This window comes from Ursus americanus, chromosome 24 (assembly GCF_024610735.1).
Source record: "Ursus americanus isolate L20-20 chromosome 24, mUrsAme1.1.p, whole genome shotgun sequence".
Classification (NCBI taxonomy): domain Eukaryota; kingdom Metazoa; phylum Chordata; class Mammalia; order Carnivora; family Ursidae; genus Ursus; species Ursus americanus.
This window is the reverse complement of record NC_142150.1, coordinates 32,106,546-32,167,777: the sequence shown is the minus strand read 5'-3', so window position 1 is coordinate 32,167,777 and position 61,232 is coordinate 32,106,546. Positions and strand designations below refer to the sequence as shown.

The following is a 61,232-nucleotide window of genomic DNA, read 5'->3' as shown; positions in this document are numbered from 1 at the left end:
GTATTTGAGACCTTTCTTGTTTCTTGAGAAAGGCTTGTAGTACTATATAGTTCCCTCTTGGGACCACCTTTGCTGCATCCCAAAGGATTTGAACAGTTGTCTTTTCAATTTCATTTGTTTCCATGAATTTTTTAAACTCTTCTTTAATTTCCTGGTTGACTCATTCATTCTTTAGTAGGATGCTCTTTAGCTTCCATGTATTTAAGTTCTTTCCAAATTTCCTCTTGTAATTGACTTCCAGTCTCAAAGCATTGTGGTCCAAAAATATGCAGGGAATGATCCCAATCATCTCGTACCATTTGAGACCTGATCTTTGACCTGGTATGTAATCTATTCCAGGAAATGGTCCAGGAGAACTTGAGAAGAATGTGTATTCTGTTGCTTTAGGAAGGAATGTTGTGACTATATCTGTGAAGTCCATCTGGTCCAGGATGTCATTCAAAGCCCTTGCTTCCTTGTTGATCTTCTGCTTAGATTATCTGTCTATTGCAGTGAGTGAGATGCTAAAGTGCTCTAGTATTATTATGTTATTATCGTTGTGTTTCTATATATTGTTATTAATTGTCTTATACAATTGCTCCCTTGTTAGAGGCATAAATATTTACAATTGTTAGATCTTCTTGTTGGATAGATCCTTTCATTATGATAGTGTCCTTCCTTGCCTCTTATTACACTCACTGCTTTAAAATCTAACTTGTCTGACAGAAGGATTGCCACCACAGCTTTTTGTGATGTCCATTAGCATGGCAAATGGTTTTCCATACCCTCACTTTAAATCTGGAGGTGTCTTTGGCTCTAAAATGAGTCTCTTGCAGACAGCATATTGATGGATCTTGCTTTCTTTATCCAATCTCATACCCTGTGTCTTTTGATTGGGGCATTTAGCCCATTTACATTCAGGGTAACTGTTGAAAAATATGAATTTACTGCCATCATATTACCTATATAGTGGCTGTTTCTGCACATTGTCTCTGTTTCTTTCTGGTCTATGTTACTTTGGGGCTCTGTCTTTCAATATTTCCTGTAGGTCTGATTTGGTGATCATAAATTCTTTTAGTTTCTGTTTACCCTGGAAGATTTTTATCACTCCTATTTTGAATGACATCCTAGCTGGATAAAGTATTCTTGGCTACATAGTTTTCTCATTTAGCACCCTGAATAAATCATGCCAGTCCTTTCTGGCCTGCCGGGTCTCTGTGGATAGGTCTTCGGTCCATCTAATATTTCTACCCTGGTAGGTTACAGACCTCTTATCCCAAGCTGCTTTCCGCATTTTCTCTTTGTCTCTGAGATTTGCAAGTTTCACTATTAGATGTTAGGGTATTGACCTATTTTTATTGATTTTGAGGGGGGTTCTCTGTGCCTTCTGGACTTGGATGCCTGTTTCCTTTCCCAGACTAGGGAAGTTCTCTGCTATAATTTGCTCCAATATACCTTCTGCCCCTCTGTCTCTTTCCTCTTCTAATATTGTCTTGCTTTATGTTATCACTTATCTCTCAGATTCTCCCCCTTGTGATCCAGTGATTGTTTCTCTTTTTCTCAGTTTATTTATTTTCCATCATTTCGTCTTCTGTATAACTAATTCTCTCTTCTGCCTCATTTGTTGTAGCAGTTAGAGCCTCTATTGTTTACTGCATCTCATTAATACCCTTTTTGATTTAGACTTGCTTAGATTTTAGTTCTTTTATTTCTCCAGAAAGGGATTTTCTAGTGTCTTCTATGCTTTTTCAAACCCAGGTAGTATCTTTATCATTGTTATTCTGAACTCTAGTTCAACATCTTACTTATGTCCATACTGATTAGGTTCCTGCCAGTCAGTACTGCCTCTTGTATCTTTTTTGTGATGAGTTTTTTCATCTTATCATTCTTGCAGAATGTGGCTGCTTTTCTATTTGTAGAGTTGCAGCTATTCCTTTCTGAGATCTCCAGTTGAGTTTACAGGTGTTCAGAATGATTTGATAGCTATCTAGCAGAATTCCTGGGACCAGATGAAACTACGGTCTCCTACTCCTCAGCCATCGTGGACATGAGGTGTGTTATATTTAAATATGTGTATCTACTGACACAGATTTTTATGAGGAATGACAATATGAAATCTATTAAGAAAAGCAGTCACTCAAGATATTATGAATGCAGACCAGACATAAGAAAATAATATTTCTTTTACTAACTTATTTCACTGATTATAAAGGTAACCTATTCTCTTTGAAGAAAAATTAGATAAAATATTTAGGTAAATAAAATTTGCCCTTATTTGTAATTCCAATAAGCACTATTAATCTTTATGGTGTACTTTTTTTCAGATACTTTTCTGTGTATATATGTCATTTTTACAATTTAGATCATAATATATAAACTGTTTTATATCTTGTGGTTTCCACTCAATATTACATTGGAAGAATATTCCCACACTATGAACTCTTCTTGTAATTAACTTCAATGTCCACCTGATATTTCATAACTATAATTCACCTAATTAGTCATCTTTATACAGAATTTGGATTTTGTCCACTTATTCATTACCAAAAATAATTATGAAATACAATCTGTATGCATAATTTTTGTCCATATTTTTCATCTAGAATAGATTCCCAAGCCTAAGGAATACTGGACATGACAAGTTATAAAGCCCTTATTACATGGAGTCAAATTTCTTTCCAGAAGATTTCAGAGCAACACACAAACACCAGCACTGGGTAGTATAACTGTCGTAAATCTTTGCCAATTTGTCAGTTGAAATTATTTCACTGTGTTTAAATGCTACTTCTTTGATGACTTGTGAAATTGAGGATTATTTGAGATGTCCACTGCTTTATCCTTAGAACAATATAGTTATTAGTTTTGCCCTTATGATCACAATGGTATGAATGGATATTTGTGCAAAATCATTTACATAATAATGGTAACTTGTTATACTTGTTGCAAGTATTTTTCCAGGGCACTCCAGATCTTTATGTCTGTAAATGCATCCATTAGGTTTGTCCTGTATCTCATACCATTGCCTTTTGCTTAACATGCTTTTCCCCATTCAGAGACTGTATATTTATTTCCTTGTTTTCTGTTTCTGAACAAATCTATATTTAATTTGAAGAATTCAATACACTCTACTGCTTTCTTCTCTTTTTCTTTCTTTTTTTTTTTTTTTTGATGATGCGATGAAGAAAAATTTACTTTATTTTGGAAAATACCTATCCACTTGTTGAAAAATGTTTTATGAACTACTCAGAATATCTTTTAAATATCCTTTAACAATAATCTAATTCTGTAATCTGAACATATATGCATCTTATTAAGCTCATCCCATCATCAGCTATATTTGCATTTTTGAAATATTAGAAAACTTTTTAATATATGTATCAAATCTAGTATTTTTTATTGCCTTATATATTGATTTCTGCATTCAACCTTTCTTCTGAATATAAACGATTGTTTCTCTAACGTCTTGAATACTTCATTTATTTTCTCTTCATTTATGTATTTTCTTAATATTATAACAATCAAATATTTCAAGGATAAGAATAATGACATCTGGGTTTTCTCATTTTTATTCTTCCCTCAAGAATTTGGAGTGTTTAGAAAGCTATGTTTTAACTTTGGAATAAAACTGCTCCATTTAAAAATGATATTCTTATATTCCCCTATGCTATATGTTATTTTTTTTATTTTATATATGAGAACATTTAGACTCAGTAATACTAAAGTCTGAGCACATCCTTACATGGGTGATAAGCAGTGAAAACAGAATGAAGAAACAGCCCATCTGACTGTAAAGAACATACACAGTCCAACAAATTAGGATGATTTTTCTTCATCACCTTCAAAGAATGTGTTTTCCAAACACATCCAAAGAGTTTCATCTAGTTTTCCTTAAACTGAGTTTTTAAATGCAAAATAACCTTGAAAATTACACATAACAAATTGTCCAAACAGTGAATTCTAAAGTTTCAGATAAATCTGCAGAATTTTACATTTTGCATCAACCTGTTTTCTCCTCTTCAGTATACTTTTCTTTTTTCCTGTTTGATGTTATTTTCAGACAATTCTGTTTAAATCTGGTGTAAGCTTACAAACCTAAAGTGCCTGCTATATCTTACCGGAACTTCAAACATTCACTCAATTTTTTCTGCAATGTGACAAGATCATACTTAATTTCAAACTGAATTTCCCTGATGTCTTATAGTCACTTGAAACAAGCTACATGCTACAAGAACAACAAACTGCAGGTTAGCCTCAGAAGCACAGGTGACTAGAAGAGACACAGGGCAGTAGCCTCTCATGAATTCAACTCACTGCTCCTCCTCTGGTCCTACTCTCATTCCAGATTTTCTAGGGATGAAAATACTATGGCAATTGTTCAGAGAATATCCACCCATGTACAATTACAGGAAGGGACCTACATTCCTAAAACTGTATTTGTGGATATGCTTGAGTGTATGTGTGAATGTGTGTGTGCATGTGTCTGTGGGTCTGTGTATCTCAGAGAGTAAAGAGACTATGTGTTCCTTATATAACTAGTAATAAGGCCCATCTTTAAGACTGAGTTTATATGCTAGGGGTTTCCATCAGTCTCACAGAAAGCAATCCTGACAGAAATGATTTGCTTCATCAAAATTTATCTGCCACAGTTGCAATCCCTGTGCTATTCAGAGACAAATCAATTATCCAGATGCCAAAGCGGATTCACATAACAAATGAAAAATGTGACTGAATTCATCCTGCTTGGCCTCACATAGAACCCAGATGTGCAGAAACTCTTGTTCCTTGTGCTTTCGGTCATCTACTTTCTCACTGTAGCTGGCAACCTACTCATTATCATGACAATCAACAACCACAGAGCCCTGAGCTTTCCCTTGTATTTCTTTCTGTCTTTCTTGTCCTTCATACACAGCTGCTGCTCTTCTACCATGGCTCCCAAAATGATATCTGACTTACTCACTGAAAAGAAAACTATCTCCTTCAGTGGGTGCATGACTCAGCTCTTTGCAGAGCATTTCTTTGGAGGAGTTCAGATCATCCTGCTCATGGTGATGGCCTATGACCGCTCCCTGGCCATCTGCAAGCCCTACGCTACAGGCTCACAATGAACAGGCAAATGTGTGGCCACCTGGTGGCCATGGCCTGGCTGGGGGATTTCTTCATGCTCTGATTCAAATCCTTTTTACTGTCTGCTTGCCCTTCTGTGGTCCCAATGTCATTGACCATTTCCTCTGTGACCTTTTCCCTCTGCTAAAACTTTCTTGCACTAACACTCACATCTTTGGACTTCTTGTTGCTGCCAACAGTGGACTGATGTGTCTGCTCATTTTTTCTATTCTTATCACCTCCTATGTCTTCATCCTTTACTCCCTAAGAACTCAAAGTACTGAAGGACAGCATAAGGCTCTGTCCACCTGTGCCTCCCATGTTACTGTAGTTGTCCTATTCTTTGTACCCTGTATATTCGTGTACCTTCAACCTATGGTCACCTTCCCCATTGATGAAGCAGTGGCTGTGTTTTATACTATGATAACACCCATGTTAACCCTTTAATCTACACCCTTAGAAACTCACAGGTGAAAAATACCATGAGAAAGCTCTGGAGCCACAGAGTAATCTTGAGTAACTGTTCATGTGACTACAGAAGAAAAAAAAAAAAAAACTTTATTCATCTTTGAAGAACAAGTACGACTAATATAAAGGATGATAACCCTGAAGTCAAAATATGTAAGTTTATTTGCTCCTGATGCTTTGTGTATTCTTTAATCATTCCTCTTTCATACAAATATTTGATTAAATGATGACTAAATTCTCTTCCAATTAGCAATCTCTCTGCACTTTCAAATTGTTGACCCAAGAGACACTGCAAATCAGAATACTATTGTCACAACCTATAGAAAATCTCTGAGTTTATTTATTCAGCAGAAAAATTCACTGTAAAGCTCCAGGTATACATTATATGAATATTACAATTAAAATACATAAATGAGGGGCACCTGGGTAGCGCAGTTGTTAGGCGGCTGCCTTCGGCTCAGGGCGTGATCTTGGCGTTCCAGGATCGAGTCCCACATCGGGCTCCTCCGCTGGGAGCCTGCTTCTTCCTCTCCCACTCCCCCTGCTCGTGTTCCCTCTCTCGCTGTCTGTCTCTCTCTGTCAAAATAAATAAATAAAATCTTAAAAAAAAAATTTAAAAAAAAAAAAAATACATAAATGAAAGGCAATATGGCTAAGACTTTTGCTGAAAATTCATAGTTTCAGTCCCAAGCATGTAGTCAAAGTACATTTACTACACTGAGAAATGAAGATCAACCAGAAATGAATGAGTTTTGAAGATGAGAGAGTACTTATCCCAAAATTAATGGGGTATAGTGTTGATTGTCATGATAATTGTGCCTTGTTGCACAATTTTAAGGGCACCATTTACAGTGTAATCTGGGCTCTTCTTAGAGTAAATTATTTTCTTTGCCTAAAGCCAAAAAGGGATATAAAATTCCTCTAGATACAGCCATTGAGCAATCTCACACATGATTCCTGAGGCAGAAGAACTAGTGGACCATTTTTTCTGTCAAAACATATTAACACCACTTCATCTCTAGTAGCAATTACTATATGGGTTTCTTCTTAGCTAATGGGAACACAACTATCTGGTACAAAAGACAGAGTTAATGACAACTGAGTAAAAAAGACAAAAAGTCCATGGATTCAAATTTGAATGGCAACGTTTAGACCAATTGCAGACCAATGCAATGGGAAGTAATCTGAGATATAGACACGGGGTCGTTCAAAGAGAGAGAACTCAAAGAAAGGGAGATCCAGATTTGACTTAGGACGAAAGTTCTGCAAAAGAAAGAGAAAATGATGAAAGCATAGAAATACCAAAACTTCAACAAAATACAAGGGAAGGCAGTAAGAAAGGAAAATAGGGACCGAAGAACAAGACACACAGAAAATAAAAACTGCGTTTTACATTTTTCTATTCTTTTGAGTAAGACTTGGATGGCTATGTATTTCCCCCTTAGGACCACCTTTGCAGTGTCCCATAGGATTTGGACCAACGTGTTTTCATTTTCGTTGGTCTCCAAAAATTATTTGATCTCCTTCTTAATTCCCTGCTTTACTCAATCATTTTTTAGCAGGATGGTTCTTTGTTTTGAAGTGTTTGAATTTCTCCCAAATTTTTCTTTGTGATTGTGTTCCAGTTTCAAAGCATTATGGTCTGAGAATAAGCAGGGAATAATCTCAGTCTTTTGGTATTGGTTGAGACCTGTTATGCGACCCAGTATATGGTCTATTCTGGAGAAAGTTCCATGTGCATTCTAAAAGAATGAGTATTCTGTTGTTCTGGGGTATAGTGTTCTGTATATATCTATGAAGTCCATCTGGTCCAGTATGTCATTCAAAGCTCCTGTTTCTTTGTTGATTTTCTGCTTAGGTGATCTGTCTATTGCTGAGAGCAGAGTGTTGAGGTCCCCTACTATTTATGTATTATTATCTATATGTCTCTTTATTCTGGTGAAGAGTTGGCTTGTGTATCTTGCTGCTCCCTGTTGGGGGCATATATATTTATAATTGTCATATCCACTTGTTGGATACATCCTTTAAGAATAATGTAGTGTCCTTCTGTATCTCTCACTACAGTCTTTAGTTTACCATCTAATCTGCCTGATATGAGAATTGCTACCCCAGCTTTCTTTGAGGTCCATTGGCATGAAAAATGGTTCTCCATCCCTTCACTTTCAGTCTGGATGTATCTTTAGGTTCAAGATGAGTCTCTTGTAGACAGCAAATGGATGGGTCATGCCTTTTTATCCAATCTGCAACCCAGTGGCACTTTATGGGAGCACTTAGGCCATTTACATTGAGACTGATTATTGAGAGATATGATTTTAATGATGCCATGTTGCCTGTAAAGTATTTGTTTCTATAGATTGTGACTTTCTGTTCTGTATCACTCTTGGGGCCTTTTTACTTTTATAGAGCCCCCCCCCTTAATATCTCCTGTACGGCTGGTTTCATGGTTACAAAATTGGTCAATGACTGGCGATTCTGGAAGGTCCTTATCTCTCCATCAATTCTGAATGACAGCCTTGCTTGATAAAGGATCCTTGGCTGCATGTTCTTCTCAGATAGAGTTTTGAAAATACCCTGCCAGCCCTTCCTAGCCTGCCAGGTCTCTGTAGACAGGTCTGACATTATTCTGATATTTTTACCTCTGTACGTAAGGATTTTCCTCCCCCTGGCCTCTTTCAATACTGTATCCTTGGATCTAATATTTGCGAATTGCACTACGATGTGATGTGGTGTAGGTCTGTTGTCATTGACCTTGGGAGGGTTCCTCTCTGCCTCTTGGACATGAATGTTTGTTTCCTTTGCCAGATTAGGGAAGTCCTCAGCTACAATTTGTTCAAATATCTCTTCTAGACATCTCTCTTTCTCCACCCCCTTGGGGATACCGATGATTCTGACATTGGAACATTTCACTGAGTCAGTAATCTCCTGTAATCTACATTCTTGAGATTGGATTTTTTTGAGCCAAGTTTCTAACTTTCTCTTCTACCATCCCATCCTCCAATTCAGTAATTCGTTCTGCCTCATTTACCCTGGCTGTCAGAGAGTCTAGTTTAGACTGTGTTTGATTCATAGCATTTTTAATTTCTGCCAGATTCGGTCTCATTTCTGTCCTTAGAGATTCTATATTGTTAATATTTTTGTTAATATTTTTTTCAAGTCTACACATCATCTTGACCATTGTCACTCTGAACTCCGTTTCTGACAATTTGGTTATATCCATATCCATGAGTTCTGTGGCAGAGGCCACAGACTCATTATCTTTTCTTTGCTGGGGGTGGATTTCTCCTTCTTGTCATTCTGATGAGGAGAGGTTACGGGGATGCCCAGAGCCCAAATTATTGACCAGGACCCAGGCAGTGTGCACTTGTTTTATAGGGACCTTAGGGATGTGGGATTCTTCAATTTTTAGCCTGCCTTCTCAGGGAGGGGCCTGCTGCACTGATACTCGGGTGACCCTGTTTGGGTAGAGTCTCCCTGTCCCCTGTGAGGGGGAATGGGGATGGGCACAATGTGAGCTGGTATTTCTGGGCTTTTGTTCTCTGGCAGCTTTCCCTGGCAGTTTTCTGTGACTCTTCTGAAAGTCAGAGAAGCAGTGACCCTATCCTAGCCTCTGTCTCAGAACAGAGAGATCACAGTCCACTCTCCACTGAGCTCTCTTGGCCACTTTAACTCTGTTTCTGTCGGTGCTGCCAAAAACCCTGCAGTGTGCCACGTTGTGCACCCCAAAGTTGCTCTCCCAGCCCTCACTATCAGGGCCCGCACATCTCTGTCCTTTGTGTTTCTAACACCACCAGCCACCCTCGGTTCCTGCACGTGCTCCCAAGCTCCCTATTTCAGTGTGGTTTGCGTGCGCTCCTGAGCTCAGGTTTTCAGTCTGGTTGCAAACGCATTCCCAGGCTCACGGTCTCAGTCTGCTTTCTCATGGGTGCCGATCCAGGAGTCTGGCCCACTCCCCAGTGCAGGTGGCTACCTCTTCCCAGCCCCGAGCACATTGGCTCCCTCCCTCTTCCATTTATCTTCCAATATCTGTGCTCGGATTCACAGTTTCCCACTTCCTACCTCAATACTCAGTGCTGGAGATGTTTGTTTGTAGAGATCCAGATGTGTCTTCCTGCGTGTCAGGCTGATTTTGTGGGTGTTAAGGATGGTCTGGTAGATATCCAGCTTGACTCAGGGGAACAGCTGAAAAAGGGGTCCCCTACTCCTCTGCCATCTTTTTTCATTTCCCCAATACCTAAAGTATTAGAATGTTCCTCCTCAGAGTCTATGATACATCAAATATTCCTAAAATAAGCTGGGGCTTATTTGCATTACATAGTGACAGTGATGACTCATGAGCAGCGGAATCATCTCCTCTCGATGACTCCTCAGTGGCCTGGGGAGTCTGTCACAGTGTCCTCGGAGGAGTTGGCAGTGCCCGGTGCAGCCCCAGAAGTGCATCAAGCCACGACCACTTGGGGTGGGCTACATGGATTTTTTTTTTAAATCCCACTCTATGCTGTCTGCAAGAGACTCGCTTAAGCTTTAAGAACACACACTGTCTCAAAGTGAAGTGATGAAAAAAAGATATTCCATGTGAATGGCAACTGAAGTATGGCAGGGACTATACTTATGTCACACAAAATAGACTCTAAAACAAAAACTGTCACAAATAAGGATTTTATATAATGATAAAAGGGTTAGTTTCCCAGGAAGATATAACAATTATAAATATTTATGCATCCAACATGAGCATACCAAAATATATCAAGCAAATATTAACAGATATAAAGGCAGAAAGAGATAACAACACAATAATACTGAGACTTCAATACTCCACTTTCAATGACAGATAGAACATATAGACAAAAATCAGTAAGAACACAATGGTTGTGAACAACACTATTAACCAAATAGACCCGACAGACATATATAAAACATTCCATCTAATAAAAGGGGAATATACATTCTTCCCAAGTGCATGTGGAAAACTTGGCAGGACAGATCAAATGTTAGGTCACAAAAAAGTCTTGAAAAACTTAGGAAGATAAAAATCATACAAGGTATCTTTTCTAAACACAATGAAGTCAAACTAGAAAGCAATAGCAGAAGGAAAACTGGAAAATTCACAAATACGTGGAAATTAAACAACACATTATTGTACAATCTATGGGAAAAGAAGAAATCAAAAGGGGACTTAGTGGGGAGAGTTAAGATGGCGGAGGAGTAGGAGACACCTTTTTCAGCCGGTCCCCCGAGTCGAGCTGGATAGGTACCAGACAAGTCTGAACATCCATGGAACCAGCCTGAGACACAGGAAGACGCATCTGGATCTCTACAAATGAACATCTCCAGCGCTGAGTATTGAGGTACGAAGCAGGGAGCCATGAAACCGTGCACAGATATCGGAAGATAAACGGAAGGGGGAGGGAGCCGCCGTGTTCGGGCGCCGGGAAGCGGCAGCGACCTGCACGGGGGAGCGGGCGGACTCACGGACGGCACCCGGGAGAGAGCAGACTGAGACCGGTGAGCCCTGAACGCGCGCGCCACCAGGCATCTCCCGGAACTCCAGAATCACGGTGTGCTCACCGGAAATAGACTGAGACCGGGAACTTCCGGAGCGCGCGGGGGCGGCTGGCGGCTGGCGGCATTAGAAACACAAAGGACAGAGACGCGCCGGCCCTGGAAGTGAGGGCTGGGACGCTGGGTGTGGGGCGCACATCCCGGGACGCTGCAGGGTTAGCAGCACCAGTAGAAACAGAGTTACAGTGGCCAAAACATTAGTAGAGAACGGGCCGCGATCCTTCTGTTCCGTGACAGAGGCTGAAATTCGGCCGCTGCTGCTCTGACGCTCAGAAGAGGCACAGCAAACCGCCAGGGAAAGCCGCCAGAGAACAAAAGCCTGGAAATACCGGCTCAGGGAGTGCCCATCCCCATCCCCCCTCGAAGGGGACACGGAGACTCTACCCAAACAGGGCTGCCTGAGTATCAGCACGGCAGGCCCCTCCCCCAGAAGGCAGGCTGAAAAATCAAGAAGCCCACAACCCCGACGACTTGGGTGGCCAGTCATTGAGCGCCTGTCTTCGGCTTAGGGCGTGATCCCAGTTCGGCTTAGGGCGTGATCCCAGCGTTCCGGAAAGGAGTCCGTCATCGGGCTCCTCCGCTGGGAGCCTCCTTCTTCCTCTCCCACTCCCCTGCTTCTGTTCCCTCTCTCGCTGGTTGGCTGCCACATAAATAAATAAATAAAATCTTTAAAGAAGAAGCCCACATCCCTAAGATCCCTATAAAACAAGGGGCACGGCCTGGGACCCAGTCAATAATTTGGGCTCTGGAAACCCCGCAACCTCTCTTCATCAGAATGACAAGAAGGAGAAGCCCCCCCCCCAGCAAAGAAAAGACAGTGAGTCTGTGGCCTCTGCCACAGAAATAATGCATATGGATGTAACCAAATTATCAGAAATGGAATTCAGAGTAACGATGGTCAAAATGATGAGTATAATTGAAAAACTATTAACGAAAAGGTTACTGAGAATATAGAATCCCTAAGGACAGAAATGAGAGCAAATCTGACAGAAATTAAAAATTCTATGAGCCAAATGCAGGCAAAACTAGAGGCTCTGACGGCCAGGGTCGCAGAAGCAGAGGAAAGGGTTAGTGAATTGGAGGATGGGTTAATAGAGGAAAAAATGAAAATAGAAGATGGTCTTAAAAAAATCCACGCCCACGAATGTAGGTTACGGGAGATTACTGACTCAATGAAACGATCCAATGTTAGAATCATCGGCATCCCCGAGGGGGTGGAGAAAAACAGAGGTCTAGAAGAGATATTTGAACAAATTGTAGCTGAAAACTTCCCTAATCTAGCAAGGGAAACAAACATTCGTGTCCAAGAGGCAGAGAGGACCCCTCCCAAGCTCAACCATGACAGACCTACACCACGTCACATCATAGTGCAATTCGCAAATACGAGATCCAAGGATACAGTATTGAAAGCGGCCAGGGCAAAGAAATTTCTCACGTACCAAGGCAAAAGCATTAGAATTACATCAGACCTGTCTACACAGACCTGGAATGAGAGAAAGGGTTGGGGGAGCATATTTAAAGCTCTTTCAGAGAAAAACATGCAGCCAAGGATCCTTTATCCAGCAAGGCTGTCATTCAGAATTGATGGAGAAATAAAGACATTTCAGAATCGCCAGTCACTAACCAATTTTGTAACCACGAAACCAGCCCTACAGGAGATATTACAGGGGGTTCTATAAAAGTAAAAAGGCCCCAAGAGTGATACAGAACAGAAAGTCACAGCCAATACAAACAAAGACTTTACTGGCAACATGGCATCATTAAAATCATATCTCTCAGTGATCAGTCTTAATGTAAATTGTTTGAACCATCCCATAAAACGCCACAGGGTTGCAGATTGGATAAAAAGAAATGACCCATCCATTTGCGGTCTACAAGAGACTCATTTCAAACCCAAAGATGCATTCAGACTGAGAGTAAGGGGATGGAGTACCATCTTTCATGCAAATGGACCTCAAAAGAAAGCTGGGGTAGCAATTCTCATATCAGATAAATTGGATTTTAAACTACAGACTATAGTTAGAGACGCAGAAGGGCACTATATTATTCTTAAGGGAAGTATTCAACAAGTGGATATTACAATTATAAATATATATGCCCCCAACAGGGGAGCAGCAAGATACACAAGCCAACTCTTAACCAGAATAAAGAGACATATAAATAAAAATACATTAATAGTAGGGGACCTCAACACTCCACTATCAGAAATAGACAGAACACCCTGGCAAAAACTAAGCAAAGAATCAAAGGCTTTGAATGCCATACTTGACAAGTTGGACCTCATAGATATATATAGAACACTACACCCCAGAACCAAAGAATACTCATTCTATTCTAATGCCCATGGAACATTCTCAAGAATAGACCATGTTCTCGGACACAAAACAGGTCTCAACCGATACCAAAAGATTGAAATTATCCCCTGCATATTCTCAGACCACAACGCTCTGAAATTGGAACTCAACCACAAGGAAAAATTTGGAAGAAACTCAAACACTTGGAGACTAAGAACCATCCTGCTCAGGAATGACTCGATAAACCAGGAAATCAAAAATCAAATTAAACAATTTATGGAGACCAATGAGAATGAAAATACAACAGTCCAAAACCTATGGGATACTGCAAAGGCAGTCCTAAGGGGGAAATACATAGCCATCCAAGCCTCACTCAAAAGAATAGAAAAATCTAAAATGCAGTTTTTATATTCTCACCTCAAGAAGCTGGAACAGCAACAGAGGGACAGGCCTAATCCACGCACGAGGAAGCAGTTGACCAAAATTAGAGCTGAAATCAATCAAACAGAAACCAGAAGTACAGTAGAGCAGATCAACAGGACTAGAAGCTGGTTCTTGGAGAGAATCAATAAAATTGACAGACCACTGGCAAGACTTATCCAAAAGAAAAGAGAAAGGACCCAGATTATTAAAATTATGAATGAAAAAGGAGAGGTCACGACGAGCACCATTGAAATTGGAAGGATTATTAGAAATTTTTATCAACAGCTATATGCCAATAAACTAAGCAATCTGGAAGAGATGGAATCCTTCCTGGAAACCTATAAACTACCAAGATTGAAACCGGAAGAAATTGATTCCTTAAACAGGCCAATTAATTATGAAGAAATTGAGTCAGTGATAAACAACCTTCCAAATAACAAAACTCCAGGCCCCGACGGTTTTCCTGGGGAATTCTACCAAACATTCAAAGAAGAAATAATACCTATTCTCCTAAAGCTATTTCAAAAAATAGAAACAGAAGGAAAGCTACCAAACTCATTCTATGAGGCCAATATTACCTTGATCCCCAAACCAGGCAAAAACCCCATCAAAAAGGAGAATTACAGACCGATTTCCCTAATGAATATGGATGCCAAAATCCTCAACAAGATACTTGCTAATAGAATCCAACAGTACATTAAAAGGATTATCCATCACGATCAAGTGGGATTCATACCTGGGATGCAAGCGTGGTTCAATATTCGCAAATCAATCAGTGTGATACATCATATCAACAAGAAAAGACTCAGGAACCATATGATCCTCTCAATCGATGCTGAAAAAGCATTTGACAAAATACAGCATCCTTTCCTGATTAAAACCCTTCAGAGTGTAGGAATAGAAGGTACATTTCTCAATCTCATAAAAGCCATCTATGAAAAGCCTACTGCAAATATCATTCTCAATGGGGAAAAGCTGGAAGCCTTTCCCTTAAGATCAGGAACATGACAAGGATGCCCACTCTCGCCACTATTATTCAACATAGTACTAGAAGTTCTTGCAACAGCAATCAGACGACAAAAAGGGATCAAAGGTATCCAAATTGGCAAAGAAGAAGTCAAAATGTCTCTCTTTGCAGATGACATGATACTCTATATGGAAAACCCAAAAGAAGCCACTCCCAAACTATTAGAAGTTATAGAGCAATTCAGTAACGTGGCAGGATACAAAATCAATGCTCAGAAATCAGTTGCATTTCTATACACGAATAACGAGACCGAAGAAAGAGAAATTAGGGAATCCATCCCATTTACAATAGCACCAAAAACCATACGTTACCTTGGAATTAACTTAACCAGAGACGTAAAGGACCTATGTTCTAGAAACTATAAATCACTCTTGAAAGACATTGAGGAAGACATAAAAAGATGGAAAGATATTCCATGCTCATGGATCGGAAGAATTAACATAGTTAAAATGTCCATGCTACCCAGAGCAATCTACACTTTCAATGCTATCCCGATCAAAATACCAAGGACATTTTTCAAAGAACTGGAACAAACAGTCCTTAAATTTGTATGGAAACAGAAAAGGCCCCGAATCTCCAAGGAACTGTTGAAAAGGAAAAACAAAGCTGGGGGCATCACAATGCCGGATTTCGAGCTGTACTACAAAGCTGTCATCACAAAGACAGCATGGTACTGGCACAAAAACAGACACATAGACCAATGGAACAGAATAGAGAACCCAGAAATGGACCCTCGGCTCTTTGGGCAACTAATCTTTGATAAAGCAGGAAAAAACATCCGGTGGGAAAAAGACAGTCTCTTCAATAAATGGTGCTGGGAAAATTGGACAGCTACATGCAAAAGAATGAAACTTGACCACTATCTCACACCATACACAAAAATAAACTCCAAATGGATGAAAGACCTCAATGTGAGACAGGAATCTATCAAAATTCTAGAGGAGAACATAGGCAACAACCTCTACGACATCGGCCAAAGCAACCTTTTTCATGACACATCCCCAAAGGCAAGAGAAACAAAAGATAAAATGAATTTATGGGACTTCATCAAGATTAAAAGTTTCTGCACATCCAAGGAAACAGTCAGAAAAACTAAGAGGCAGCCCACGGAATGGGAGAAGATATTTGCAAATGACACTACAGATAAAGGACTGGTATCCAAGATCTACAAAGAACTTCTCAAACTCAATACACGAGAAACAAATAAACAAATCAAAAAATGGGCAGAAGATATGAACAGACACTTTTCCAATGAAGACATACAAATGGCTAACAGACACATGAAAAAATGTTCAAAATCATTAGCCATCAAGGAAATTCAAATCAAAACCACACTGAGATACCACCTTACGCCAGTTAGAATGGCAAAAATAGACAAGGCAAGAAACAACAATTGTTGGAGAGGATGTGGAGAAAGGGGATCCCTCCTACATTGTTGGTGGGAATGCAAGTTGGTACAGCCACTCTGGAAAACAGTGTGGAGGTCCCTTAAAAAGTTAAAAATTGAGCTACCCTATGATCCAGCCATTGCACTACTGGGTATTTACCCCAAAGATACAGACGTAGTGAAGAGAAGGGCCATATGCACCCCAATGTTCATAGCAGCAATGTCCACAATAGCTAAATTGTGGAAGGAGCCGAGATGCCCTTCAACAGATGACTGGATTAAGAAGTTGTGGTCCATATATACAATGGAATATTACTCAGCTATCAGAAAGAACGAGTTCTCAACATTTGCTACAACATGGACGGCACTGGAGGAGATAATGCTAAGTGAAATAAGTCAAGCAGAGAAAGACAACTATCATATGATTTCTCTCATCTATGGAACATAAGAACTAGGATGATCGGTAGGGGAAGAAAGGGATAAAGAAAGGGGGGGTAATCAGAAGGGGGAATGAAGTATGAGAGACTATGGACTATGAGAAACAAACTGAGGGCTTCAGAGGGGAGGGGGGTGGGGGAATGGGATAGACTGGTGATGGGTAGTAAGGAGGGCACGTATTGCATGGTGCACTGGGTGTTATACACAACTAATGAATCATCGAGCCTTACATCGGAAACCGGGGATGTACTGTATGGTGACTAACCTAATATAATAAAAAATCATTTAAAAAATATATATATATATATATAAAAAAATAAAAATAAAATAAAAAAAAGGGGGACTTAGTAACATTTCAAAAACAATAAAAATTTTAAACTATACACCAAAACCAGTGGCATGCAGCAAAAAGAATGCTAAGAGGGAAATTTATAACAATGAATACCTGAATTTAAAAGGAAGATCTCAAATATGTAACTTAACAGTTTCCCTCAAGAAATGAGAAAAAGAAGAAAAACTAAGCCCAAGTTAGCAGAGGAAGGAATAATTAAGATTATAGTAGAAATAAATGGAGAGTAGAAAAATAATGGAAAAAAATCAATGAAACTGAGGTTTTTTTTTTTTTAAGTAAAACAAAATTGACAAACTAGCTCGACTATGAAAAATTCAAATACAGGCGACTGAGTGGCTCATTTGATTAAGCATCCAACTCAGGTTTGGCTCAGGTCATAATCTCAGGGTGATGAGATTGAGCCCAATGTCCAGCTCCACACTGGGAATGGAGCCTGCTTAAGATCTCTCCCTCTCTCCCTCTCCCTCTGCTCCCCCCTGCCACCACTCCTGTTCTCTCTCTCTCTCTCTGTCTCAAAAAAAAAAAAAAAAAAGAATGACTAAACCATATAAATACATTCAGAAATGAAAGAGACGTTAAAATTCATACCATAGAAATAAAATGGTTATGAGACTACTATAAATAATTATATACTTATAAATCGGATAACCTGGAAGAAATACATAAATTCCTGGAAACATATAATCTACCCAAACTGAAGCATGAAGAAATAAATAATCTTAACATACCAATAATAAGCAAGGATATTAAATCCATAAGGAGAAGCCTCCCAAGAAAGAAAAGCCCAAGACCAGAGGGCTTCACTGGTGAAATATACATACAATATTTAAAGAAAAATAAATGGCAATCCTTCTCAAACACTTCTAAAAATGTGAAAAGGGAAAAACAGTTCTAAACGTGTTTTGTAAGTCCAGAATTTCTCTCTTACCAAAGACAAAGATACCACCATAAAAGAAATCTGCAGACCAATACCCTTGATTTACATGAATGCAAAAATATTAAACAAACTACTAGCAAACTGAATTCAAGAGCATATTAAATGGATCATATACTATAACCAAGTGGGATTTAACCCTGGAATGCAAGGATGATTCAACATGCAAATATCTATCAATAGCATATACCACATTAACAGAAAAAAGGATAAAAATCATATGATCATGTTGCAACATACGGAAAAAGTATCTTACAATATTAATCCCCTTTTTTTATAGAACTCTCAACAAACCAAGAATAAAAAGAAATTATCTCAATATAATAAAGGCCATATATGACAACCCCACAGGAAACATCATACTCAACAGGTGAACAACTTCTTTATTCAACAAGTGAATAACTAAAAGACTTTCCTCTAACACTGGGAACAAAAAAAGATCCCCTCTCACTATTTTTTTTTATTTTTTTAAATAATATTTTATTATGTTAGTCACCATACAGTACATCCTTAGTTTTTGATGTAAAATTCCATGGTTCATTACTTTCATATAGCACCCAGTGCACCATGCAATACGTGACCTCCTTACTACCCATCACCAGGCTATCCCATTCCCCCACCCCCTCCCCTCTGAAGCCCTTAGTTTGTTTCCCAGAGTCCATAGTCTCTCATGGTCCATTCCCCCTTCTGTTTACCCCCCCCCTTCTTCTTCCCTTTCTTCTCCTACCAATCTTCCTACTTCTTATGTTCCATAAGTGAGTGAAACCATATGATAATTGTCTTTTTCTGCTTGACTTACTTCACTTCTATTCAACATGGTTTTGAAAATCATAGCCAGAGCAACTGGGTAAGAAAAAGAAATAAGGCATCCAAATTGCAAGGAAGAAGTAAACTTCTTTCTACTCAGGTAACGTGACCTTCTGTATAAGAAACCCTAAATATTCCATACTCACACACACACACACGCGTGCGCGCGCGCACACACACTCGAAAATATTAGAACTAATCAACAAACTCGGTAAAATCAAAGGATATGAAATCAACATACTAAAATCAGTTGTGTTTCTTAAAACTAAGAATGAATTATCCAAACAGAAAATTAAGAAAACAATTACATCTATGATAGTATCAAAAACAATAAAATACTGAAGAATAAACTTAACTCAAAAGATTAAAGATTTGTAAACTGGAAACTACAAAATGTTTATGAAAGAAAGTAAAAACAAAAAAAGGCAAAAAAATGGAAAGACATTTTGTGTTTGTGGAATGTAAGACTCAGTGTCAACAAAAGTCCATACTACCCAGTGTGATATAGAGTCATTGCAATCCCCATTATAATCCTGATGGAATTTTTCACAGACATGGAAAAAACAATCCTAAAATTCATATGGAACCACAATAGACCCCAAATAGCCAGAACAAGAAAGAACAAACGTGGATGAATCACACTCCTGATTTCAAACTATATTATAAACTTACAGTAATTAAAATAGTAAAATACTGGCATAAAGACAGACATAGAGAAAAATGCAACAGAATGGAGAACCCACAAATAATCCCATGAATATACAGTAGTCAACTGATCTTTGACAAAGGTCCCAAAAATACACAAAAATAATACATGGTGGTAATGGTGCTGGGAAAACTGGATATGCATATGCAAAAGAATGAAACTGAACCCTTTCTTATACCCTCATAAAATATGTACTCAAAATGGACTTAAAATGGAAGCTCTGAAACTGTAAAATTCTAAGAAGAAAACATAGCAGAAAATCTTCATCACATTGGAATGGGCTATGATTTCTTGGATATGACACTAAAAGAACAGACAACAAAAGCAATGGGAATACATCAGACTAAAAATCTTCTGTACAACTAAGCAACAATTGATGAGTGAAAAGACAACCTATAGAATGGGAAAAAAATATTTGCAAACCATATGCGTAATATGGGGTTAGTATCCAAAATAGAGAAAGAACTAATACAACTCAATAGCAAAAATAGCCTAATTTAAAAATAGGCAAAAGACTCAAATAGACATTCCCACAAAGAAAATATACAAATAGGCAACAAGTAAATGAAAAGATGCTCCACGTTACTAATTATCAGGGAAATACAAATCAAAACCACAATGATATATCATTTCACATCTGTTAAAATGGCTAGTATCAAAAAGACAAGAAATGACAATTATTAGTAAGGATGTGGAGAAAGGGAACCCTTGTTCACTAAGGGTATGAATGTAAATTCGTACAGTCACTATAGAAAACAGAATGGAGGTTCCTCAAAAAATTAAAATAGAATACCATATGATCCAACAATCCCACATCTGGGTATTTATCCAACACTACTGAAATCAGGATCTCAAGGAATTCTTGGCTCTCGTATGCTCGTTTCAGCATTGTTCCCAATAGCTAAGATGGGGAAACAGCCTCAACGTCCATCAGCAGATGCATATCTTTAAAACAAGAATGTAGTATATACAGACATGGAATACTTTTCAGCCTTAAAAAGGAGGGATATTTCATCATTTGCGACAACATGGATGAAACCTGAGGGCATTACTCTAACTAAAATAAGCCAGTGATACAAGCAGCACTGTGTAAATCCACTGATATGAAATATTTAAAAGAATACAAATCAGAGAACCAGAAAGCAAACAGTGTTTTCCAGAAGCTGGGGAAGGAGGAAATGAGCAGTGATTATTTAATGGATATGGATTTTTAAAATGGGAAGATAAAAATTTTTGGATATCATTGGTGGTGATGTTTGGATAAATGAAATATACTTAATGCCACCAAACTGTACATTTGAAAATGGTTAAAATGGCAAATTTTATATTAAGTGTATTTTACCACACTCTAAAATAAAGAGATGGGGCACCTGGGGGCCTCATTAAGTTAAGCATGAGACTCTTGATTTCAGCTCAGGTCATGATCTCAGGGTCATGAGAACAAGCCCTGGGTCAGGCTCCACAGTCAGCACCAAGTCTGCTTCAGATTTTCTCTCTCCCTCTCTCTCTGTCCTTCCCACTGCTCATGCTCTCTAAATAAATAATCTTTTTTTTTTTAATGGGGGTGAGGAGGGACAAACTGTGAGTGAGCAAAATTGTTAACTGTAGAGGAGAGAGCTGAAGTAACTGCTTCCTTTTGTGATTCTAGATTTCAGAAGTGTTCAGTTTGGTTTTAAAGGTAAACATTGATTTTTTTCAAGGTAATCTTCTGCAGGGTATTAGCTAGCTCCCCAACACTCAGAAGCAGAGGGAGGGAAGTTTGTAGTGGAGCTTCCTTTCTATAGTGATTCTAACCTCTACCTCTGAATGTCTCTTTTATAATGGTTGGCTCACTATGATTTTATCAACGCCTACCATGTGAAGCACTGTTCTTTACTGTAAATCTCCACAATTCCTTCTGTGTGGGATAGAGAGAAAAGCTATATTCCCATGAACACACCATGAGCATCCTTCCTCTAGATACACACACCAAAGGAACTTGATAGATCTAGGACTCATAAATTACCCAAAAGGAACTTGATAGATCTAGGACTCATAAATTACCCAATCTTCAGTAGCTGAGAATTCTGCCCTCTGACTCTTCTTTCTCAGCCACTAATAAAAATGTCAGTCTCCCAGACAAGCATGGCACATAACCGTGACAACTGGGATTTCCATTTCCAGGACAACCATATTAGTTAGAACAATCATGTTTTCAGAGAGAAATCCAATCTCTGAACTCGGACCTATGCCTAAAACCACCCCCTACCCTGTGCCAGGCTCCACAATGTCAAAATGAACAACAAAGCCCTATCAGGAAGCTTTCAAACTTCTCTTACCAAAATGTCACCCTAAACTATAGCCATAGACACGTTTCACCAAAGCCAACTGTATTTCTAAACCCAGCCTCCAGAGATGTTTGTGGGTGCCAGTGGGGAGTAAGCAAAAGACCGTGGCTGACGCTTCCAGCAAAGATTCCAACAGGAACAATTACTAATCCTCTGAGGACCTTAGAGGTCAACGCATTACCAAAGTGCAGGCGCTCTGTCAAAGTCTATTTAAATATTTTTCTAGACTCAATGAAGAAAGAATTACAGGATAGTTAAGTAAATGACAGCAGCAAAGCATGTACCAACAAGCTTATGATTTATATGGGAGACACCGCTTCCAAGCTTAGTGGGTTAAAAGGAGGGCTTAAATCAGGCATCACAAAAATTCTCTCGTCACTTCCCATGCACTTGGTAGGAAACATAAATTTGGCAGAATGGATATGAAAAACAATGTGCAAGCAAGTGGATCTGATGCACGTTTCATTTTATAGTCCCATACACCGGCTTTTTCTGAAGAATTTTCCCTTGTTCCCATTCTTTTTAATTTAGATTGAGGATACTTCTGAGGTCTGAAAAATGTATCTATTTTGAAGATGTCTTTACACTTTCATTGGAGGCCAAGGAAGGGAGTAGAAATTAAATCGTTGACCAACTGAAGTTTCCTAACTAAAACAGCTCATTTTCTGAGTAAGTTCAGACTGGTAATGGGAACCAAGATAAACTAAAATGACCAAGAAGACTGGGGGAGTTGTCTGAGAGAGAATTCCAGTGTCCCGCTTGTTATTCACAGACTGTATTTGCAGCTGTGCGGCTGTGCCTTCAGGGGAAGAAAACAATCACTGGGTAAAATCGAAAACCAGTGGAACCCACATCAACAAGATCCAGGTCAGTAATAACTAAATCTTTTTCCACAAATTTTAACAGATGAAATTATTGTACCCAAATTGTCTTCACCAAATAGTTTTTACACCTACATGCTGTGAACTGTAGGTAATCTTTTTGTCTAAAAATGAATTTGAACATGGTCACATAAAATATCCATACAAAATATGATCTGTAATGATGCCACACAAGATGCTGTGGACAACTACTGAGGTTACGTCTATAACATTGTGGTCCACGCGTATGCAGGAGTAGACTGCTTCAGTAGGGTTCTACATGGGATTGTTTGAAATTGTTTCCCCTTTTCATGACTTCCATGTGCCACAGTGAAGTCAGAATTTGTGGATTAAATCTATTAAGGATGATGAAGCACACAGTTGCCACCTGTAGCAGCCATGGATAGAGAAGAAAGGAATAAAGACACTGAGCTTTCTGGAAAACGAAAGGTATCTTTCCTCACCTTTATGGAAGCTGAAAGGTCATGATGCTGACTTCTGTGTCCAGCAAGTTTTGAGGAAAAATATGTAGTTATGTTTTTTGGTAGGGATTGGGAAAGGAGAAAGAGAGGGGAAGATGGAATAAAATATCCTATGATCATGTGTAACATGTACTCACTATTGAAAATCCATGTACAGATCATTCAAAAAAAGAACATATTCTAGTATATATTCAATTTTCCACCAATAAGGACTGAAAACTTCACATTCATCTTCATTTATTAAACGTAACATCAAAGAAACCTCTGTATTATCTTAGATAAATTTCTTTCTCAACAATAGGAAATTCAAGGAAACTTCGTGACGCATTTCATTCCTTTTGAAAATTTTGACAATGAATATAAATCTATTCCAGAGCATTATTCTTTAAGTGATGATAGACCAACTGCACAGAAAATTCATTTGAGAAATACTGAGGACTTTTCAGGGAACTTTGTACCACTGACATACCTGCATCCAAAGATGTAAGAGGGAGTATGTAATAGTCATGTTGAGCCAGGTACAACATCCAGGGTTGGAAGTGAATGCAGTTCAAAGATGTTATATAGATTATTCCTTGGTATTCTGAAGGGGAAACATTCCATCTACACCTCTGTGTCTCAGTGTGTATGTGCATTCATCTGACAAAAAGGAATCCCAGCTCAAAGAACACTTCTTGTATAGAAATAGTAAGGATGGCACTTAACTATCTGATATACAGTTGACTTTTTAAAGAATATTATGTTCCTATAGTATAAATATTCAGGCCAATGGGCAAATATACTACAAAATTATTGTTATTGATGACATTTGTCCCAAACGCAGTGAAAGAAAGAAATCTATAAGGTTTTAGAGCCAGGGTTTGGATGTCAATCATAAGGCAACAGTCATAATAAAATGTTGTTTTTATTCTGGTGTTTGAGACATAACTGTCACTATTCAAATTATATGAATAAGATAATTTAACTTCTTTATATTCCTTTTTAAAAATATTTCCAAAATATTAGAGGTGAGTTGAAGGTATGTTTCCATCAATCCCAGAGGCCAGGACTAAAGAGAGATGGAAATTTTAGTGTTGAATTAAAAATACTACTCAGAAATTCTGTGATCTTTCCAGATGGAACATGTGCTTATAACCCAAGCTGACTCCAGGGAAAGGATGAGCAACGTCACAGAATTCATTCTGCTGGGCCTGACCCAGAACCCACAGCTGCAGAAATTCTTATCTGCTCTGTTTTTAATCACCTACTTGATCACACTGGCAGGTAACCTGCTCATCTCGGTCACCATCTTCATCAGCCCAGCCCTGGGTTCTCCCATGTACTTTTTTCTGTCCTACCTGTCGATTATAGATGTTTTCTACTCTTCTTCCATAGCACCCAAAATGATCTTTGACTTGATCTCTGACAAGAACACCATATCCTTCAATGGCTGCATGACTCAGCTCTTTGCTGAACATTTCTTTGCTGGAGCTGAGATCATCCTATTGGCTGTCATGGCCTATGACCGCTATGTAGCCATCTGTAAGCCTCTGCATTACATGACCATCATGAGCCCAACTGTCTGTGCTTTCTTGCTGGGAACGGCTGGGATTTTAGGCTTTCTTCATGGAGGGATCCAGGTTTTGTTCTTGGTGCAGTTGCCATTCTGTGGTCCCAATGTCATTGACCATTTTTTGTGTGATTTAATACCTCTCCTGGAACTAGCCTGTACAGATACTCACACTTTGGGGCCCCTGATAGCTGCCAACAGTGGGTCACTATGTCTGCTCATTTTCTCTATGCTGGTTGCTTCTTATGTTGTCATCCTGTGCTCTCTGAGGACCCATAGCTCTGAAGGGTGTCGCAAAGCACTGTCTACCTGTGCTTCTCATGTCACTGTTGTCATCTTATTCTTTGTACCTTGTTCATTCCTGTACCTGAGACCCATGTCCTCCTTCCATGCTGACAAAGCTGTGGCTGTGTTTTACACCACAGTAACTCCCATGTTGAACCCTTTAATCTACACCATCAGAAATGAAGAAGTGAAAACTGTCATGAAGAAACTCTGGGGGAAAATAATGAAAACTGGTGCTAAATGAATCTTGGGATTAGAGTATTTATAATAAAAATATCTAGTGATAATATAGATTTATTCCCCTTCTGAATTCATTAAACTTGGTACAGTCAATTATCCTGTCTGGATCAGTTTTCTTCAGGACCACATATGTTGTGGGCAGGGTCAACGTACCCCTAAGGTACAGTAGGCATGGTGCCTAGAGCCCAGAATAATTTTAGAGCCCAACTTGCAGTATACTCATCGTTATAACAAATCATTCGTAAAATATAATCATTATTATATTCCATGGAGAAGGACTCGTAAAGACAAAGGAGCAAGAGGCCACAAAAGTCATGATGTTGCCCTGATTGTGTGTATGAAAGAGTTCAGCAGCAATATTTCAAAACTCTTTATACCCAGTGCTACAGGTAGAATGTAGTTTTAATTTAAGAGAGAAGGGGCACCTGGGTGGCTCAGTTGGTTAAGTGTCTGACTTAGGCTCAGGTTATGATCTCAGGGTCCTGGGATCTACTCCCATGTCAGGGGTCCCACACAGCGAGGAATCTGTTTCTCCCTCTGCCCATCCCACTGCTTGTGCTCTCTCTCCATCTCATATAAATACATGAAAATATTTTTTAAAAAATAAATTAAGAGAGGATAAGTAAGTATAGAAGCAAAAAAGGATGGAACACTGGAGAGTCTTCAGGAAGGACTTTCATCCAAATATACTTTTTATTATCTTCCTATATTTAAGAGGTTAATAGATGTTCCCACACCACAGCAATGAAAAACTCTTTACTTGTCACAATTCCAAGAAGAGAACATTTCCACACAAAGGTACTTTTTAAAAATTATATCACCACCATTCCCTGTAGTATACAATTGTCTACATAAAGAACTGGAGGCAGAATTGGCTGATGCAAAAGAAATATAAGTGACCAAGTCTCTAGAGTTAAGGTAGAAAATATCTGTATGTTAAACTCATGTTTTAGACGTGGACAAAGGAAGACTCTGAACAGCTGGGGCAGGAAATGACCAGTGATGTAATAGCAAGCCTGTGTCACGAAACTGAACAATGACCATGGATATGGATTATAGAAAAAATTTCATAACATTTGCATAATGAAATTCTAGGAGAGATTCAGAAATACATGCTCTGAGTCAGAGATTAATTGCTTTGGATCAAATAGGCTTGATTTCTTATCTTATACCTGCATTAATTGGCCTTCTCAATATGAACATTTTGCTTCATCTCTCTACTGATTTTTTAATCTATAAAATGGAAATAGCATTACATACAATCTTAAGTTGTAAGAATTAAATGATTTAGATTGAAAAAATGAATCAGCTAAAAATTAGTGAAATTGCTCACACATGGTTTCAACCTTCAGTGATGTCACCAGCACAAAAAGTATGCCATGGACAACAGGAGCCCAAGAACACTGCTACTAACCATGATCACAGGAGAACCAAACATCTGTGCTAGCCTCACTTCATGTCAAAATAAGTCATAAAAAAAAAAAGCCAACTACGTATAAGTAGGGACAGCGTAGTGGTGAGTTACTATCTCAGCAAGGAAACTAATGCGACCTGTGAACAGATCTCTGGGCACTAAAAGCTAGCCCACCACCAACTCCCCAGTCTGGGATACAAATGCGCTTAAACATCTCTGCAGTAACAAATGGGGGAGCTCATTGGAGCAACTGTGAGATGTCTGAGCAGAACTAATTTCAAAAGTTCCCACTAGTGATGGATCCCCATCTGGTGCTCTCCAAGGAGGAGAAGGGAGAGCCCAGTGCCAGAGACCACAGACCAATTTCTGTACAGAGCTTGGGATTCCTGAGGAAGAGCTCAGAAACTTGTCTTCAGAAGGTGATTTCACAACCAGGGATTCGAATATCATGTGATGCTGGCATTTCTCATGTTCTCAGGACTTTATATCAGGTTAGATCTCACTCTCTATGAAGGCCTTTTAAAGGTAAATATGTTCCCATAACAAACAAACCAACAGACTCTTAAATAAGAGAACAAAGTGGTCCTTGCCAGAAGTGCTTGTGTGCGGAAAGGTTAGGGGGTAAAGGGGATTAAAGATTCAAACTTCATTATAAAATAAGTAAGCCAAGGGGATGAAAAGTACAACATAAGGAATATTATCAATAATGCTGTAACACTGTTGTATGGTGACAGATGGCTGACTACACTTATCTTGGTGAGCACTGAATAATACATAGAACTGTCATATCACTATGTTGTACATCTGAAACTAACGTTAACACTGTATGTCATGTACACTTCAATAATAAATTCTAAAAAACAGATGTTTTGCCATAATTTCCTGAGTGACCATCTTCTAAATATATGCAAGCAATAGTATGTTTAAAATATCAAACTTATCTTTTAAAGATCTAGCTGTAGTTCCCAAGAAGATGGGGTGAAATATGATAATATTTTAAAAAAGATGATGAAGCTCATGATGCTGATGTTGACACAGCCAATGTTTCCCAAGCATATTCTGTGAACATAATCCTACCTACACACTCCTTCTTTATGCTTTAGAGGCAGTAACTTTGGTCCTTATTTCTTTCATTAATTTAAGTCTCAAACAGTGGAACATACCTCTCTTTAAAATGTCCTTTACAAAAAAAGCAATAAAAAAACTAAACTGTTTTAATAAAAAAAGAAAAAGAAAAAAGAAAAAAAAATGTCCTGTACATACCACCAGAGGAGAAAATTCAGAAATACTGGGCCATTAAAGCAAACCCAAGTTCACCTCCCTCAACATTTGCTTTCCTTGAACACATTCATACCACTTCCACAGTTGGTATATTCAAAGGAGCAAATCAAGCTCTGACCCCTCTGGAAGTCAGCAAGAATCCACCTCCAATCATATCAGTCAGATTAGCAAATTATCATATCCATTTGTGGCCACACAGAATGTCCTTATTCACATTCTATTTCCTATAGGATTCATTTGTAGTGTTTCTCAGGTCATCTGAAAAATGACCACATGGTAATATAGCCACAAAAACCCAAGCCAAACTATACCTGTAGTCATCTAGCCATAAGTGGAGTCATCAATACGTAATCTCACTTCTTTTCTCCAAATTACCCAGTTGAGCGTTCTCAGGTAGAGCCTGAAAATCAGCAGGAGGACAAGTCCCCTACTATGGAGAGAAGAAGTCACAGGATTTTTCTAGACTTAGTCTTTCATCAGTGACATATGAGAGATGGTAAGAGTACTATCTTTTGTTCCAAAGTGGTCCCCGGAAAATAGCATGAGTTCATTCTGCTCTTGAAACATGGTCCACTTAAAAGTACTTCTACCTGTTTCTATTCATTACTACCTTTGTCCCAAAACCTCTCTCGATCATCAGATTTCCTAAATCACCATACTATTTCTCCACAGGGCTGACTATAACAGAAGCTGTGTTAACACATCTTTGGGCACACACCCAGGCAGATATCCTAAACTCTGATAGGAAAAGATTCAAGGAGTGACCTTCCTACTTGGTAACTGGGCTACATTTGTAGTTTCCCTAAATTGGTTACATGAGAGGAAGTTATGATTCACCCTAAAGTATCTTAGGAATATATATCTTAAAATTTAATTACAAAGATATTGTGTCTTGGGCATCTTTATCAGTTTCCCTCAGTACACGTAAGTTTAAACACATAACGATGCTCACTGGGTCAGGCAACACAAGAAAAATGTTGTGAAATGGTGAAGACATGAAAATGTGGAATGCCATCATTGTTCATCTCCTCTTATCCTACTAACCCTAAAAATGCTTCTAGTGGAGACATCAACTGTAAAGATTTCACAAGTTTTCATATTTGAAAGGACTCACAAGAACCCACAATGCATAGTCACAAAATGCATTATTTAAAGACCAATGATACCGCGATACAAGAAACAGAGTACAGGCAAGACTGTAGGTCCAAGAGGTATCCAAACATTCCCCCACATACAATCAAGCTTCAGCTGCAGCTGAACAACTAAGACCAGCATGAGGTAAGTCTTGGCTTCAGGAAACCTCAAGGCAGAAGTTTGCAATGAGGTGATTATGTCCCTCTGGTTAAGCCAGCTACGCCAAATAAATGCCATCAGTCAAACAAAACAAAACAAACAAAACAATTCTTGAGTATTTGAGGACGTTGAAAAATACATTAAAAACCCCTACAGTCTTATCCTACTCAAGGGTCAAAGCCAGGCATAACCATAGATAAGAAGAAACTTTCCTGTTGTGTAGTAAATAACTCTTTCATACACAGTCCACCCTCTGACTCTTGGTGAAGACTAAATCACTCATAATTATTCCTTCTCCTGCATATTTGTACCATTTATAGAACAGGAAAAAGGAGACAACTTCCAAAGTGCTAACAAATTATATAAGAAAAAAAAAAGAAGGACGTTGTTTAAAGAAGCATTTCAGTTAACCAAATATTTCATCACAAACTTGTTAAAAAGCATGGAAAAGTTAGAGAACTATTTTGTCTCCCCCCACTACTGAAATTCACATTTTATGAAAAGTAGCAATATGTTGACTTAAGGTAACAATTATTAATTGTTAACTCATTTTAGTTCCTCCTCTACCAATCAGATTTCATTGGATGAACATCATGGGAGATGTTAATTCAACTTCCTAATACATGTGATCGTCAATATCAGTATTATAGATTTTGTTGAAACCAAATTAATCCTACCAGTTACACCAGTATTAAACCAAATAACAGTTGCATTATTATTGAGTGACTGGCTCCCTTTCTAGCAGCAATTCCTTCTTCCTGTTGAATTAATTTTTATTCAGACCCTTCATTTGATATAACCCTGGGTTTCCCTCATCTTCCGGTCATCCAAGACCCCTGAGGCAGACTGCATTGACAGTCCATTGACTACAAGCCTCAGAAAAGCCATGCTGTATCACTGTAGTTACCATCCAGTTCTGGTACCACAAGTAACACCACTCTTAACCCAACAACACGGAATGCATTTATATTTTCTCTTTATTTAATCAGCCTCTATGCAGCTACTTTCCATACAGACTGATGGCTCTTCACACTGGAGCCACCATCTATACATCAAACTGCTTGTTAGACATGCTCCAAAAACTGATCAGAGGGAAGGACCCATTCAGCTGTGAGGGTAACTCCTCAGAAGGATCTAATGCGGGGCTCAAAGGCAAGGCAGCCACTTGTTCATATGCGTATTGGGTTCTTTCATTCTTTAAATATTCCTTTAAAATAATCTTCTTTTGTAATCTGACCATACTTGGTTCCTTCTAAGTGCATCCCATCATCAGTTATATTTGTGCTCAGTTACTTGTAATTTTGAAATATTAAAAAGCTTTTGGATGCATTTATCAACGATAGTATTTTTCTATTGACTGATACATGGGTTTCTGCATTCAACATTTCTTCTGAATATAAATGGTTGTTTCACTAACGTCTTCAATACTTCATTTATTTTCTCCTCATTTGTGTTCTTTCTTGATATTATAACAATCAAATATTTCAAGGATAAGAATAATGATCTGTGGGTTTGCTCATCTTTACTCTTTTTTCAAGAATTTGGAGTGTGGGGGCACCTAGGTGGCACAGCGTTTAAGCGTCTGCCTTCGGCTCAGGGCGTGATCCCGGCGTTATGGGATCGAGCCCCACATCAGGCTCCTCCGCTATGAGCCTGCTTCTTCCTCTCCCACTCCCCCTGCTTGTGTTCCCTCTCTCGCTGGCTGTCTCTATCTCTGTCAAATAAATAAATAAAATCTTAAAAAAAAAAAAAAGAATTTGGAGTGTGAAGAAAGATATGTTTTACCTTTGAGATAAAACTTTGCTCTATGGAATAATGATATTATCAATACCCTTATACTATTTGTTATGTTTCCTATTTTTATATGGGAGAAAGTTTAGACACAGGAAGACTAAGTCTGTACACATCCTTCCATGGCTGCTAAGCAGTGAGAACACAATGAAGAAACAGACTATCTGGCTGTAAAGAACATACTCTGTCCAACAAATTAGGATGCTTTTGCTTCCTCACCTTTAAAGAACGAGCTTTCTAAATACATCCAGACAGTTTCTCCCAGTCTTCCTTAATCTGAGTTTTAAATGCAAAATACCCTTGGAAAATACACATGACAAAATTGTCCAAAAAGTGAATTCTAAAGCTTCAAGTAAATCTGCAGGATTTTGCATTTTGCAGCTGTTATTATATGGATATCTGCCTTAGCTAATAGGAACAAAAGTATCTAGCACAAAAGAGAGAGTTACTATTAACTGAGTAAGCAGACAGAACACTACACATTCAAATTTGGAAGACAACCTTCAGACCAATTGCAAGGCAATGCAATAGGAAGAAGAACGCCATTCCAAGAGGAAGAACTCAAAGAAAAGGAGATTCAGATTTGACCCAGGACAAAAGTTCTCCAAAAGAAAGAGAGAAAATCCTGAAAGCATATCAATACCAAAAAAAATCAACAAAGTAAAAAGGAAGACAGTAAGAAAGGAAAAGGGGAACAGAAGAACTACAAGACACACAGAAAACAAAATGGCAAGACTAAGTCTTTGCCCATAAATAATTATTTTTGTATGTAAATGGGTTAATCTCCCCAGTCAAAAGACATACAGTGAGTACATGGATTTCTTTAAATCCCACTCTATCTTGTCTGCAAAGACTCACTGAAGCATTAAGAGGACACACTGTCTCAAAATGAAGTGATGAAAAAGATAGTCCTTGTGAATGGCAACTGAAGTATGGCAGGGACTATACTTATGTCACACAAAATAGACTCTAAAACAAAACTGTCACAAATAAGGTTTTTATATAATGATAAAAGGGTAGTTTCCCAGGAAGATATAAGACTCATAAATACTTATGCACCCAACATGAGAATATCTGAATATATCAAGCAAATATTAACAGATCTAAGGGCAGAAATAGACAACAACACAATAATAGTAAGAGACTTCAATACTCCACTTTCAATGACAGGTAGAACATATAGTCAGAAAATCAGGAAGAACACAATGGATGTGAACAACACCGTTAACCAAACGGACCTAACAGACATATACTAAATATTCCATCCAATAAAAGGGGAATATACATTCTTCCCACGTGCATGTGGAAAACTTGGCAGGACAGATCATATGTTAGGTCACAAAAAAGTCTTGAAAAACTTAGGAAGATAAAAATCATACGAGGTATTTTTTCTAAACACAATGAAGTGAAACTAGAAAGCAACAGAAGGAAAACTGGAAAATTCACAAATATGTGGAAATTAAACAACACGTTATTGTACAACCTATGGGTCAAAGAAGAAATCAAAAGGGGACTTAGAAATATTTCAAAACCAACAAAAATTTAAAACTGTACACCAAACCCTGGCGCATACAGCAAAAGGAATGCAAAGAGGGAAATTTATAACAATGAACACCTGCATTTTAAAAGAAGATCTCAAATAAATAACCTAACAGAATCCCTCAAGAAATGAGAAAAAGAAGAACTAAGCCCAAGTTAGCAGAGGAAGGAATACTTAAGATTATACTAGAAATAAATGGAAAGTAGAAAAACAATAGAAAATGATCAATGCAACTGAGTAGTTTTTTTTTTTAAGTCAAACAAAATTGACAAACTAGCTACACTGAGAAAAAATTCAAATAGAGGCAACTGGATAGCTCATTCGATAAGTGTCTGACTCAGGTTCAGCTCAGGTCATGATCTCAGTGTGATGAGATTGAGCCCCACGTCTGGCTCCACACTGGGCATGGAGCCTGTGTAAGATTTTCTCTCTTTCCCCCTCTCCCTCTGCTCCACCCTGCCACCACTCCTAACCTCTCTCTCTCTCTTAAAAAAAAATTAAAATAAATACAATCAGAAATAAAAGAGCCGACATTAAAATTCATGCCACGGAAATAAAATGATTATAAGAGACTACTACAAATAATTATACATTTATAATTTGGAAAACCTAGAGAAGTACATAAATTCCTAGGATCATAATATATACCAAATCTGAACCAAGAAGAAATAGAGAATCTAAACAGACAATAATGAACAAGGAAATTAAATCCATAATCAGAAATGTCCCAAGTGTGGGGCGCCTGGGTGGCGCAGTCGTTAAGCGTCTGCCTTCGGCTCAGGGCGTGATCCCGGCGTTCCAGGATTGAGTCCCACATCGGGCTCCTCCCCTGGGAGCCTGCTTCTTCCTCTCTCACTCCCCCTGCTTGTGTTCCCTCTCTCTCTGGCTGTCTCTCTGTCACATAAATAAATAAAATCTTAAAAAAAAAAAAGAAAAGAAAAGAAAAGAAAAGAAACGTCCCAAGAAAGAAAAGCCCAAGACCCAGGGCTTCACTGGTGAAATCTACAAACAACATTTAAAGAAGAATAAATGCCAATCCTTCTCAAACACTTCTAAAAATGTAAAAAGGAAAAAAACAGCTCTAAACTTGTTTCATAAGGCCAGAATTGTTCTCTTACCAAAGCCAAAGATACCACCATAAAAGAAATATGCAGGCCAATACCCCTGATTTACATAAAGGTAAAAATATTAAACAAACTACTAGTAAACTGAATTCAAAACCACATTAAAAGGATCATATACTATAACCAAGCAGGATTTAACCCTGGAATGCAACGATGATTCAACATGCAACAATCAATCAATAGCATACACCACATTAACGGAATGAAGGATGAAAATCATATGATCATGTGGAAAAAGCATCTGACAAAATTAAACCCCTTTCATTATTGAACTCTCAACAAACAAAGAATAAAAAGAAATTATCTCAATATAATAAAGGTCATATATGACAACCCCACAGGAAACATCATACTCAACAGGTGAACAACTTCTTTATTCAACAAGTGAATAACAAAAAGACTTTCCTCTAATGCTAGGAACAACAACAAAAAAAGATCCCCTCTCACGATTTCTATTCAACATGGTATTGAAAGTCTTACCCAGAGCAACTGGGCAAGAAAAAGAAATAAGGCATCCAAATTGCAAGCAAGAAGTAAACTTCTTTCTACTCAGGTGACTTGACCTTCTATGTAAGAAACCCTAAATATTCCATACACACACACACACACACACACACACACACACACACACACACAGAGGCACACTCAAAATATATTAGAACTAATCAATAAACTCAGTGAAATCAAAGGATATGAAATAAACATGCTAAAATCAGTTGCATTTCTTAAAACTAAGAATGAATTATCCAAACAGAAAATTAAGAAAACAATTACATCTATAATAGTATCAAAAACAATAAAATACTGAAGAATAAACTTAACTCAAAAGGTTAAAGATTTGTAAACTGAAAACTACAAAACTTTTATGAAAGAAAATAAAAACAAAAAATGGCAAATAAATGGAAAGACATTCTGTGTTTGTGGAATGTAAGACTCAGTGTTGACAAAAGTCCATACTACCCAGTGAGATATAGAGTCATTGCAATCCCCATTATAATCCTGATGGAATTTTTCACAGACATGGAAAAAACGATCCTAAAATTCATATGGAACCACAATAGACCCCAAATAGCCAGAGAAAGAACAAAGAAGAACAAAACTGGATACATCACACTCCTGATTTCAAACTATATGACAAAGTTATTATACTTTAAACAGTATAATCCTGGCATAAAGACAGACATAGAGACCAATGCAAGAGATCAGGAAACCCACAAATATCCCATGAATATACAAGTAGTCCACTGATCTTTGACAAAGGTGCCAAAAATACAAAAAAATAATACATGGTGCTAATGGTGCTGGGAAAACTGGATACCCACATGCAAAAGAATCAACTGAACCCTTATCTTACACCTTCATAAAAAAATCTACTCAAAATGAACTTAAAATGGAAGCCCTGAAACAGTAAAACTCTGAGAAGAAAAGATAGCAGAAAATCTTTGTCAGATTGGAATGGGCTATGATTTCTTGAACATGACACCAAAAGAACAGACAACAAAAGCAAAAATAGACGAATGGGAATACATCAGACTAAAAATCTTCTGTACAACTAAGGAACAATTAGCAGAGTAAAAAGACAACCTATAGCATGGGAATAATAATATTTGCAAACCATATGTGTAATACGGGGTTAGTATCCAAAACACAGAAAGAACTCATACAACTCAATAGCAAAGATAGGCCAGTGATGGGTGTTAAGGAGGGCACATATTGCATGGTGCACTGTGCGTTATATGCAAACAATGAATCATGGAACATTGCATCAAGACCTGGGGATGTACTGTATGGAGACTAATATAACAAAATAAAAATTATTTAAAAATAAATAAATAAAAACAAAATTGATCCTCCATAAAAAAAAATAAAATGGCAAAGATAGCCCAATTTAAAATTAGGCAAAAGACGGGAATAGACGTTCCCTCAAAGAAAATAAACAAACGGCCAACAATAAATGAAAAGTTGCTCCACGTTACTAATCATCAGGGAAATACAAATCAAAACCACAATGAGATATCATTTCACATCTGTTAAAATGGCCAGTATCAAAAAGACAAGAGATGACAAGTATTAGTAAGGATGTGCAAAAACGGATCCCTTGTTCAATGAGGGTAAGAATGTAAATTCATACAGTCACTATGGAAAACAGGATGGAGGTTCTTCAAAACATTAAAAATAAAATACCGTGTGATCCAACAATCCTACATCTGGGTATTTATTCAACACTACTGAAATCAGGATCTCAAGGAATTCTTGGCCCTCCTATGCTTATTTCCACATTATTCCCAGTAGCTAAGATGGGGAAACAGCCTCAACGTCCATCAGCAGATGCACATCTTTAAAACAAGAATGTAGTATATACAGACATGGAATACTTTTCAGCCTTAAAAAGGAGGGATATCCTGTCCTTTCTGACAACATGAATGAAACCTGAGGGCATTACTCTAAGTCAAATAAGCCATGACAGAAGTAGAAACACTGCATAATTCCACCGATATGAAATATTTCAAATACTCCAACTCAGAGAACCAAAAAGCAAACAGTGTTTTCCAGAAGCTTGGGAAGGAAGAAATGAGCAGTCATATTTAAAGAATATGGATTTTTAGAATGGGAAGATGAAAATGTTTTGGAGATGGTTGGTGGTGATGTTGGGATAATAATGTAAATATATTTAATGCCACCGAACTGTACATTTCAAAATGGTTAAAATAGCAAATTATATATTAAGAGTATTTTACCACAATAAAATAAAGACAGAGAGAGAGAGAGAGAGAGAGAGACAGGACACCTGGGCTACTCCCTCAGTTAAGCATCAGATGCTTGATTTCAGCTAAGGTCATGATCTCAGAAGAGAGAACCATTCCCTGTCAGGCTCCACACTTAGCATCAGGTCTGCTTGAGATTTTCTCTCTCCCTTTCCCTCTGCCCCTCCCACTGCTCATGCTCTCTAAATAAATAAATAAACTTTTTTAAAATTAGGGGTGAAGGGCGCCAAACTGTGAGTGAGCAAAATAGTTAACTGTACAGGAGAGAGCTCAAGGTATTCTCTGCTTCCCTTTCTGATTCTAGATTTCAGGAGTATCACTTTGGTATTAAAGGTAATGGTGATTTCTTTAAGGTGAATTTTGGCTGCATTTCAGCTGGCTCTTTGACATCTCGGAAGCTGAGGGAGAGAAATTTGTAGTGGAGCCTCCTTTCTCTAGTGTTTCTTTTTTTTATAATAATATTTTTTATTATATTATGTTAGTCACAATACAGTACATCCCTGGTTTTTTATGTGAAGTTCGATGACTCATCAGTTGCATACAACACCCAGTGCACCAAGCAACACGTGCCCTTCTTACTACCCATCACCAGCCTATCCCATTCCTCCACCCCCCTCCCCTCTGAAGCCCTCAGTCTGTTCTATCCTCTACTTCTGAATGTCTCTTTTATAATGGTTGGCTCACTATGATTTTATCAACGCCTACCATGTGAAGCACTGTTCTTTATGTAAATCTCCACAATTCCTTCTGTGTGGGATAGAGAGAAAACCTATATTCCCATGAACACACCATGAGGATCTTTCCTCTAGATACACACACCAAAGGAACTTGATAGATCTGTGACTCCTAAATTACCCAATCTTCAGTAGCTGAGAATTCTGCCCTCTGACTCTTCTTTCTCAGCCACTAATAAAAATGTCAGTCTCCCAGACAAACATGGCACATAACCTTGACAACTGGGATTTCCATTTCCAGGACAACCATATTAGTTAGAACAATCATGTTTTCAGAGAGAAATCCGATCTCTGAACTCAGACCTATGCCTAAAACCACCCCCTACCCTGTGCCAGGCTCCACAATGTCCAAATGAACAACAAAGCCCTATCAGGAAGCTTTCAAACTTCTCTTACCAAAATGTCACCCTAAACTATAGCCATAGACACGTTTCACCAAAGCCAACTGTATTTCTAAACCCAGCCTCCAGAGATGTTTGTGGGTGCCAATGGGGAGTAAGCAAAAGACTGTGGCTGACGCTTCCAGCACAGAATCCAACAGGAACAATTACTAATCCTCTGAGGACCTTAGAGGTCAACGCATTACCAAAGTGCAGGCGCTCTGTCAAAGTCTATTTAAATATTTTTCTAAACTCAATGAAGAAAGAATTACAGGATAGTTAAGTAAATGACAGCAGCAAAGCATGTACCAACAAGCTTAAGATTTATATGGGAGACACTGCTCCCAAGCTTAGTGGGTTAAAAGGAGGGCTTAAATCAGGCATCACAAAAATTCTCTCCACACTTCCCATGCACTTGGTAGGAAACATAAATTTGGCAGAATGGATACGAAAACAATGTGCAAGCAAGTGGATCTGATGCACTTTTCATTTTATAGTCCATACACCAGCTTTTTCTGAAGAATTTTTCCTTGTTTCCATTGTTTTTAATTTAGATTGAGGATACTTCTGAGGTCTGAAAAATGTATCTATTTTGAAGATGTCTTTACACTTTCATTGGAGGCCAAGGAAGGGAGTAGAAATTAAATCGTAGACCAACTGAAGTTTCCTAACTAAAACAGCTCATTTTCTGAGTAAGTTCAGACTGGTAATGGGAACCAAGATAAACTAAAATGACCAAGAAGACTGGGGGAGTTGTCTAGAGAGAGAATTCCAGTGTCCCGCTTGTTATTCACAGACTGTATTTGCAGCTGTGCGGCTGTGCCTTCAGGGGAAGAAAACAATCACTGGGTAAAATTGAAAACCAGTGGAACCCACATCAACAAGATCCAGGTCAGTAATAACTAAATCTTTTTCCACAAATTTTAACAAATGAACTTATTTTACCCAAATTTTCTTCACCAAATATTTTTTTTAGAGATTTTATTTATTTATTTATTTGACAGAGTGATAGACAGCCAGTGAGAGAGGGAACACAAGCCGGGGGAGTGGGAGAGGAAGAAGCAGGCTCCCAGCGGAGGACCCTGATGGGGGGCTCGATCCCATAACGCCAGGATCTGAGCCAAAGGCAGACGCTTAATGAGTGAGCCACCCAGGCGCCCCTCACCAAATAGTTTTTACACCTACATGCTGTGAATTGAAGGTAATCTTTTTGTCTAAAAATGAATTTGAACATGGTCACATAAAATATCCATACAAAATATGATCTGTAATGATGCCACACAAGATGCTGTTGACAACTACTGAGGTTACGTCTATAACATTGTGGTTCACGCGTATGCAGGAGTAGACTGCTTCAGTAGGGTTCTACATGGGATTGTTTGAAATTGTTTCCCCTTTTCATGACTTCCATGTGCCACACTGAAGTCAGAATTTGTGGATTAAATCTACTAAGGATGATGAAGCACACAGTTGCCACCTATAGCAGCCATGGATAGAGAAGGAAGGACTAAAGACACTGAGCCTTCTGGAAAACAAAAGATATCTTTCCTCACCTTTATGGAAGCTGAAAGATCATGATGCTGACTTCTGTGTCCAGAAAGTTTGAGGAAAAATATGTAGTTCTGTTTTTTGGCAGGGATTGGAGAGAGGAGAAAAAGAGGGGGAGCAGGAATAGAAAGTCCTATGATCATTTGGAACTTGTACTCACTATTGAAAAATCCATGTACAGATCATTCAAAAAAAGAATATATTCTGGTATATATTCAATTTTTCCCCCATTGTGGACTGAAAGTTCATGTTCATATTAATTGATTAAACATAACATCAAAGAAAAATTTGTATTATCTTAGATAACATTTCTTTCTCAACAACAGGAAATTCAAGGAAACTTAGTGACATTTCATTCCATTTGTAAAATTTGACTATGACTACAAATCTATTCAAGAGCATTATTCTATATGTGGTGAAATACCAATTGCACAGAAAATTCATTTGAGAAATACTGAGGACTTTTAAGGGAACTCTGTACCACTTTCATATCTGCCCTCAAAGAAGTTGGAAGAGGAAGTATATAATAGCCATGTTGAGGCAGATACAACATCCAGGGCTGTTGAGTGAATGTGGCTCGAAGATATGTTATAAAGATAGTTCCCTGGCATTCTGAAGGGGAAACACTGCATCTGCACCTTTTTCTCTCTGTACATATCTGCATTCATTTCACACAAAGGAATCCCAGCTCAAAGAATACTGCTGGTATAGAAATACTAAGGATGGCACTTAACTACCTGATATATTTAACTTTTTAAAGAATATTGAGTTACTATATCTATAAATATTCAGGCCAATGGGCAAATATACTACAAAATTATTGTTATTGATGACATTTGTCCCCAAAACAGTGAAAGAAAGTGATCTGTAAGGTTTTGGAGCCAGGGTTTGGATGTCAATCATAAGTCAACAGTCATAATAAAATGTTGTTTTTATTCTGCTGTTTGTGACATAACTGTTGCTATTCAAATTATATGAATGAGATAATTCAACTTTTTTATATTTCTTTTTAAAAATATTTCCACAATATTAGAGGTGAGTTGAAGGTATGTTTCCATCAATCCCAGAGGCCAGGACTAAAGAGAGATGGAAAATTTTAGTGTTTTTTTTTTAAGATTTTATTTATTTATTTGACAGAGATAAGAGACAGCCAGCGAGAGAGGGAACACAAGCAGGGGGAGTGGGAGAGGAAGAAGCAGGCTCCCAGCGGAGGAGCCTGATGTGGGGCTCGATCCCAGAACGCCGGGATCATGCCCTGAGCCGAAGGCACACGCTTAACGACTGAGCCACCCAGGTGTCCCAAGAAAATTTTAGTGTTGAATTGAAAATACTACTCAGGAATTCTGTGATCTCTCCAGGTGGAACATGTGCTCATAACCCAAGCTGACTCCAGGGAAAGGATGAGCAATGTGACAGAATTCATTCTGCTGGGCCTGACTCAGAATCCAGAACTGCAGAAAGTCTTATCTGCTGTGTTTCTAATCACCTACTTGATCACACTGGCCGGTAACCTGCTCATCTCGGTCACCGTCTTCATCAGCCCAGCTCTGGGTTCTCCCATGTACTTTTTTCTGTCGTATTTGTCCATTACAGATGGTTTCTACTCTTCTTCCATAACACCCAAAATGATCTTTGACTTGATCTCTGACAAGAACACCATATCCTTCAATGGCTGCATGACTCAGCTCTTTGCTGAACATTTCTTTGGTGGAGTTGAGGTCATCTTATTAGTTGCCATGGCCTATGACCGCTATGTAGCTATCTGTAAGCCTTTGCATTACATGACCATCATGAGCCCAACTGTCTGTGCTTTCTTGCTGGGAACGGCTGGGATTATAGGCTTTCTTCATGGAGGGATCCAGGTTTTGTTCTTGGTGCAGTTGCCATTCTGTGGCCCCAACGTCATTGACCATTTTATGTGTGATTTAATACCTCTCCTGGAACTAGCCTGTACAGACACTCATACTTTGGGGCCCCTGATCGCTGCCAACAGCGGGTCACTATGTTTGCTCATTTTCTCTATGCTGCTTGTTTCTTACGTTGTCATCCTGTGCTCTCTGAGGACCCACAGCTCTGAAGGGCGTCGCAAAGCCCTGTCTACCTGTGCTTCTCATGTCACTGTTGTCATCTTATTCTTTGTACCTTGCTCATTCCTGTACCTGAGACCCATGACCTCCTTCCCTGCTGACAAAGCTGTGGCTGTGTTTTATACCCTAGTAACTCCCATGTTGAACCCTTTAATCTACACCCTCAGAAATGCAGAAGTGAAAAATGTCATGAAGAAACTCTGGGGGCAAATGATGAAAACTGGTGATAAATGAATCTTGGGATTAGAGTATTTATAATAAAAATATCTAGTGATAATATAGAGAGATTTATTCCCCTTCTGAATTCATTAAACTTGGGACAGTCAATTATCCCGGCTGGATCAGTTTTCTTCAGGACCACATATATTGTGGGCAGGGTCAATGTACCCTAAAGGTACAGTAGGCATGGTGCCTAGAGCACAGAATAATTTTAGGAGCCCCTGAAATGGATTAATATTTTTAAAATAAGAAGAAAATATGAATATCAGCCATATCCAACTTAGAGTATAGTCATTATTATAACAATTCATTCATAAAATATAATCATTATTATGTTTTATGGAGAAGGACTCCTGAAGACAAAGGAGCAAGAGGACACAAAAGTCATGATGTTGCCCTGATTGTGTGTATGAAATAATTCAGGAGCAATATTTTCAACACTCTTCAACCAGTACTATAGCTAGAATGTAGTTTTAATTTAAAAGAGAAGGGCTGCCTGGGTGGCTCAGTTGGTTAAGTGTCTGGCTTGGGCTCAGGTTATGATCTCAGGGTCCTGGGATCTATCCCCCATGTCAGGCTCCCCAGTCAGCAAGGAGTCTGTTTCTCCCTCTGCTCCTCCTCCTGCTTGTGTACTCTCACTCTCTCTCTCTCTCTCTCATATAAATAAGTAAAAATCTTATTTAAAAGACAAATAAAAGAGGAAAAGTAATGATACATGCAAAAAAGTATAGAACACCAGAGAGTCCTGAGAAAAGACTTTCATCCAAATGTATTTTTTCTTATCTTCCTAAATTTGAGAGGTTAATAGATGTTCCTGCACCACAGACATAAAAATCTCCTTACTTGTCACATTCCCAAGTCGAGAACATTTCAACACAAAGGTACTTTTTAAAAATTACATTACCACCATTCCCTGTAGTATAAAGTGGTCTACAGAAAGAATTAGAGGCAGAATTGGCTGATGCAAAAGAAATATAAGTGATCAAGTCTATAGAGTTAAGGCAGAAAATCTTTGTATGTTAAAGTCGTGTTTTAGACGTGGACAGAGGAAGAGTCTGAACAGCTGGGGCAGGAAATAACCAGTGATGTAAGAACAAGTCTGTGTCACAAAACTAAACAACAATGACCACGGATCTGGATTACAGAAAAGAATTCATAATATGCACATAATGAAATTCTAGGAGAGCTTCAGAAATAGTCAGATGCTTTGAGGTCAGAGATTAAGAGCTCTGGATCACATAGGCTTGATTTCTCATCTTGTTCCTGCATTAATTAGCTTTGTCAATGTAAGCATTTTGCATCATCTCTCCACTGATTCTTTTAATCGGTAAAATTGAAATGGCATTACCTACAATCTTAAGTTGTAAGAATTAAATGATTTAGATTGAAAAAATGAATCAGCTAAAAATGAGTGAAATTGCTCAGACATGCTTACAACATTCAGTGATGTCACCAGGACAGAAATTTTGCCACGGACAACAGGAGCCCAAGAACACCACTACTAACCATCATTCACTAGCCACAAGCACAGGAAGAACAAACATCTGTGCCAACCTCACTTCACTTCAAAATAGGTCATAACAAAAGTCATCTAGGTAAAAGTAGAGAGAGCATAGAGGTGAGTTACTATCTCAGCAAGGAATCTAATGGGACCTGTGGGCAGATCTCTGCACACTAAAAGCTAGCCCACCACCAACTCCCCAGTCTGGGATACAAATGCCCTTAAACATCTCTGCAGTAACAAATGGGAGACCTGGTGGGAGCAACTCTGAGATGTCTGAGCAAAACTAATTTCAAAGCTCACACTAATGATGGATTCCCTTCTGGTGCTCTCAAAGGAGGAGAAGGGAGAGCCCAGTGCCAGAGAGCAACAGACCAATCTCTGTACAGAGCTTGGGATTCCTCAGGAAGTGCTCAGAAGCTCATCTTCATAAGGTGATTTCACAAGCAGGCATTCGAATATCCTGTGATGCTGATATTTCTCATGCTCTCAGGACTTTATAGCAGGATAGGTCACACACTCTATGAAGACCTTTTAAAAATAAATACTTTGCCAAAACAAACAAGCCAACAGACTCTTACGTAAGAGAACAAACTTGTGGTTGGTAGAGGTGGTTGTGTGGGGAAAGGTGAAAAAGCTAAATGGGATTGAAAGGTTCAAACTTCATTAAGAAATAAATAAGTCAAGAGGATGAAAAGTACGGCATAAGGAATATAATCAATAATGCTGTAATACTGTTGTATGGTGACAGATGGCTGACTACACTTATCCTGGTGAGCACTGAATAATGTGTAGAACTGCTGAATCACTATGTTGTACAGCTGAAACTAACGTAACACTGTATGTCATGTACACTTCAATAATAAATTCTAAAAAATAGATGTTTTGCCATAATTTCCTGAGTGACCATCTTTTCAATATATGCAAGCAACAGTATATCTAAGATATCAAACTTATCTTTTAAAGGTCTAGCTGCAGTTCCCAAGAAAGATGGGATGAAATAGGATAATGTAAAAATAAGGATGACAATGTCCATGATGCTGATGTTGACAGCCAAATTTGTTGAGCAATTTCTGTGAACAATGTCTTGACCTACCCACTCAGTTACATGCTTTGGAGGCAGTATTTTTGGTCTTTATTTCTTTCATTAATTTAAGTCTCAAACAGTGGAACATACCTCTGTTTAAAATGTTGTGAAATGGTGAAGATAAGAAAATGTGGAATGGCATCATTATTGATCTCCTTTTGCTACTAACACTAAAAATACTTCTAGTTGAGACATCAACTATAAAGGTTTTGCAAGTTTGCATATTTGAAAGGACTCACAAGAACCCACAAAGCATAGCCAGAGAAAGCATTATTTAAAGACCAACAATACTGAGAAATAAGAAACAAAGTACAGGCAAGACTGTAGGTCCAAGAGGTGTCCAAATAACCTCCCAAGAGTCCTTGTTCACACAGACAATCAAGCTTCATCTGAAGCTGAACCAGGACCAGCATGAGGTAAGTCTTGGCTTCAGGAGAGCTCAAGGCAGAAGTTTGCAATGAGGTGATTATGTCCCTCCGGTTAAGCCAGCTATGAAAATAAATGCCATCAGTGAAAAAAAAAAAAATCTCTTGGGTATTTGGGGATGTTGAAAAACACATTAAAATCCCTGCAGTCGTATCCCACTCAAGAGTGAAAGCCAAACATAACCACAGATAAGAACAGACTCTCCTGTTGCATAGTATATCTCTTTCATACACAGTTCAAACTGTGACTCTTGGTGAAGACAAAATCACTCATAATCATTCCTTCTCCTATATATTTTGTACCACTTATAGAACAGGAAAAAGTAGATAACTTCCAAAATGCTAATAAATTGTATAAAAAATAAGAAAATGGCATTTTCTTAAAGAAGCATTTCAGTTAACCAAATATTCCATCATAACCTTGTTAAAAAAAGCATGCAAAAGTTAGAGAACTATTTTGTCTCCTCCCACTACTGAAATTCAAATTTTATGAAAAGTAGAAATATGTTGACTTAAGGTAACAATTACTAATTGTTAACTCATTTTAGTTCCTCCTCTACCAATCAGATTTCATTGGATGAACATCATGGGAGATGTTAATTCAACTTCCTAATACATGTGATCGTCAGTGTCAGTATTATATTTTGTTGAAATCAAATTAATCCTACCAGTTACACCAGTATTAAACCAAATAACAGTTGCATTATTATTGAGTGACTGGCTCCCTTTCTAGCAGCAATTCCTTCTTCCTATTGAATTAATTTTTATTCAGACCCTTCATTTGATATAACCCTGGGTTTCCCTCATCTTCCGGTCATCCAAGACCCCTGAGGCAGACTGCATTGGCAGTCCATTGACTACAAGCCTCAGAAAAGCCATGCTGTATCACTATAGTTACCATCCAGTTCTGGTACCACAAGTAACACCACTCTTAACTCAACAACACGGAATGCATTTATATTTTCTCTTCAATTAATCAGCCTCTATGCAGCAACTTTCCAGACTGAGTGATGGCTCTCCACACTGGAGCCACCATCTGTACACCAAACTGCTTGTTAGACATGCTCCAAAAACTGATCAGAGGGAAGGACCTGTTCAGCTGTGAGTGCAGGTGACTCCTCAGGAGGATCTAACAGGGGGCTCAAAGGCAAGGCAGCCACTTGTTCATGTATGTATTGGGTTCTTTTATTCTTTAAATATTCCTTAAAAGTAATCTTCTTTTGTAATCTGACCATGCTTGGTTCCTTCTACGCTTATCCCATCATCAGTTATATTTGGGCTCAGTTATTTGTATTTTTGAAATATTAAAAAACTTTTGAATGCATTTATCAAATATAGTATTTTTCTATTGACTGATACACAGGTTTCTGCATTCAACCTTTTTTCTGAATATAAATGGTTGTTACACGAACGTCTTCAATACTTCATTTATTTTCTCTTCATCTATGTTCTTTCTTAATATAACAATCAAATATTTCAAGGAAAAGAATAATGATCTGTGGGTTTTCTCATCTTTATCAAGAATTTGGAGTGTGAAGAAAGCTATGTTTTACCTTTGGGATAAAACTTTGCTCTATGGAATAATTCAATTTCCCTACACTATTTGACATATTGCCTATTTTTATACAGGAGAAAGTTTAGACACAGGAAGACTAAGGTCTGTACACATCCTTCCATGGCTGCTAAGCAGTGAGAACACAGTGAAGAAAAAGTCTGACTGTAAAGAACACACTCTGTCCAACTAATTAGGATGCTTTTGTTTCCTCACCTTTAAATAACGTGCTTTCTAAATACATCCAGAGAGTCTCTCCTAGTCTTCCTTAATCTGACTTTTTATATGCAAAATACCCTTGGAAAGTACACATAACAAAATTGTCCAAACAGTGAATTCTAAAGTTTCAAGTAAATCTGCAGGATTTTGCATCAAGCTGTTTCCTCCTCTTTGGGATATTCTTCCTTTTTCTTGTTTGATGCTCTTAGACAATTCTGTTTAAATGTGTTGTAAGCTCACAAATCCAAATGCTGGTGTATCTTAACGGAGCCTCAAACATTCGCTCAGTGTCTTCTGAAATATGACTCCATCATTCCTAATTTCAAACTGAATTCACCTGATGTTTTAGAGTCACCCAGAAACAAGGTACAAACACCGAGAATAACAACTGCAGCTTAGCCTCAGCAGCAGAGGTGACTAGAGAAGAGACATAGGGCAGTAGCTTCTCATGAATTCAAGCCTCTGCTCCTCCTCTGATCCTCGTCTCATTCTGGGTTTCCTAGGGTAGAAAATACTATGGCAGTTGTTCAGAGAATATCCATCCATGTGCAATTACAAAAAGGGACCTACATTCGTAACTGTATTTGTGTGTATGCATGAGTGTATGTGTGAATGTGTGTGTGCATGTGTCTGTGGGTCTGTGTCTCTCAGAGGGAAAAGAGACTATGTGCTCATTATGTAACTAGTAATATGTCCCGACGTTAAGTCTGAGCTCATCTGCTTGGGGTTTCCATCAGTCTCACAGAAAAGAATCCTGACACAAATGATTTGCTTCATCAAAATTTATCTGACACAATTGCAAACCCTGTGCTATTCACAGACACATCAATTATCCAGATGTGAAAGTGGACTCACAGAACAAATAAACAACGTGACTGAATTCATCCTGCTTGGCCTGACGCAGAACCCAGATGTGCAGAAACTCTTGTTCCTTGTGCTTTCGGTCATCTACTTTCTCACTGTACCTGGCAACCTACTCATTATCATGACAATCAACAACCACAGAGCCCTGGGCTTTCCCTTGTATTTCTTTCTGTCCTTCTTCTCCTTCCTAGACACCTGCTGCTCTTCCACCATGGCTCCCAAAATGATATTTGACTTACTCACTGAAAAGAAAACTATCTCCTTCAGTGGGTGCATGACTCAGCTCTTTGCAGAGCATTTCTTTGGAGGAGTTGAGATCATCCTGCTCACGGTGATGGCCTATGACCGCTCCCTGGTCATCTGCAAGCCCCTACGCTACAGGCTCACAATGAACAGGCAAATGTGTGGCCACCTGGTGGCCATGGCCTGGGCTGGGGGATTCCTTCATGCTCTGATTCAAATCCTTTTTACTGTCTGCTTGCTCTTCTGTGGCCCCAATGTCATTGACCATCTGTGCCCTTTTTCCTCTGCTAAAACTCTCTTGCACTGACACTCACATCTCTGGACTTTTTGCTGCCACAAATAGTGGGCTGATGTGTCTGCTCATTTTTTCTATTCTCATCACCACCTATGTCCTCATCCTTTACTCCCAAAGAACTCAAAGTACTGAAGGATAGTGTAAGGCTCTGTCCACCTGTGCCTCCCATGTTACTGTAGTTGTCCTATTGTTTGTATCTTGTATGTTCATGTACCTTTGATCCATGGTCACCTTCCCCATTAGACAAAGCAGTGGCTGTGTTTTATACTATGATAACACCCATGTTAAACCCTTTAATCTACACCCTCAGAACCACAGAGATGAAAAATGTCATGAGGAAGTTCTGAAGCCACAGAGTAATCTTGGGTATAATTCACGTGACCAGAAAAGAAAAAATAAATAAACTTTATTCATCTTTTAAGAACAAGTAGGACTAATAGAAAGGATGATGGTCTTGAAGTCCAAATATGAGAGTTTAAGTGTATTATGCTCCCTGTGCTTTCTGTAATCTTTAATCATTCCCCTTTCATAGCAATATTTGATTAAGTGATGATGATGTTCTCTTTCAATAAGAACCCTCTCTGCATTTTCAAGTTATGGATCAAAAGGACATTGTTAATCAGCATAAAAATGTCACACGTATAGAAAATCTCTGAGTTTGTGTATTCAGTGGAACAATTCTCTGTAAAGCTTCCAGTAAAGATTATATAACCAATTAGACAATAAAATATTTCAATGAAAGGCATAATGTCTAAGTATTTAGCTGAAAATGCATAGTTTCAATCACATCTATATAGTCAAAGTAGATTTATTATGATGAGAAATAAAGATCAACCAGAAATGAATTAGTTTTAAAGAATGAGCGAGAACTCATCCCAAAATTAATGCTGCTTTGTTGCACAATTCCACGAGCACCATTTACACTGGAATCTGGGCTCTTCCTAGAGTAAATTATTTTCTCTGCCTAAAACCCAAAAGGGATATAAAATTCTTCCAGGTACAGCCATAGAACAATCTTGCACATGATTCCCAGGCAGAAGATTACTGGTGGAACATTTTTCTGTCAAATACATACTATACAACACTTCACCTCTGAAGTAGCTGTTATTATTTGGATATCTGGCTTAGCTAATAGGAACAAAAGTATCAAGCACAAAAGAGAGAGTCAATGATAATTGAGTAAGCCGGAATGAAAGAGTACGCATTCAAATTTGAAGGACAAACTTCAGACTAATTGAAAGGTAATGCAATGGGAAGTAATCTGAGATATACACAGACTGCCATTCTAAGAGAAAGAACTCAAAGAAAAGGAGATCCCGATCTGACCCAGGACAAAAGTTCTCCCAAAAGAGAGAAAATCATGAAAGTATATCAATACCAAAAAATCAACAAGACACAAAGGAAGGTGGTAAGAAAGGAAAAGAGGGACAGAAGAACTACAGGACACATAAAAAACAAAATGGCAAGACTAAATTCTTACCTATAAATAATTACTTTATATGGAAATAGGTTAAACTCCCCAGTCAAAAGACATACAGTGAGTACATGGATTTTTTTAAATCCCACTCAATGCTGTCTGAAACAGACTCACTTAAGCTTTAAGAGCACACATTGTCTCAAAGTGAAGTGATGAAAAAAAGATATTCCATGTCAACAGCGACTGAAGTATGGCAGGGACTATACTTGTGTCACAGAAAATAAACTCTAAAACAAAAACTATCACAAATAAGGACTTTATATAATAGTAAAAGCGTCAGTTTTTACCATTTTACCAGGAAGATAAAATAATTATAAATATATAATCACCCAACATCAGAATACCTAAATATATCAAGCAAATGTTAACAGACATAAGGGTAGAAATAGACAACAAAACAATAATAGTAAGAGACTTCAATGCTCCATTTTCAATGATGGATACAGCATATAGACAGAAAATCAATAAGAATCCAATGGACAGGGGCGCCTGGGTGGCACAGCGGTTAAGCGTCTGCCTTCGGCTCAGGGCATGATCCCAGCGTTATGGGATCGAGCCCCACATCAGGCTCTTCTGCTATGAGCCTGCTTCTTCCTCTCCCACTCCCCCTACTTGTGTTCCCTTTCTCGCTGGCTGTCTCTATCTCTGTCGAATAAATAAATAAAATCTTTAAAAAAAAAAAAAAAGAATCCAATGGACAACACTATTTATGGAAAGGACCTAACAGACATATATACAACATCCCGTCGAAAAATTGTGGAATATACATTCTTCTCAGGTGCACATGGAAGATGATGCAGCATAGATCATGTGTTAGGTCACAAAACAAGTCTTGAAAAACTTAAGAGATTGAAACCATACAATGTATCTTTTCTAAACACAACGAAGTGAAACAAAATCAATAGCAGATGGAAAACTAGAAAATTCACAAATACACTGAAATTAAACAACATATTAGTGTACAACCCATGGGTCAAAGAAGAAATCAAAAGGAGAATTAAAGACATGTCAAAACAAACAAAACTTAAAAGTATACACCAAAATCTATGGGAAGCAGCAAAAGCAATACTGAGAGGGAAATTTATAGCAACGAATGGCTACATTTAAAAAGATCTTAAAAGATTCATGGTACACTACCCCAAAAACTAATGGTGTACTATATGTTGACTAACTGAATTTAAATTTAAAAAAAGAAAAAAGAAAAAAGAAATGGATCTCAAGTAACCTAACAGTATACTTCAAGAAAAGAGAAAAAGAACTAAGTCCAAAGTTTACTACAAAGGAATAATTAAGGTTACAGCAGAAATAAAGACACAGAGACTAGAAAAACAATAGAAAAATATCAATGAAACGGAGGTTTTTTTTTTTAAGGTAAAACAAAACTGACAAACTTTACTAGACTGAGAAAAGATCACACAAGAAAGAGGGGACATTAAAACTCATACCACAGAAATAAAAGGATTATAAGACACTACTACAACTATACACTAATAAAATGTATAAAATGGAACAAATAGGTAAATTCCTAGGAACATACAATCTACCAAATCTGAAGCATGAAGAAGATAATCTGAACAGAACAATAATGAGCAAGGAAATTAAATCCATAAGGAGAAACCTCCCAAGAAAGAAAAGCCCAAGACCAGAGGACTACACTGGTGAAATCTACACAACATTAAAGTAGAATAAATGAGAATCCTTCTCAAACACTTCTAAAAATTTAAAAACTAAAAAACACATCTCAATTTGCTTTATAAGGCCAGAATTACTATTAACCAAAAAAGAATGAGATACTTAGACATAAGCTGAACTAAAAAGTTTAAGGATTTGTAAATTGAAAATGACAAAACATTTATGAAAGAAGGTAAAAACAAACAAACAAAGGCAAATAAATGGAAAGACATCCTGTGTTCTTGGGTTGTAAAATTCAATGCTGTCAAAATGTCCATACTATCCAAAGTGATCAAGAGTTAGTACAATCCCTATCAAAACCCCAATGGAATTTTTCACAGCAATGAAAAAACAATCCTGGGGCACATGGGTGGCTCAGTAATTGACCATCCAACTCTTGGTTTCAGCTCAGGTAATGATCTCCGTGAGATCAAGCCCCAAGTCAGGCTCCTATCTCAGTGGGGAGTCTCCTTGACATCTCATCCTCTCCCAATGCCCCTCCCCCGACTCACTCATAATCTTGCTCTCTCTAAAATAAATAAATAAATCTTTAAAAAAAAGACAAAGCAATCTTAAAATTCATATGGAACCACGGTAGAACATAAATAGCCAAAAAATATCTTGAGAAGAACAAAACTGGAAGCATCACACTTCCTGATTTCAAACTATCTTACAAAGCTATAGTAATTAAAATACTAAATACTGGCATGAAGACAGACATAGAGAACAACGCAACACAATAGAGAACCCACAAAAAAACCCATGTATATACATACGCTAAACTATGTTTGACAACGGTGCCAACGATACACAACGGGAAAAGAATAATTTCTTCAATAAGTAGTGCTGGGAAAACTGGATATCCACATGCAAATGAATGGAATTGAATGCTTATCTTATACCTTCAAAAAATCAACTCAAAATGGAATTAAAATGGAAGCCCTGAAACTCTAAAATTCTTAGAAGAAAAAGGCAGAAAATCTTCTCCACACTGGATTGGGCTACGATATCTTGGATATGACATCAAAAGAACAGACAACAAAAACATAAATAGACAAATGGGACTACATCAGACTAAAACTCTCCTGTACAACTAAGTAACAATTAACAGAGTGAAAAGGCAACCTATGGAATGGGAAAAATATATTTGCAAACCATATATTTAATACTGAGTTAGTATCCAAAATACGCAAAGAACTCATACAACTCAATAGTAAAAATAGCCCAATTTAAAAATAGGCAAAAGCCTTGAATAGACATCACCGCAAAGAAAATACACAAGTGGCCAACAATAAATGAAAAGATGCTCCACATCACTAATCATCAGGGAAATACAAATCAAAACCCCAATGATATATCATTTCACATCTGTTAAAATGGCCAGTATCAAAAAGAGAAGACTTAAGAAGTACTAAGTGAGGATCTGGAGAAAGGGAACCCTTCTTCACTGATGCTAGGAATGTAAATCCTATGGAACACAGGGTGAGATTCCTCAAAAAATTTAAAATAGAAAACCATTTGATCCTACAGTCCCACATCCAGGTATTTATCCAAAACTAATGAAATCAGGATCTCAAGGAATTCTTTGCACTCCTATGTTCATTTCAGCATTATTCACAATAGTTAAGATGGGGAAACAACCTCAATGTCCATCAACAGATGCTTATCTTTAAAATAAGAAATACAGTATATACAGACATAGAAAACTCTTAGCCTTGAAAAGGAAGGAAATCCTGTCATATGTGACAACATGGATGAAACGTTAGGGCATTACACTAAGTAAAAGAAGCCAACGTTAGAAGAAGCAATACTGCATAATTCCACTTCCATGAAATATTTAAAATAGTCCAACTCAAAGAAGCAGAAAGCAAACAAGTGTTTTCCAGAAGCTGGGGGAAGGAAAAAATGGCAGGGATTGCTTAAAGGATATGGATTTTATGTATGGAAAGATGAAAAAGTTCTGGAGATGGTTGGTGATGATGGTTGCACAGCAATGTGAATGTAGCTAATCAGAAAGAACGAGTTCTCAACATTTGCTACAACATGGACAGCACTGGAGGAGATAATGCTAAGTGAAATAAGTCAAGCAGAGACAGACAACTATCATATGATTTCTCTCATCTATGGAACATAAGAACTAGGATGATCGGTAGGGGAAGAAAGGGATAAAGAAAGGGGGGTAATCAGAAGGGGGAATGAAACATGAGAGACTATGGACTATGAGAAACAAACTGAGGACTTCAGGGGGGAGGGGGGTGGGGGATTGGGATAGACCGGTGATGGGTAGTAAGGAGGGCACGTATTGCATGGTGCACTGGGTGTTATACACAACTAATGAATCATCGAGCCTTACATCGGAAACCGGGGATGTACTGTATGGTGACTAACATAATATAATAAAAAATCATTTAAAAAAAAATGTGAATGTAGCTAATATCACTGAACTGTACATGTGGAAATGGTTAAAACGGCAAATTTTATATTATGTGTATTTTACCACAATTAAAAAAAAAACTTGGGAAAGGGACAGAATGTGAGTGAGCAAAATTGTTAAATGTTAAGGACAGGGCGAAGGTACTACTTCCATTTCTGGTTTGGGATTTCAGCAGAGTAGCAGTTTCCTTAAAGGTAAAGGTTGATTTTTCCAAGGTGATTCTGTGCAGGTTTTCAACCAGCTCCTCAACACCTCAGAAGCTGAGGGAGAAAAGATTGTAGTGGAGCCTCCTTTCTCTAGTGTTTCCATCCTCTACCTCTGAATGTCTTTACATATAATATTTGTTTCAGTGTGATTTTCTCAACACCTATCAAGTGGAAACACTACTCTAAATCTCCACAATTCCTTCTATGTGTGATAGAGAGAAAAGCTATATTCCCATAAACACATCACGATAATCTTTCATCTAGATACACACGTCAAAGGAACTTGATAGACCTATGACTCATAAAATGCCCAATCTTTGGCAGCTGAGAATTCAGCCATCTGAGTCTCCTTTGTCAGCCACTAATAAAAATGTCAGTCTCCCAGACTAACATAGCACATAACCTTGAAATCTGGCATTTCCATTCTCAGGACAACTATATACTTAGAACAATCACATTTTCAGAGAGAAATCCATTCTCTGAACTCTGACCTATGTCTTAAAACCACCTCCTACCCTATGCCAGGCTCAACAATGCCTAAATGAACAACAAAGCCCTTCATGAAGCTTTCCAACTTAGCTGAACAAAATCTCACCCTAAACTATAACCAGAGACACATGTTTAACCAAAGCTTGACTGCATTACTAAAACTGACCTCTAAAGATGGTTGTGGGTGCCAAATGGGAGTAAGCAAGAGATGGTGGCTGAGGCTTCCAGCAAAGATTCCAACAGGACCAATTACTAATCCTCTGAGGACTTGAGAGGTCAACGCATTAGCAAATTCTGCACTTTGTAAATGTCTATTTAAATATTTCTCTAGAGTCTGTGAAGAAAGAATTACAGGACATTTAACGAAATGACAGAGGCAGAGAATGTTCCAACAAGCTGAAGACTCATATGGGAGACGCTGCACCCAAGCTCAGTGGGTTAAAAGCAGGAATGAAAGAATCTCTCCACACTGCTCATGGACTTCTTGGGAAACATAAATTTGGCAGGATCTGAAAAAAAAATGTATCCAATCAAGTGGATTCAATGCACTTCTGTATGTTACAGTTCCATATACTAGCTTTTTTGTGAAGTTCTTTTCTTTTTCCCCATTCTTTTTACTTTAAATTAAATATAGTTCTGAAATCTGAAAAATATATGTATTTCAAAGATGTGTCTGTACTCTCAAAAGACGCCAAGAAAGTGAGTAGAAATTAAATCCTAGAGTATTGAAGTTTCCTAATTAAAACAGCTCATATTCTGGGTAAGTTCAGACCGATAATGGGAACAAAAATAAACTGCAATGACCAAGACTAGAGAGCTGTGTGAGAGAGAATTCCAGTGACCCACTTGTTAGTTCAGAGTGTATTTGCAGCTGTGGCGCTATGCCCCCAAGGGAAGAAAACCAGGCCTGGGTGCAATCTACAAACAGTGGAATCCACAATCAACTAGACACAGGTCAGTAATAACTAAATCTTTTTTCCCAAACTTAAGCAGATTAAGTTATTTTACATAAATTATCTTCACCAAATAGTTTTAACAGCTGGATGCTGTGAACTGAAGGTAATATTTTTCTCTAAAAAATGAACATGATGACATGAAAATACCAGTAGATGGCCCCTTGGTGGCTCAGTTGGTTAAGCATCTGCCTTTGGCTCAGGTCATGATCCCAGAGTCCTGGGATCAAGTCCTGTAGTGGGCATCCTGCTCAACAGGGAGTCTGTTTCTCCCTCTACTCCTCCCCCCTGCTTATGATCTCTATCTCAAGCTTTCTCTCTCTCACACACACAAATAAATAAATAAATAAAACTTAAGAAAATACCAGTCAAACATGATCTATAAGTTTCCTACAGAAGATGCTGTTGATAACTACTAAGGTCAATTGTATAACATTGTAGTTAACAGGTATGAAGAAGTAGACTGCTTCAATAGGTTTCTACATGTGATAATTTGAAATTGTTTCCCCTTTTCATTACTTCCATGTGCCACACTGAAGTCAGAATTTGTGGATTAAACCTAGTAAGGATGATGAAGCACATGGTTGCCACCTATGGCAGCCACAGATAGAGAAGAAACAACTAAAGAGACTGAGCTTTCTGGAAAACAAAAGATATCTTTTCTCACCTTTATTGAAGCTAAAAGGTCATGATGCTGACTTCTGTGTCCAGAACGTTTTGAGGAAAAATATATCGTTATGTATTTAGGGAAAGGAGAAAGGGGGAGACGCAATAAAATATTCTATGATCTTTTGGAACATGTACTAACTATTGAAAATCCATGTACGGATCATTCAAAAAAAAGAATATATTCTTCGTATATTCAATTTTTCCACCAATTAGCAATGAAAACTTAAAGTTCATCTTGACTGATTAAACTCAGTGTCAAAAGAAAAACTTATCTTACAAAACATATCTGTCTCAATAATAAGAAATTTGGGGAAATTCCATGACTCATTTAATTCCATTTGTAAAATGTGACTAGGATTATAAATCTTTTCAAAACATTACTCTGTATGTGAAGAAAGATCATTTGCACAGAAAATTCATTTAATAAATACTGAGGAGTTTTCAGGGAACTTTGTACCACTTAAATATTTGCATCCAAAGATGTGAGAAGAGTGTATATTAGTCATGTGGAGTCAGATACAACATCCAGGGCAGCCTAGTGAATGTGGCTCAAAGAGCTGTTGGAAAGACAGTCCATTGGCATTCGAAGGAGGAATCACTCCATCTTCAGCTCTGTCTCTGTGTATGTGCATTAATTTGACAAAAAGGGATCCCAGCTCAAAGAACACTGCTGGTATAGAAATATTAAGGATGGCATTTTCCTATCTGATATACAGGTGACATTTTAAAGAATACTATGTTCCTACACATATAAATATTCATGCCAATGGGCATATATAACCTCAAAATAATTGTTATTAATGAAATTTATCCCAAAAAATACTGAAAGAAATCCATCTGCAACGTTTTACAGCCAGAGATTAGAAGTCAATCAAAAGTCCATAATCGTAATAACACCTTGCTTTTATTCTATTTCTGTCACTATTCAAATTATATGAATAAGAAAACTTAACCTCATTCTATCCCTTTTTATAACTATTTCGAAAGTGGTTGAGGTGAGTGGAAAGTATGGTTCCATTAATTCTAGACGCCAGGACTAAAGAGGTGATGGAAGATTTCAGTGTTGAATTAAAAACGCTACTCAGAAATTCTGTGATCTCTCCAGATGAAACATGTGATCTTTTCCGATGGAACATAACCCAAGCTGACTCTGTGGAAAGGATGAGCAATGTCACAGAATTCATTCTGCTGGGCCTGACCCAGAATCCAGAACTGAGGAATTTCTTATTTGCTGTGTTTTTAGTCACCTACTTGATCACACTGGCAGGTAACCTGCTCATCTCAGTCACCATCTTCATCAGCCCAGCCCTGGGTTCTCCCATGTACTTTTTTCTGTCCTACTTGTCCATTATAGATGGTTTCTACTCTTCTTCCATAGCACCCAAAATGATCTTTGACTTGATCTCTGACAAGAACACCATCTCCTTCAATGGCTGCATGACTCAGCTCTTTACTGAACATTTCTTTGGTGGAGTAGAGATCATCTTATTAGTTGCCATGGCCTATGACCGCTATGTAGCCATCTGTAAGCCTTTGTATTACATGACCATCATGAGCCCAACTGTCTGTGCTTTCTTGCTGCGAACGGCTGGGATTATAGGCTTTCTTCATGGAGGGATCCAGGTTTTGTTCATGGTGCAGTTACCATTCTGTGGCCCCAATGTCATTGACCATTTTATGTGTGATTTAATACCTCTCCTGGAGCTAGCCTGTACAGACACTCACACTTTGGGGCCCCTGATTGCTGCCAACAGTGGATCGCTTTGTTTGCTCATTTTCTCTATGCTGGTTGCTTCTTACATTGTCATCCTGTGCTCTCTGAGGACCCATAGCTCTGAAGGGCGTCGCAAAGCCCTGTCTACCTGTGTTTCTCATATCACTGTTGTCATCTTATTCTTTGTACCTTGTTCATTTCTGTACCTGAGACCCATGACCTCTTTTCCTGCTGACAAAGCTGTGACTGTGTTTTGTACCATAGTAACTCCCATGCTGAACCCTTTAATCTACACCCTCAGAAATGCAGAAGTGAAAAATGTCATGAAGAAACTCTGGAGGCAAATAATGAAAACTCGTGATAAATGAATCTTGTGATTAGATATTTACATAAAAATATCTAGTGATAGTGTAGAGAGATTTATTCCCCTTCTTAGTTGATTAAACTTGGGACAGTCAATTATCCTGTCTGAATCACATTTCTTCAGGGGCATATATATAGTGTGGGCAGGGCCAACACACCCATTAAGGCACAGTGTCTAGACCCACAATAATTTTAGGAGCATATGAAATGGTTAATTTCCTTTAAATAAGAAGGAAAAAATGAATACAACCCAAATCCAACTTGGAGTACAGTCATTCTTATACCAATGCATTCATAATATATAATCTTCAGTATTTTTTATGGCATAGAAGGACTCATGAGGACAAGTAGCAAGGAGCCACAAAAGTTATAATGTTGCCCTGATTGTGGATATGAAACAGATAAGCAGCAATATTCTTGAACACTCTTTACAGTGGGCACTACAGGTAGAATTGAAGGTTTATTTTAAAAGAGAAAAAGTAAATATACAAAAATGTATTGATTGGACGCCTGGGTGGCTCAGGCATTAAGCGTCTGCCTTTCGCTCAGGGCATGATCCCGGGGTCCTGGGATCGAGCCCCACATCAGGCTTCCTGCTCCACTGGGAGCCTTCTTCTTCCTCTTCCACTCCCCCTACTTGTGTTCCCTCTCTCACTGGCTGCCTCGCTCTCTGTCAAATAAATAAATAAAATCTTTTAAAAAAATGTATAGAACACCAGGGGTCATCAAGAAGTATTTTCATCCAAATATACTTTTTCTTATCTCCCTAAATTTGGTAGGTTAATAAATATTCCTATACCGCAGCAATAAAAAAAAAACTCTTTACTAGTCACAATCCCAAGAATAGAACACTTCCACACAAACATTTTAAAAATTATATTACAACCATTCCCTGTAATACACAATTGTCTATGGAAGAATTAGAGGCAAAGTTGGCTGATGCGAAAGAAATGTACGTGATCAAGTCTGTAGACTTAAGGCAGAAAATATCTTTATGTTAAAGTCGTGTTTTAGACGTGGACAAAGGAAGAGTCTGAACAGCTGGGGCAGGAAATTACCAGTGATGTAAGAACAAGTCTGTGTCACAAAACTGAACGATGACCACGGATCTGGATTACAGAAAAGAATTCCTAACATTTAAATAATGAAATTCAAGGAGAAAGTCAGAGTCAAATGATTTGAAGTCAGGGCTAAGAGCTCTGGATCAAATAGGTTTGATTTCTCATTTTGTCTCCTGAACTAATTAACCTTCTCAAAGTAAGCATTTTGCTTCATCTCTCTACTGACTTTTTTAATCTGTAAAATGGAAATATAATTGCATACTCTCTTAAATTGTGGGAATTAAATGATTTAGATTGAAAAAATGAATCCGCTAAAAATTAAGGAAATTGCTCAGACATGGTTATACCCTTCAGCATTGTCACCAGCACAGAAAATATGCCAGGGACAACAGTTACTGACAAGAGGAGCCCAAGAACACCACTACTAACCATCATCCACTAACCATGATTAGAGGAGGACCAAACATCAGTGTCAGCCTCACTTGACTTCAAAATAAGTGATAAATGGCATCTGCATATGAGTGGGGACCTCAGAGCGGTAAGTTACTATCTCGGCAATGAAACTAATAGGACCTACGAGCAGATCTCTGGACACTAAAAGCTAGCCCACCTCCAACTCTCTAGTCTGGGATACAAATGCCCTTCATCATCTCTGCAGTAATAAATGGAGGAGATTTTGGAGTAACGGTGAGATAGCTGAGCAGAACTTATTTCAAAAGCTCTCACTAATGATGGATCCCCTTCTGCTGCTCCCAAAGGAGGAATAGGGAGAGCCCAGTGCCAGAGACCAACAGACCTCTCTGTACAGGGCTTGGGATTCCTGAGGAAGAGCTCAGAAACTTGTCTTCAGAAGGTGATTTCACAACCGGGCATTCAAATTTCCTGTGATGCTGACATTTCTCATGTTCTCAGGACTTTATATCAGGTTAGATCTCACTCTACATGAAGGCCTTTTAAAAATAAATGTTTACCAAAACAAACAGACTCTTAAGTAACAGAACAAAGTGGTGGTTGCCAATGGCGGTCGCCAGAGGTGGTTGTGTGGGGAAGGGTGAAATACGTAAAGTGGATTAAAACATCAAACTTTGTTATAAAATAAATAAGTCAAGGGATTAAAAAGTATAGCATAAGGAATATAGTCAATAATATTGTAATACTGTTTCATGGTGACAGACAGGTGCCCACACTTATCTTGGTGAGCACGGAATAATGTATAAAACTATCGAATCACTATGTGGTACACCTGAAACTAACAAAACATTGTATGTCACTAACACTTCAATAATAAATTCTAAAAAAAAAAGATGTTTTCCTATAATTTCCTGAGTGACCATCTTCTAAATCTATACAAGCAACAGTGTGTCTAAAATATCAAACTTTCCTTTAAAGATCCAGCTGGAGTTCCCAAGAAATATGGGATGAAAAAGATAATGTAAAAATAAGGATGACGATGCTCATGATACTGATGATGACAGTTTGTCGAGCACCTTCTGTGGACAATGTCCTGACCTGCACGCTCATTTATATGTGTTGGAGGCGGTACACTTCTGTCCATATTTCTTTCATTAATGTAAGTCTCAACCTGGGGAACTTACCTCGGTTTAAACATTTCCCTATTTGAACATAATGGGGACACTCCAAATGGGATTGTGTGACAATCAATAAAAGAATGCTAGTGTAAATAATTGTGACAGGGTTGTGGGTGGGTTTTTTTCTTTTTGACTGTTTACAAGGTGCAAAGTACTTTGTAGTCACATTTTTTGTTATTTGATTCTTACTACAGCCCAGTAACTCCAAGGACACTGACTTCCCCATTACATGAATTAGGAAACAATCGGTTGGAGAGGTTAATTATATAGCTCAAGATCAATGTGCTACAATTTGCCTGCACCAGAATTCAAATCTAAGCCTGTCCGACCCAAAGCCTTTCCGCATTACCAAGCCCACTGTGAAGCTGCTTACTATAACCAGACAACAAACTAAAGTTTTTACATTTCTCTCTAATCTTTGGAATTTTCTTCTTCAAACCCTTTCACCTTCATTCTTTGAACCAATCTGTAGCTAGACTTGCCTTCACAGAATGGCCAGGCTGAAAATGTACAAGTCTGCAAAGAACCAGCTACTGACTAGTCAGTAATTTGTAACTCCATGAATGTTTGATTCCCACATAACAGGAAATTTCTTTGAAATTATTTTCTCCTCCATTGGCAATAGTTTGTACATAAAGGAATGAACTGAGGCTTACATAGCAGTACTTTCCCCTTATAAATAACAAATATTTTTGATATGATTATGTGCTCATCCTGCAGTCGTCCATTAAAAAAGAAAGAAAAAAAAAACTTTGCTGGGGGAAGAAAGTTCACGACAGGTGAAAAACTGTATTTTCAAGTAACTTGCAAGTAGCAATGTTATAATAAGCTGTGGAATAAAATTCTCCAATGCAATTCTTCTGTTTTTACTCCACAAGCATGTTTTCAACAGTATTTAAAATTGGGGAGATTATACTATTTCCAGACTTTCTTCTTCTGTTGCCCATTGGCAGGGAAAGGCACCAACATTTATCAGATGCTGTCAACCTGTCAGAGGTGTGCTCTAAGCACAGGTCTGTCATAC

The 61,232-nt window shown here is 38.1% G+C and overlaps 3 protein-coding genes and 2 pseudogenes across 4 annotated transcripts; all 5 read left to right on the top strand.

Annotated features, from left to right (window-relative positions):
- Window positions 1-4,691: 4,691 nt before the first annotated feature.
- Window positions 4,692-5,654, top strand: LOC123784918 (olfactory receptor 4C5-like; annotated as a pseudogene).
- Window positions 5,655-24,303: 18,649 nt separating this feature from the next.
- LOC123785153 (olfactory receptor 4C45-like) lies at window positions 24,304-25,224 on the top strand. The gene has a single exon (XM_045786866.2). The coding sequence runs from the start codon at window positions 24,304-24,306 to the stop codon at window positions 25,222-25,224; it is 921 nt and encodes a 306-aa protein (XP_045642822.2).
- A 13,120-nt stretch (window positions 25,225-38,344) lies between these two features.
- On the top strand, window positions 38,345-41,459 carry LOC123785150 (olfactory receptor 4C45-like). The gene is made up of 2 exons (XM_087854862.1): window positions 38,345-38,433; window positions 40,449-41,459. The coding sequence occupies exon 2, from the start codon at window positions 40,491-40,493 to the stop codon at window positions 41,409-41,411; it is 921 nt and encodes a 306-aa protein (XP_087710988.1). The 5' UTR covers window positions 38,345-38,433; window positions 40,449-40,490; the 3' UTR covers window positions 41,412-41,459.
- Window positions 41,460-46,943: 5,484 nt separating this feature from the next.
- LOC123784916 (olfactory receptor 4C5-like) lies at window positions 46,944-47,929 on the top strand (annotated as a pseudogene).
- A 4,629-nt stretch (window positions 47,930-52,558) lies between these two features.
- Window positions 52,559-57,563, top strand: LOC123785149 (olfactory receptor 4C45-like). 2 transcript variants are annotated; one of them, XM_087855234.1, is made up of 2 exons: window positions 52,559-52,575; window positions 56,642-57,563. In XM_087855234.1, exon 2 carries the CDS (start codon window positions 56,643-56,645, stop codon window positions 57,561-57,563), a length of 921 nt encoding a protein of 306 aa, XP_087711360.1. In that variant the 5' UTR covers window positions 52,559-52,575; window position 56,642. The 2 variants fall into 2 exon arrangements, with proteins under 2 accessions (XP_087711360.1, XP_045642819.1); XM_045786863.2 differs by lacking the exon at window positions 52,559-52,575 and having other exon boundaries at window positions 56,637-57,563.
- The last annotated feature ends 3,669 nt before the right edge of the window (window positions 57,564-61,232 follow it).

Bases quoted from the DNA above. Each gene is read 5' to 3' on its own strand.
- LOC123785149 (XM_087855234.1), top strand. From the start codon at position 56,643: ATGAGCAATGTCACAGAATTCATTCTGCTGGGCCTGACCCAGAATCCA.
- LOC123785150 (XM_087854862.1), top strand. From the start codon at position 40,491: ATGAGCAATGTGACAGAATTCATTCTGCTGGGCCTGACTCAGAATCCA.
- LOC123785153 (XM_045786866.2), top strand. From the start codon at position 24,304: ATGAGCAACGTCACAGAATTCATTCTGCTGGGCCTGACCCAGAACCCA.